The sequence below is a fragment of the Cryptomeria japonica genome, chromosome 10 (assembly GCF_030272615.1).
Source record: "Cryptomeria japonica chromosome 10, Sugi_1.0, whole genome shotgun sequence".
Taxonomy (NCBI): Eukaryota; Viridiplantae; Streptophyta; class Pinopsida; order Cupressales; family Cupressaceae; genus Cryptomeria; species Cryptomeria japonica.
Window position 1 is genome coordinate 699,985,420 of NC_081414.1, and position 72,089 is coordinate 700,057,508.

A 72,089-nucleotide genomic window follows, 5' to 3' on the forward strand; every position below is an offset into this window, starting at 1 on the left:
AGAATTCCACTTTAGATGTCCCAATGGGGAATTGAACTTAGGTCTCCACAATGACAACCCAATGTTTCAGCCAATTAAGTTTGGGGGATGCTGCCTCCAAACCCTCCATGTACACGAGCTTTGGACCCCTTGTTGGGAGGGCCTCCTCCCTTAGAACTCACAAGAGGATACCACCCTTGCAATCCCCCGTGCTCAATATATTAACTTGTTATAATTCCAAGGTTGAGATGCCATTTTATTCAATACACCTCCAATCAATGACTTCCCCAGTGGGTTCAAATTTAATTTATCGCTTTTGTAAATAGTTATGGGTGGTTGGCCTCTTTAGCCTTGTCCATGGCTTTCTAGTTATATTCCATTGGATTTTGTTCCCCATTCATCAAGTGCAACATCCTCATTAAAGATACTCACATCAAAAAAATTAAAGTTTTTGAATAAGGGAAAACAAGTTTTGAAGGGACCCGAAACCTTGTACAAAGTAGGTTAAATAGGGGGAATCTGAAACTCACATTTAAAGATATTCAAGAAAAATCACTAAATGAAACAAAGCTAAGACGAGATAGAACATATCCAATAAAGAGGATCGAAAAAGACTGACCCCTCCAAAAAGAAAAGTTGTCTAGCAAATAAAAACATATACATGGGAAATATACAGGAAGTCCAAAATCCAAAAGGAGAAACAAACTAGCATTTCCCTTTAGATCCCTTCTTTTGGGATCTAAGGGTCATGTCAAAAGAGGGTGAAGACCTTTTAGAATATTTGCTTTTAACTGAAATCCAACCTTCTTCAACCTTAGCAGCCTCAGCTTGCCACTCCATCGAGTCCAATGTAGGAAACCCAACGCCCAAGGAGGGGCCAACAAACATCAAAGAGCTAGTAGGACTAGCAAACCCAGGGCCATGCACATCACTGGAAGAAGAAACAGACATAGGGACAACTCCATTAGATGCATCAGAAGCTGAAACAGAACCAAAAATAGGTATAGGGGCAGCACCAACAAACGTACCATCCAGAATCCTATCACACCTAACTGTAGGGGTAGAATTGACAATCTGTAAAATATCAGGGTCACCAGATGGCTCAGAAGGAATTATAGTAGGAACACCATTTGAAACGTCAGCAGAAGGGACAACACCCTCAACAACATCCACCGAAGGAGTATCAGATCCCATCCCAGGGACCAAGGGGACAAATCCAGCAAAATCCACCACAGGCTCTTTAGAACCATTGATGGGAAGATCTTGCCCAACCGTCTGAGAAGAGCTCTTGAATATCGTATAATGTTGAGAAGAGACACCTTTCCACCATGAAGAGGGCTTCTTCACTTTAACTTTCTCTAAATCACATTTAGCTGCGACATGCCCAGCCTTGAAGCATTGTCTACATTTGAAGGGAATCCCTTCATAATCCAAAGGTTGAATCTAGAAACCTTTGGGTGTTGAAAGTTTGATCTCTGCTGGTAGCCCCTTATAAACATCAATATCTACCAAAATACGAGCATAGGTGGAATGAAGGATATTAGAGGACTCCACATCCACCATAAGAAAATCTCCCAAAGCCTCACCCACTTCCTCATGGAGTTGGTCCACCCAAAGATGAAGTGGGAGGTTGGGGAGTCTAACCCAAATTGGCATTTTACAAAAGGATTCAGATGAGGGATTAAAATCCTCATGCCAAGGTTTAATCATCAAAGGGAAATGATTCTACCCAAAAAAGTGATCACATAGAATAATCTTTCTATCCATCACTTTATCAAACTTGGCAATAAAAAAACTCTTTGCCAAAGGAAAAATCTGAACCAAATCTGAAATGAGAGGTTCCCAATGCTTAGAGATCCATTCATGGAGTCTTTGGGAGACTAGGCCAAAAACCCCTAAACTGACATATAACCGCATTAGAAGAAAGATCAGAGGCAACCTGATCAATCTCTTCAACCGTCTTTTCTTCCGAATTAATAGAAATAGACTGACAAACAGGAAAAGGCTTGGTCTCAACATGAGCAGATCCCTTACCCCTTCCAAAAGATAGACGATCCGCATAAGATCCCCTAGAGACCCCAAAAGCTGAGCAATCCACACGCGAGACACAGGCGACCGAGTCAACACAACAAGAAGACGTCAATGGAGGCACAACGAACACATCATCACCAGCATGGGCCATTCCATTAGAGCTGTCGGAAACATCAGTACCCCCTATCGAAGCAAAGGCACCCAGAGCAGGCACCTACAAAGAGGTCGAGGGTATTGAGCGGGAAGACATCAGGAAGACAACTAGAAGTCTAATCACTTTGTTGACTGTGAAGTATTTCTTTGTTTTACAATCATCATGATTTGACTCATAAGCTTACTATTTTTTTTCAAAAAAATTAAAGTTACAATTAAGAGATATTTAAAATAAAATAATTCACATATATTTGATTTTTACCATACCTTTGTATTTCTTTTTATACATACATTAAATTGTTTGTTTGACCCTCTCTCCATGGAGCTTTTTAAAATATGATGAATCTATCCATGTTTGCTTCACAAACATTTATTTCAAAGATGTTACCAAATTACAAATGCCTTACAATGTAAGGAGGTTAGTTGCAAACCATGTCATCTCTACTTGTATAAACACTTTCTCTTTTGTGTGATCTCTTCTTGAACTAAAATAGATGTATTTTGTGATGTTCCAAACTTCTTCCACTACTATTCTCCTCCAATCAACTTTGCTAGTGTCCTCCTTTAAGAGGATATCAAGACAAGGAATGGTCTAAGGGGTACAAGAAAGAGTAGGTCCCTATCCTAAAACATCCTCCCTATTGCCATGCATGTTGCTATATCAACAATTACAATTTGTGTCTAGTCTAGCACAACCTTTTCAAGCATTAGACTTAACATATATATTTAAAAACACCATCTCACCATTTGAAACTACTAGATAGTTGATAAGAGTGTAGTTCTTTTCATTTGTCCACCCATTTTAAAGTATGTTGCATCCAAACTTGTCCCATTGTTTCTTGTGTTCTTCGAAAATTGATTTTGCATTTATAGCCACGTTATAGAACAATCATACACTTACACTTCAGAGAGAGAAGATGCTTTGCACCCTTGCACTTGTTAACGCTGTGACCAAATACTCTTGATATGGGGCTCTAAGACATGTTGAAATTAAAGTTGTAGGTCTATTAATTAGCACAAGCCATAACTGCTTTCTTGTGCATATTCTTGTTCTACATTATATCTTGATGTAAGGTTGTTCTCAAACTGTGTTTTGAGGTACGAAAAAATCTATCATTGGACTTAGTTTGAGTTAGACGAGGTGAGTGAATTGCAAAAATGTGGATAACAATTCAAGTCCATATTATTTGTTATATCCGACTTTGTTTTCCACGTCAAGTTAGGATAAATTTTTATTGCTATGACTAGTTTTGTCCTTCATAGCTCTAATTTATTTTAATTTGTCAATATATGGGCATACGTATTTCATTCTACCTCACTTGTGGCATTAAGATGTTTAGATGTTTTAATAAAAAATATGTTTTGGCTTCCACTTTTTAATGTTGATCTTATCATATAATAACATGCTATGTGCAAACTGTTGTTCCTCTCATGACGATGATGTTTCCTCCTGTGACGAAGAGCCTCTCATTGCTGCTAAACCTTTTGCTGAACCTCTCATTTCTGTTCAATAGCCTTGTACTACTATTGTTGAGCCTGCTTCTGGTGCTGCTATACTTCGACAACCTACCCTGCAACAATCTACTGCTATTTCTCAGCTTCTTGTCGCGGTTCTACAACAACACTCTACAGCTACTTCTTATCACAACTCTGTTGAATCACTTCCACCCGATCTCTCTCTTGTTCCTAATGATCGTATCGCCTGGACTGTGGTTCGTCGAAGGAAGAAGGGGAGGTCTTCCCCCCTTGTCCTAACCTCTCCCTCTCAAGGTCTGGGTGTCTCTTCCCCTCCTTGAGTTGGGTCTAGTTTGCTTTTTGATATGTTTGTTGTAAAGGGGCTTGCTCCCTTGGTTTGTTTTGTCTTTTTGATAGTTTCTGACTATGTTAAGGGTCGGCACCCTAGCTAACGCTGTTTTTTAATAAAAAACATGCTATGTGCAAACTTGATATTCATATTATTAAAAAAAATTAATGCAATGTTTTTATTTAAAAGAAATTAACTTGAAATTGTGCATGCAAAGTAACATTTTTAATACTATAACATGATAAATCTTAACGAATAATTTTTTTTCAACATTCTCATTCATAAACATTAACTTAAATCAATGTTAAAACTCATGAAAACTAAATTCAATGCTTTCAAAACATGCTTAAAAACTAAGTCTAACATTTGAGAGAAGTACTAATGCTTGAAAAAAAAGTAAAAATTGAAATTGCAAACAAATCTGCTAATGTTTTCTAAAGAAATTGCATGCTTGGATTTATTTAAAAAGATTTTAAAATTCTATTTTTCTATTTTTTCATCAAGTTTTCAGAATGTGGATGATAAGGGATGAGATATTTTTTGAGAAAAACCATTTTTAAAAGGATGATTATTTAAATAGAAAAACTTTACAAATGTAAGAAGTTTGGAATATTCATATGATAACATTGATCTAATATATCATAAACATTTTTGAACCTTAACACATTCTCCCTCTTACCATGTTTGATTACGTGTTTGCTAACTCAAGGCCCTTGTGGTTGTGCAGTTGTTGTTGGTGCAAGCTCTTGTAGATGCCCTAGTCTTGACCTTCCCCTTGCAAATGTGTTTGACATTGGTGTTGTCTTGATCCTAATGACTGTGAAAATGGTGTTCCTTCTCTTTCTTTGGTAGTTCATCAATTATTGGTGTAATTTTGGATGCCTTAGGGTGTCATGTAACCTCTCATGGCTTCTAATGATGTTCTTTCTTTACCCCCAACTCATTAAGGTAACACTTTTGAGTTCAACCTCCACAAGCTTGGTGTTGGTTTGATTTATGGGATAAGTAAGGTAGCCATGAACCTATGGGCTTATGTTTTGGCCATGAAATATTCCCTTTCTAGCCATGTTGTCATTAAATTTGTGGCTTCGGGTATAGGTTGTCAACACTCTTACACAACCATCATTAGTTTGAGGGTGCTTCATGCCCTTATTGAGATAAATTATAACCCCTCCCTTGTGCACAATCTTCCCTAGTGGTGATTTGTGGAGATAATGTGCTTGAAAATAATTTTTTTTATTAGTTTAGGAGCTTGGTTTGTAGGTTCAACAATTTCTAGCTTTCTTTTCCCTATTTATACAATAAGATCTTGGATTCATCAAATCCTCTTATTGAGGTTAAGATTGAGCTCTTTTTCTATGTTAAGATCTTCTTAGAATCATTTTCCTCCCAAAAAGATTGAGATTTGTTGCTTGATTATAGGTTATGAGCATGAGGAGACAACTCTCTCTTGATCAAGTCTTGTCTTATCTCCTTCAACCCCCTTTGAAAACCTCTCAATTGGATTATTTTGTTATGAGGCCACTGACAATGCTATTTGTTGTTTCTTGAAGGTAGTAGACATTGGCCATTGGAAATGCTATTTGTTTGTTGTAGACAATGGTGTAGTGCCTCTCGATTTGTATTTCCTTTTTGTGCATCAATAGACTATTTCAATTTAGCGTAGGCTATTCTATGATGCTTTTGATAGAAGTTTATGGATTTATCTATGACTTGGATATTTTATTGATGGTAGACTAATTGTATGTTGGTATTGTGTTGTCATTGATGTCAACCAATATAAGATGGCTATCAATATAAGAGATGCATGTGCAACATTGTCTTGGATGAGTACATGATGAGATATCTTTGATATCACCTTGTATTGCAAAACACCGGTAAAGTAAGGCAGAAAGGTCATTCAGAGGAATGATCACTGGAGTCACCAATACACAAGTTAGTGTTTGACTTGTGTGGATGAAATGGACAGGTTATCGGTATAGTCTATCACTGGTAAGGAGAGGATGTCAATTGGTAAGTGATGTGTTGACATGGAGAAGACAAATCAACCAAGTGAGTGGTTGCCAACTGACAAGCTTATGACCAGTGTACAAGCAGGATGAGCAAGGTGCTTGAGCTGTTGTTTGTGATGAAGAGGCAAAATGTTACCTAAATCACATCAACACATGAGGAGAAGGATGTACAAGTCACTGGTATACTATGTGGATATAGAATAGCAGGACTATCACTAGATAAAGATGCAGTCACCATATGATGAGATGACTGACAATGAGTATTCCCACACCGGATCATATGTGCATGTTTGAAGATATGCTGCTCAAATAGGGAAGCCACATGAGTGCATTGCAGGATGTAGATGACAAGGATCCACTCCCACTGGTAAGTGGAGCTTATCTCCTATTGTGCAAAGTGTCAATCATAGTTCTGTGAGATAAGTCAGATGAGTTAAAGGCAGGAGGTTGAAGGTTTACACCGGATCTACCAGTGAATCAAAGGAATGCCTCAAGTGCATAAAATCGGGGATATGCATTGGACCAATAGAGAAGACATGTTGAGCTACCGAAACAGATGAAGTGTGATGGCTTTGTCACTTTGACAAACAAGTTGAGACATGGTCTGGGCTGATTAGGAAGAAGGCAAGGCTAAGCAGATACAGATAGAGGAAAATGACCAGATTGAAGGTGGAGTTAGTTGAAGGTTGATGACATAAGTGTCATCAAGAGGTTTTACTAGTATGTATGTCCACCAGTAATATGGACAAGGTGCAGATGCAAAAGATTCCCATCTGATGAAGATGTGCATAAGAGAGGTTAGCAAGAGTGCTGATTAGTTGAGGGTTCCACCAGAAGAGAAGCAGAGTGCAAGGTTGATGACATACTGGTATGAGGATTTAACCGACAGGGTTAGCAAGCCAGTAGATGAACCTGGAAATGGAGTTGGTTGGTGATCCAATCCATACCGACACAAAAGGTGGATGTCGACATAGTTTCCACGTGGAGATGAAGTGGCATGCATGCACAGGTTGGTGTGTTGAGTCAGTGAAGTGTCAGGCGGTGAGGTAGTTGGTGATAGGTCGACATTTATGTCAACTGTGAAATTCACAGGATGCACTGCAAAGGTTTGCGACTCGAGGTCATAAGGATAACAAAGATCCAACTTAGACTAATTGAGCAGATCAAGGCAGGTGAAGGAAACCGCAAAATCAATCTTGGTGATCGCTCAAGAAATCAACTGACAGGTCAAAAGAAGGTTGCCAAAGATAGAAGGCATGATCAAGAAGGCATGACATTTGCGGGATTGATTAATGAGTTGCAGTTCACCAATCCAGGTGATTAGATCGAATGACATCTGATTGGATTTCGTTTGCCTCGGGGTCGAAGAAGAAACCCTAACCGCCTTAAATTTGAATTGGATTTTGGCAGGAAAATATGGCTATATGTATGCGAGCCAAAGATATTGTTAAGTGCTGCTGGAAGATAGAGTATTTCTTCTAGATGAGAGAGTGTGGCTGCATGTAAAGATAAATCAGTCAAGTGCTTATCAAGGAGATAGAGAATAGACTGGTTTGAGGGAGAACCAGGTTGAAGTGTTCAACCGGTAGCAGTGAGAGAACCGGTAGTGTCCATACCGACAGAGAAGAAGTGAAGGCAACTGTAGAGAAGGCAGACATAGAACCGACAGAGTGTAGTGCCGATGAAGTGCAGTAGAGCAATAGAGAGAAGAGGTAACTAGAAGAAAGAACTGGTAGAGAGAGAACCGACAGTGAATAGGATAGGAGATCCAACAAAGAGATTTGAAGAAGTGTTACAAAATCCATTTGTAACAAGGTTATTACTTTTGTAAATGAATATGTTTTGTATTCACTAAGTTGGAGCTCGGTGCAGGGGTTGGTGCCCTAAAACATTGTAATCAGAGTTTGATTGTGAGGCTTGATTGGAGTAGTAGAGTCCAACAACATTTCTCACTGAGGTTTTTCCCATCTTGGGTTTTTCTCATATATGCTGGTGTTATGTGATGTCCTTTATGTGTGAATGCATTGAGTAATCTCTCCTTGGCGTACCAGTAGGTTATCTAAGCTTTAGTTTGATTACCGGTACACATATTTAGGAGTTTAAGGGAAAAGAATTAGTGAACCACTGATTCACCCCCCTCTCAGTGGTATATTGTGTCTATCATTGTATTTGTAGTTGACATTCATGGATTATTATGATGGACTTATTTGATGATCTATATGAAATTATTTTATATGTGTGGTTCATAATTTGGTTATGGTGATTTGATGATATCTTATTATGTGATAACCCCACTTCATGATTGCATTGGATGAGTTAATGCTATGATTGTTGTGACTGTATTATTAGTGTATTCTTGATAGAGACAATGTCTTATCACTCATTGTGAGCATGATATGATGTTGCGATTCTCTTCACTTGCTTGATCATTTATGATATATGTTATTGTATATGTTGTCGTACATGTATTGGTGATGACATCGACTCTACCTGGCCTCATAGGTCTGAATACATCTTTATCCCAATGGCAAGTTGTTGGAAATGGCATGAAATCCTTCTACACACTCTAGGCTTAAGTTGTCATCCTTGTCAAATTATGCGTCTTGGCTTGAGTCAGTGGTTAGAGTCTTGTATGACGATGTTGACCCAATATAGGGTTGCGTCGTGGCATTGTGAGTATTTGGTTATTTAATTAATTAATAATTGATTCATATTGTTTAAATAAATTAAATTAAAGTATAGTTTGATATTTGATTAATTATTGGGCGATTTATTAATATTTATTTATTGATTTGTGTTTATTGTCTAATTAATATTATTGTCTTTTGGAATTATTATCCATTTATATAGTTGAGACTTTAATATTAATTTGGAGTATCTATTTATACTCTTCTTGGTTATTTTATTACTGAGCTTTTATATTTAATTGTGCCCATGGTTTAATTTATTATTGGATGTTTATTATTATTTCCCTTTTTACTTATTGGGTTAATTAAATATCATATTTATTCTACCTACACTAATTTACTATTGGCTGAGATATTGGGGTAAGTTATTTAAATAATATTTTATATATTTTACTTTATTTTTGAGAGGGTTGGTATGAAATATATTTTTATGCAATATTGTGATTGGTTGACATGTTTTCTATAATTTTTGAATAATTTTCTATATATTGAGCTTTCTAAGATTGTCCGGGGGTTGGCTATCAGATGATTTTTCTATGATTTGGATTTTGGAGTTACTTGCTTGGAGCTTGGATTGGCTTTGTTGGGCTTTTGTTGGATTTCTCTTCATCATATTATTTCATATACCATTTCTTCAATTTCCAGGTTGGAGGTTCTTCTTCTCTGTATTTTGATTTTGAAAGGAACATATGCGTCATGTTTGTGAGTGTTTGTAGGGCTTGGAAAAAATTGATAATGTTGTGGCTCATTCTTTTCCTTTATTTAATTGGTTTTAGGCATTGGACACGGATTGGTTATTGTCGTGATTTCATGCTCGAAAGATTGTATTCATTATTTTATGCCTTAGTCATAATTTTTTGTCTTCATTTTCTAGAGTTTGCTTTTTGCTTGTGCTAGTCTTTTGTGTGAAATGCTACTTTATCATATGCGTTGTTTTGTTCACTATATGCATTGTTTAATTTGTCATATGTGTTGCATTATCATTTATATGCATTAATCTGAGGGTCAAAGGCGCTATTTGGTCTATTGAATGCGTTGTTCAGTAAGGTATATGTGTTGATATAGTGGTCAGAAGCATTGTTTCATTTGTCATATGTGCTAAATTATCTGATAGAGGCACTACTCTGCAGAAAATATGTGCTATTCAACTTTAATTGGATTTCTGAGTCATTTTTGGTGTTTTTTGAGTCTCTATTTTGATATTTTCATCTATCCAAAGGTAGGGTCTATGTGTTCAGAGTGTCTTGATGTTATTTTGCAACTGTGTTATTGATTTTATTAAACTTTTGTATTTTTGACTTTTAATAAAAAAATGGCTTATGCCTTTTGACATTTTTAAGAAAGGTGTATTATGCCTTTTTGTGATGTTAGGCTCAGTAGATTATACTTGGTTTTTGTGATTATTGGTAGTTATATGGCTGTATGATGTGGCAGTGACATTGATTTATATTCATTATTGATTATCTTGTGTTGGGGACCTTGGTTATTCGGGTTATGTTGCATTAAGAGCCCTTGTTATTTTATTGTGGTGTATGTTACCTTAAGGTCTAGGTGCATGATTAGGGGAACTGGGTTTCCATGAGTTTTTCGAGGTCAAGAAGAATGGACTGCTAGGATTCCTTGTGTTATGGAGCAAGGGTCTAGATTGTTGGGATAGCTAATTGGAAGTTTGTTGTAATAATCAAGTGATAACATAGTAAATTAAACATAGGTGGGTTGGGTAGTAGTAACTCATCTTAATAAGATAAGAAATGTATATGTGGTACCCCATCTCATGGTTAGATTGCTAGTGCAACTAGGGTGAGGTATGGGCATATCTTGTAACCGGATAAACTAAACTCCCTTGATTTCCTCAAAGGTTGAGATGGTTCCACGTGTATCATGGATGTTGGGACTAAGTTCTAGGATATCCTTTGATTGTGATAGCATGTGATAACACTTTTCCCTACATGTAGATCCTAGTTCCTTATGCCTTGTTGTGGTGCCTCTGGATAAGTGATAAGTGTTATGTGAAAGGTCTTATGCCTTGTGCTCTTGAGTTAGCCTTGTGATGAGCATTGGAGTATTATTGTGTGTTATTATATCTCTTTGGTGGTTAGGTGTTAGCCTAGGTTGAGTGTGTATGGGATATTGTGTTGTCTCCTAGCATGAGGGGTGGTTCCTTTGGTTCCACATGGTTGGGTGGTTTGATGCCTTCTTCCATTGGTATGTTCTTTGTTCTTTGTTCTTGTGCTTGGATGTGGATTCTTTTACGACAGCTCATGGATGGATGGTTTCTTGAAGTGGATTAATGTAATATGATTCATTTGGAATTTGTAATGGCAGGACTTATGAGATGGTTGCATTAGTAGGAATGAAACCATGTATCTTGATATAGTGAGATTTTGTATTTATATGCAATGGAAAAGATGAATTCATTGTGATGTGATCATTTTTGTATCATGTTGTATCTTGGATATAGTTCATTCATGGGAGTATTGTAATTGGTTTTATGGATATGCATTTAGTGTGATGGAAATGCCTATTGTGTTAAAGAAAAGGATTAGGAATGTAGAAGATATGTTGGAATGGAATAATGATGTTAGGTATATTTGGATTGGTGCTCTTAAAATGAATCTTAAGGGGTCTAATTGTATTTGCATTACTAATGAATGGAATCATGATAGTTAGAATGGTAAAGAATCTTATGTATGCATGAAAAGAGAAATGTTAGTTGAGTTAGATTGCATTGCATTATGGTAGTAATTATGATGTTAAGATTATTTAGATATGTTCTTGAAGATGTTGTAAGTAATGCCGCTGAGATACCCAAGGGAAAGATTAATTGTAGGGTTGTGTTTATTTTCACTTGTGTAATGAGTTTATATGGTTATGTTTTATGTTTATGTTCTTGATGGATACATATGTATATCATGTTAATAGATGTTAAATGCATATGAGTAGATAATTGTACTTGTTGTAATAGAAGATGTTTAAAAAAAATTCTCTATTTGTATGTTAAGATACCTTTATTTCTCTAGGGTATTTTGGTGAGCATTACAATTGGTATCTCCAAGCCTCTTCATCAGGATATTATTTTGGTGGTGGGGTATATGCCTTTGAATCAACCACTTGACTATGAGGGCCTCTCCTTTAGATTTAGATGTTTAGCCATTTTTCACTTGGCTTTTGATTGTCCTATCTCTCGATTGAAGGACACACCAACATGGTCGATGGATTTCCATGCACAATGCTTGACTATTCAAGATTCAAAATATTTAGTTAATGATTCCCCTTTGGATGAAGAGTCTTCTCAAGATGTTGGATCTTCTCTTCTTGTGGTTGTCAAGAGGGTTTCTCATGCAATTGATGTGAATAGTGAATCTTGCTCTTAGTATTCCTTTGACTATTATTGGTGAGCCCCACTTGCTCTAGTTTCTCAATCTACTATTCAATTAGCTTCGAATAAGCCTTAGCTTACTCTTAAGGTAGTTGTTCATTATATGGCTACTTTTCTTGATATTTTTTATGTTTTTATTATGCTTACAGATGGACCCTTTTTTGGGAAATCATTCCTACTTCTCCCAAGCACGAAGACTATGGAAGATAATATTTGTTGGATAGTTGTATAAAGGTGAAAGAATGGTCTAGCCAAATATGTCTCTCAATCTCATACTAGAGTGAAGGGTGTGAGATTGAATATGGTTGGGTGTGGCATTGTTAAGGCCAAATTGTATGGTATTGTTTTGTTTCATATTTTTAGCATCATTACTATAGGCAATTTGCATTTCAATTATCTAGTAATTAGCATTTTGGATTAATCATAGCATGTTAATCTAGTTTCTTAGATCATGAATTTCATATCATTTGCATAATCAATCTTAATCAAGTAGCTGCTCAACTCTTGAGTTTCCACTTTGGAGGTCATTGCTCCGCTGAGAGCCAATCAATCCAACACCTTAAAGGTCCTCAAGAATAGAGGAAAATGGGACATTTCAAGGAAGGCTTATGGTTTGCATCTTTAATTTAGCTTTCAATTAAGCTTCCCATTATGTTTTATTGTCTCATAATAGAAAGGCATACACATATAATGAGACAATAAAACATAATGGAAAGCTTAATTGAAAACTAAATTAAAGATGCAAACCATAAGCCTTCCTTGAAATGTCCCATTTTCCTCTATTATTGAAGAACTTGAAGGTGTTGGATTGATTGGCTCTCAGCGGAGCAATGACCTCCAAAGTGGCAATTCAAGAGTTGAGTAGCTACTTGATCATGATTGATTACACAAATGATATGAAATGCATGATCTAAGAAACTAGATTAACATGCTATGATTAATCCAAAATGCTAATTACTAGATAATTGAAATGCAAATTGCCAATAGTAATAATGCTAAAAATATGAATGCAAAGGGTCCTTATTGCTCCAAAATGGGGGATATTTATAGAAATTCCAAGGCAAAAGCTGAGGTGGCAGGAATCGACGATCCAGGTCTGATCTGAAGATATCAAGGGCCAAGATTGAGGAAGTTGGAGAAGAGGTTGGAGGAAGGAACACTTGTCATCTCTATGGTGACAAGTGTCAAGGAGCCTTGCTCATGAGAGGGCAAGTGTCCAAGGAAGGAGACATGTGACAAAAGTGCCATGTGTCTCAAGGGGAGAATATCCACACCATAGGAGGTTAGGATGTGCAAGATCTGATAGGGTTAGTTAAACCCAGGGTTAGGTGGAATGGGTTAGGTTAGGTGGTTAAAAGTTAGGAGCCATGTGCTCATTTGAATTTAGAAATTCAAATAATTTGGAAAATGTTAATTAATCTCAACAAATTTGAGTTTGTTAATCTTAATCAAGAATTAGAAGAATTGATTTAGATGGGGGGAATTAAATAATTTAGAATTAATTAATCAAAGGGAGATAAGAAATGAACTATGTAAATAAATCATGTAGATTTATTTACTAGTAGATGAATAGAGAAATTAATTAAATTGCTGTGAATTCAATTAATTGGGAAGGGGGATTAATCAAATAACTACGTATTTAATTAACTATATTTAGACCATTTTTAGGTGTATACATTTTGCTCCTGTTTGAAGCGATGTGTGATGACGTGTTGGTTCAAAGAAAACTCGATTGATGATGTTGCTAATATTGATTTTGATAGGATGCAAATTTGATCTTGATTTTGATGCGGATTTGGTTTAGATATGATACTGATTCGATTGTGAGATGATAAATCTCTATATGACGCGGTTTCAATTTTTGAAATGATAAATCTCGATATGATGCCCCAAACGCTGATTGATAAATATTAATGTGAGGATGCCCCCTCGGGAGATGAATTGGATAATTTTTGCAATGTTTTTGAATTCTTTGCGATTTTTTTATTTTTTTGTTATTTGTTTTTTAAATTTTTACGATTTTTAGATTTTTAATGATTTTTTCCATTTTTAGATATTTTTAGAGTTGATCCGATTCATTTCCTAATAAGAAATTTGAAAATGCTGCCCTACCAAGTGCATTAGTGGATTAGATGAATAAAAATCAGTGGATTAAAAATCCCACTTAAATGCCCCATTGCGAGTTTAAAAAGGTAAATTCCTTTTACCGCTCTTCATTTGTGCACTTCAGTTGTTCGAAAAATTTACTCTAGAGGAAGGTATGACGATCCCGTACCACCAGCATAGATTCGAGCGAGTTCGGCGACACGAGCATCCTCCGGCCTACGGTCCACCAGTATGTACTTCGAGAAAACACAGCTTTGTCAATTTTAAGTTGACTTTTTTGAAAAATTTATCTATTTGTAGAAAAAATCATTTTTAACAATTTCGTCATGTGGGTTTGTAAAAAAACTACATTTTTGACATGGGTTTTTCGAATTATAAAATGGTTTTTAGGATTTTTCAAAAAAAATTTAACTCGCATAAAAAAAAAATAAAAATTTATGCATTTATTATGCTTTGCTTTTTGAAAAAAATTCAAATTTAAAAAAAAAAATCATTGGGGGGTGGTAGTACCATGGCGGTGGTGTCATTGGCGCCACCGACACGGGGGGCTAGACTCGACCAAAATTATTATTATTATTTAAAAAATTAAAAATTCAATTTTCTTTTTTATTTTCAAATTTTTTTTTTTCGATTGGTCAGTTGTTTGCGTTTTTCCCGATTGGTCGGTTGTCACTTTTTGATTTGTTCGATTTTTAGACAAGATTTTTGACCATGTTGGCTTGATTTTTTAATTTTTGAGAAAATGATTTGATTTTTTGATTTTTGAGAAAATGATCTGATTTTTTGATTTTTGCCATTTATTGAATTTTTCAATTATTGATGAATTGATTTGATTTTTGATGTCAACTTTTGATAACTTGATAATTTAAGTTTTTTGATTGTGATTGAATTTTTGATGAATTTGGATGATCTGATCGACTTTTCAGATGATTGATGTTTTGATGATTTTGATAAAATTTTTGGTGTTTATCTGATCTCCAACTGTCACGATGTTTGATAAAGAGACTGGATTGCTATCGATTAGATTTGATTTTTGATTTCGATAGGGTAAGATTTGATTAGCTATCTAATTGATAAAATTAGACACTCCTGATTGATTAAATTTGATGATCGGTTCTGATTATCTTGATGTACGTGTGAGATGAAATAGGATTGATAATGACCTCATGATAGATGAGTGTCATTGATAAGGGACCAACGAGATTTGATAAAAATCTCAATTGAGCAAGATAAACTGATAGATAGATTGGTTTGATAGATAGATAAATCGAGAGACTGATAGGATGAGATGATTTGATTGTAGCACTTTAGTGTCCTCTAGTCTCGGGAGTGCTTCCTGAAGACATGGATGTTGATACCCCACCTTAGCCAGGTAGAGCAAGACCACAATGATGGGTGTGGTTTAGCTTCCCTTCTTGACATGCCCCAACCTTTGATAAATCGAGAATTATTGACAGCCTTAGTAGAGCGTTGACATAGTGAGCACAATACTTTTCACTTACCGACAGGCAAGATGATAGTGACACCCAAGGATGTATACCAGATATTGTGTATCCTTGTGATGGGTGAGGTAGTGTATTATAATCTTAGCGAGCAGGGTGGAACAAATGCACTTTGCCGAGTGTTCGAGGATGATGAGATAGGTGGATATGACATTGCGTGGCAGGAGATGCTAGAGCTAGGTTATGCCACATTACCTACTGTTCTTTCCAGATTCATTGGAGGTTTCCTTTGTCTTGATCATAGGTCAAAGGGATTATCTATTGGATGGGGTCATCTCCTTGAGCAGATGGTGACACAGGGGACCCGATTTGTATGGGGGTCATGCATGTTGGTGTACTTGTATCATGACCTGCACCGAGTTATGTACCAAAGATCGACTGCATTATCAACATGGGTGGCCGTTCTCTAGATATGGGCCTGGGAGCACCTGCCTATCACACAACCATTGGTTGACAGAGATAGTCCTATATCTAGGCCTTATGTTGACGAGTATCTAGGCATGATTGTCCAGCGAAAGCTGGGCAAATTGGAGTATTGGCGATGAACACTGGATGGTCTGGATACTGTGATATGGAGACCGTACAGAGATTGCGAGATCTAGCCTGAGGACACAATGGAGATGCTATATGTATTTGTGACACGATACTTGATTAGATCAATACCCTATGTTATCAAGCGATTCCTTTGTATGAGGGTGTTGAAACAATATGGCAGGATACAAGGGATACCACAGGGTTCAACTCATTATGCTTGCAGGAGACTGAATGTGGCTACTTGGGGGCCCTCTATTTCATATGACCAGGTGTGTGTAGAGTATCGATCATTGGGGCCATTGTATTGGGATTATCTTTCAGGTATGATAGATAGTGGGAGGACAAATGAGTATGTCATATATTGTATTGTACATAGGTTTTCAAGGATGATATGTCTAGATGAGCCAGTTCTAGATGAGGATGATGAGAGGCTATGATGTAGAGATCCTAGATGACCAAGGGATGGTGGGGGGAGAGGAGGTGGGGGTGGAGATGATGCCGGAGACAGAGGGGATGACAAAGATGGATATGGAGGAGATGTAGGAGATCATGGTGTTGGAGATGACGATGGAGGAGATGATGATGGGGGAGATGGCCGAGTAGTGGCAGTGGTAGGCACATCGGGAGCCTGCAATTCTAGATCTTCTAGAGATGTATATATGGATTGGATGACCCGGGTGGTCAGATGGAGGAGATCAGGTCTAGTGGATCAAGGGCATCAGGTCCCAGAGAAGGAGGTACCCCAGGTTGAGCAGGTACCTATGGGATTATCATAGGTTGAGTAGGTACCTACAGGAGTATCATAGGTTGAGAAGCCACAAGAAGAGGCATCTTGAAGGATCCTCATTAGGATGTCGTCTCATTAGCAATAAGCTTAGATTACAAACTTAAAAGGTTAGGCTCAATAGCTAGAGAGTCGACTAGAAGAGAGGGACTCTTAGATGGTCCATCTAGAGGTCTAGATGGCTTCTCTCATGGTCGAGAGAGATGCAACTAGGGATAGGTGTCGACAGGCCGAGGCACAGGTACATATGTCAGGATAGTCTAGTTTAGGGAAGGTTGCCATGAAGATGATGCGCTAGGCAATCCGAGAGGCTGAGTATTATAGGACCTTATACTATAGTGTTGTTCCTGCTAATCGGAGGGCTCCAGGATTTTCACAGCTGAGCGGGAGATCGGGACAGAGCCAGTCTGAGATTCGAGGAGTGACATGGCCACTTCAGAGAGATCCCCCAAGTGGGGACCCAACTACAAGGGTATTAACTGGTGTTACTAGACCTCCCTCATCGGGATAGAGTTCTGCTACACGTCCTAGTGGTCACACTGATATGGGACATTGATCCGTTCATGTACACACCTTTTGTGATGAGATATTGATGATTCCTGCAATGTATATGTGTGATGCATCTCATATATTTTTGTGATATCATTGTACCTTGGACATTGATCTTTTTGATGATATGATATGCAGTCGATCCTATTCACTCTACATGACCTATGAGATGATCGTTGAATTCTATTTGATATATGATTATGCTGTGCAGTTACTTTCATGATGTATGCTTTATTTTCTATATGTTTATGGATTTTAGATGATGCATACTTCTTATATGATGATGCAATATTTACATGATGCAATGCAAATGTGAATATGTATGGTGATGCTTATAGGTACTATGTGATGTATGTGCAATGCAATGCTTTCTATGTTTATGATTCTCTCATGCATGTTAATATGAGATAGATGCAATGCAATGCAATGATGTTACTTTATATGATTTGAGATGAGATGAATGCAATGCAATGATCCAACTAAATGAATGAATGATTGGATGTTTTATATAAATGATGCCTTAGTATGCAATGGTTATATGAGATGAACTAACTTATCATGTAGGATGAATGAGTTGATTATTTTTGTTATTGTCCAATGTACTCAATCACGTAATAAGAGAGATAACACTTTGTTGAAGTCTTTGTCCTTGGAAAAGATGAGTGTTGTGATCCCATGCAAAATGAAATGCAAATCTCCATTAAAAAATGCAAATGCAATGCAGTGATCAGACCGGTCATGGGGTCATTTCTTTGTTTCATCATTGAGCCTTTAAAATATGGGAAGTGAGTGCGAACATCAATGGTATAATTGAACCATGATGACTTGAGAACTACTTTCCTAGGTTTTGATATTGCAAGTGAGCACAAGCATCGAGGAATAATTGAACCAAGATGACCTGAGTGTTGCTTGCGTAAAACAGGAAGCATTAACCATTTCTATATGCAAGTCCGAAATATCCTCTATGATACTCCGATGATCATGTCTTGAAACAACTTTGCACATATGAATGATTAATTTACATACAACAGACAAGAAAAATATCATGTTCCTTCCTTGTTCCTCTAGCCAAAGACATCTAGGAGTCACTTAGAAATCATGATAGCGAAAATCAAGATAAAATAGTTGAACCATTATTGTGAAAGTGTTAAACTCCTTAGTTAAAATATATCATCCATTTATATGTGTTTGTCATGTTTAGACTAATATGTGATAATTGATGGTTGACAATGTGATCTTATGTTCAACGTTGGATGTGTCTCAGTTTTTCGCTTGACATGTGTTGCCTAACTGTTGTTCTACCTGTTTGAGTAAGCTCAAAATGATGAAATTTTTTTGCCCTCAGCTAGGTTCAAGATTTTGCCCCTAGTCTAGAAACAAACTTTATTATGATATATACAATGATCCAAACCATGACGAGAAATCACCTGAGATGCCTGCATATGAACAAAGGCTTTATGATGGATATGAACAATGCTGATGGAAATGAATGCAAACGGAAGGATGCATGAACCAATAGATGAAAGAGCTAGTTGACAGATAGCGCTTGTTTGTCAGGTTTTCACCATCTGTTTTTATTGCACTTTTTCTCATATTTGATTTTTTTTTTCATTATTTTCATTGATTTTGTATTTTCTGCTTTTTTTTGACATAAAACTTCTTCAGATGCATGCTATTGATGGGTTCCTCGAGTTGATCCTCGTCCTGTGTTGATAGTTGATATGCTCTTGACCCAAATATTATTGTGACCACAAACAAACCTAACCACTTTGGTTCAAACTTCCCTTTCTTTTCTCGATCTAACTGGTTTTGTGGATTTTCCTTTAGTATTAGTTCTCCAACTTGAAAGACTTGTGGTTTGACCTTGTGATTATAACTTAGGCACATTCTTTGCTGATATACCTTTAAATGATCAAAGTCATTTTGTCTTCATTCATAGATCAATTCTAACTCTTGCAATCTAGATACTTATTGCTCTTCATGTGGGATGAGACCTTTTAATGATACTCGTAGAGAGGGTATCTCTACTTCTATTGGCAGTATTGCTTCTGATCCATAAACATGAGAGAAAGGTGTGACACATGTTAGTGTGCAGATATTGGTATGGTAGGCCCATTGAGCAGGGTTCAATCAAATATGCCAATCTCTGCTAGCATCATTAACTGTCTTTTTTGAGGATTTTCAAAATAGTTTTGTTTGATGCTTTTGCTTGCCCATTCCCTTGTGGATAGTAGGGTGTCTAAAATATGTGTTGGATTTTGAATTTCTCACATAGCTCTTGGACATCCTGATTCTTGAACGGTCACCCATTATCAGTGATAATGGTCATGGGTATTCCATAGCAACAGATGATGTAGTTCAAGATAAATGCAACAATTTTTTTTCTTGTGATATTGATGAGAGGTACTGCCTCAATCCATTTTGTGAAATATTATGTAGCTAAAAGGATGAATTTGTGACCATTGGATGAAGAAGGATTTATCTTTCCTACTAGATCAAGACCCCATTGGCAGAAAGGCGAAGATTTTTCCAAAGCCTGAAGTTCTTGTGCTGGTGCATGAATCAAATTCCCATGGATCTGACATTGTTTGCATGTTTAAGCTATCTGAAAAGAATCTCGTTCCATAGTTGGCCAATAAGAGCCCAAGCGTATGAGTTTTTTTGAAAGGGTAAGACTACTTGAATGAGTGCCACAAATTCCGTTATGGAATTCATTTAAGGCCTTCTAGGATTCTTCTTGTTCGAGACATCTTAAAAGATTACTGTCCAGACCTCGTTTAAACAGGGTATCCGTGACAAAAGTATAATGGTAGGATTGGCGAATAAAGTTTCTCTTTTGATTTTTTGACAAATTGGGAGGGAGGGTGTTATCTTTTAGGTATGTATAAGTTTGGCCATAGTGGGAGGAATCATGCCCAACAAGGTGACAGATAGTTTGGAAATCAGGGCAATTATGAGCAGGGTAAAATAACTCTTCAACTAGGAATTTATAATGCTCTTGATTTTCCTATGTTTGACGTAGAGAAGCAAGTGTTGCCATGACATTTGTCGCTTTGTTGTCATTCCTTGGAATTTTCTCAAAAGTTATTTCTATAAAATACTTCTTGAAATAATCTACCATCTTTTTGTAAGGCATGAGTTTGTCATCCTTTGTTTGGTAATCATCATTAATTTGATTAATGATGAGATGAGAGTCTCCAAATACTTGGAGTTGTGTAATGTTCCATTCTATAGCCATGTTGATACATGTAACCAAAGCTTCATATTCTGCTGTGTTGTTGGTGCATGGAAAGCTTAATTTGTATGCTTTCGGAATTGTATGACCTTGTGGTGTGATGAATAGAATACCTTATCCTGATCCATGTTGTGTATATGAACGACCAAAGTATAATTTTTATGTTGTTGTGGTGACCATTAGGATATTAGCATCGGGAAATTCAATGTGTAAAAGATGATCATCTTGAAGGGGTGCCTTGGCTAGTTGGTCTGCAATGACTTGCCCCTTGATAGCTTTTTTGTCTACATACTCAATATCAAGCTCATTCAAGATCATGATCCATTTTGCTAATCTTCTTGTTAATGTTGCCTTGCTGAGCAAATACTTCAATGGATCGATTTTAGCTATCAACTTGATGGAGTGAGATAGTAGATAGTGTCTTAATTTTTGACAAGCAAAAACTACCACCAAGCATGCTTTTTCTGTTGGGGAATAGTTGAGCTCCTATCCCACTAGTGTTCTGCTGATGTAGTAGATGGCTCATTCTCTTCCTTCATTATCCTGTTGTGCGAGCATAACTCCTAATGATACTTTGGTGGTCGATACATAGAGTAACAATGACTTTCCTGGAATTGGCAACATTAGGTCGGGTGGTTGCATGAGATAGGCCTTGATCTTGTTGAATGCATCCTCACATTGATGGTTCCACTTGAAAATAACATTTTTGTGCAATAGATGAATAAATGGTTGACATTTATCTACTAGTTGAGCCAAAAATCTTTTGATTGACTGGAGTCTTCCTTGGAGTGATCTAAGTTGACTGATATTCTTGGGAGATGCCATTTCCATGATTGCTTTGACCTTAGCTAGACATACTTCGATACCTCTAGCTAAAACAATGTATCCCAATAGCTTGCCTGAAGTGACACCAAAGGCACATTTCTTAGGATTTAGCCGTAGCTTGTACTGTTCTAACCGGTCAAAGATATTTTCTAGTATCCCTATATGTTATTGTTTGTTGGATGATTTTGCCATGATGTCATCCACATAGTCTTCCATGAATGTATGCATCATGTCATGGAATATTGTTGTCATAGCTCTCTGATATGTGGCACCTACGTTCTTTAGTCCAAAAGGCATGACGTTCCAGCAGAAAGCACCCCATAGACATATGAAAGCTGTCTTTTTTTATTATCTTCATGTGCTATTTTAATCTAATTGTATCCAGAGAAACCATCCATTAGAGAAAACATGGAGTGTCCAACCGTTGAATCTACAATGATGTCAATGTTAGGCAAAGGAAAGTCATCCTTTGGACATGCATGTTTAAGATCTCTGAAGTCAATGCATAGTCTGATACTTTTGTTTGGTTTGAAAACAAGAATGATGTTTGATACCCATTTAGGATATGCTATAGGTCTGATGAATCCTACATCCAATAATTTCTTTAGTTCTGCTTTGACTAGGAGAGTGATATGTGGATGCATCTTCGTTAATTTTGTTTAATTGGTTTGGATCATGGAATGACATTTAAGTGATGCATAATAAGCTTTGGATCTAACCCTGGCATGTCTGCATATGACCAGGCAAAATTGATTTGTCATCGTTTGAAGAATTCCATATATTGTTGCATTTCTTGTTCTGACAGAGACATTGCTGGATGTAGGATCTTTGGTTTCTCTATTGTCCCAATGTTAAATGCCTCTATTGGTTCAATCAAAATGATGACCTTTTTTGATAGTACTCAGGTAAAGTGTCAAATCTCCCATCTTCTGATGCCTTGAGGAGGTTTTCACTGTTAGATGCGTCCTTTCTTTTTACTTTTTCTTGATCTAATGTTGCCAAGAAATGGTTTTCAGCATTAGACCTGATATTGTTTTCTTTATTTTCCTTTTTGCGACTGGGAGATTTGGCACCTGCTTGACTAGAAGATGCGTTGTTGAAATTCTTGGTGAAAGTTGTTGCGGGTTCGATTGCATTAAGAAATATAGATATGGCATGGTCATTAGGGTAGGTATCAATGGCAACATGTCTTTCATTTTCCCAATCAATAAGTTCAAGGTGGATTAGAGGTAAGGGGTCCTTAGGTTGAGATGTTTCAAGGGTATCAAGGGTCGTGATAGATATGTCAAAGTTTTCTATATGTATGCCAATGTCTAGAATGACAATCTCATCAGAATGACCTCACACAAGGAGCTTCTGATCATCCCCCATTAAGTCCAAGTCAGTCGAATTTGATTCTAATTCAAGTGGGCTAGTACCTAACATTTTCTCTGCATACGTGTGAACTACATCGACTCCTACTTCTTCAAAGCAATTTTCTTTAGTTGATTCTTCAGAATGATAGGAATTCCATTCAAACTCATTAGAATTTGTCTCACTTGCAGCTTGCAATCTATAGATTTGATCATATAGTGTTTGATTGGTTTCTTCTATTTTTCTTGCTACATCTTTTTTTCTTTCATATTTAGCTTCTTCTGGACTGAGATTGAGTTGTGTCAACCTTTCTATGAGCTCTCCTTGATTATTACTAGGTTCGTGCTTGTTTTGATTGAGATTTAATGCTGCTTGGGAGCGACCATTAGTTTATTTTTCCTGTTGATTTGTGGCTTGCTTCTTTTGTCATTTCATGTTTGCGTGTGCTTGTTGCTTGGCAGATGCTTCTTCCCTTTCAACTGCAAGTTGTTCTTGTCTATTTTCATATTCTTCTTGTTGTTGGCTAGACGATGTGTCTTTTGGTAGAGTAACTTGTCCATACCCTAAGCCTTCTTTGTCTGTAGCCTACTGAGTATGAGGTTGGATAGGTTCTAAGACACCTTCTTTTCTTTTTCCTATAGGACCTGTTCTAGTGTATCCCATTTTTTGAAGGATGTTAAATCCTTTTCCATAGTTTTATGTAGCTATTATGACATTGTTGATCTTTTGTTGGACTACTTCATCCTTGTATAGCCACTGTAGTACATCTTTGTCTTTTGTTTCCTCTGATAAGGTCCCAACACTAACAAATGCTCCATAAAATATTGGAAGATGTCTCACAATTGGTTGTTGTTTAGAGTTTGATGGTTTTCCATAGGATTTAAGAGACAATGGTAATTGGGATAGTGAATATTCTTCATTCCCTCAATCTCTTAGCTGCATTTTTTTTCCATACTTGACAAAATTGAGGCAAAAGATTTTTCTTTGGTTTGTGTATTTTAAGATGATGCCTCCCTATTATGAGGAACAAGGACCTCTTGAGTTGGTTTGAGATTACTACAGTACTAAAATGGACCTAAATTTGTTGAGATCATGATTTCCTATCCATTGTAGGGAAATTTTAGGCACTGATGATATGTTGATGGAATAGCTTGTATGCCATGTATCCAGGGTCTTCCCAAGAGTATGTTGTATGATAGGTCCAAGTCTAGAACTTGGCAGACTATGTCTTTCTACAAAGGTTTGACTCTAATGGGTAATATCACAATTCCTTTAGAGGAACACTATTCTTCATCATATGCTTTGATGATGATCTTTTTTCAGGGAACAACTACATCTTCTGAATAACCTAGAGCATGAACAAGACTCAATGAGAAAATGTTTAAGCCAGCTCCACCATCTATTAGGACATGTTTTATGCATGTCTTGTGAATGAGGACTTCAATATGTAAGAGAGCTTTATGGGGATGTAGCAAGGACATGTCATCTTCTTCGGTAAATGATAACCAATGAGGGGTTGTGAGGTGTCACACCATGGTTTAGAATTGATCTATCAAGATCTTTGGACATTGTTGTATCTACTAATGCTCTTTCTAGAATTTCTTTGTGTGCAGGTGAAAACTTTAAAGTTATAAGACCGATATTTGTGCGGGGGTCTTTTGTAGTTGATCCACTAGACTGTATTGTTTTGTAGTGGATGACGTGTTAGTTGTAGGACCTGGCAAAACAACTTTGGCTTTGCTTCGTGTGATAACATGAGCGAGTTCTTGATGTTGTTTCTCTTTAACCATGATCACATTTACCACATTGTCATATGCATGAGCATAGTTCACCTTTGCTTTACCTTTACCATTCTGATCTGTTGATGATTCACCCTTCTCATAGTTAGGAAGTAGAGTTTTGAAAGTTGTGTGAGATTCATTTGTTGTATGTCCATCAACAGTTATCACTCCATTATCAATCAAATCTTGGATGACATGTTTTAATCATTGAAAAGCATATGTTTGGTGTCCTTTGTTTCGATGGAAATCACAATAATGGTTATCATTCCACCAAGCAGGTTTTACCTTGGGTTCAAAGTTTCTTGCTTCTGGCAAGGTGATTAACTTGTTTGTGAGAAGTGTCTTTAATTCTAACCCAAGTGGTTCACCAATGTTTGTAAATTTGCGTCGAATGAAATTGTTGACAATTGATTTTTGATGATTGTTGTTTTGTTGAGCCGCTACTGAGTGATTGGATAAATTAAAAACTGGTTGCTCTGGTTTTACATTGTTATTATCCACTATGCCATTGTTGACAACATTTCGATTTCTATTCCAAAATTTTGGCTTATCATTGTTATTGTTCTTATTGTTATGAGGAGGATCAACTCCTTGTTTGTATAGCTTCAACTCACCTTTCTTTACCATAGCTTCTTACATTCTAATTCCATTCAAAATTTTGATGACATTACATTTTCAGATTATAACTCATTTGATCATTTAGGTTGTCGATGAATATATACATTTTCTCGTTTATGGCACTATACAAGGATATTGTGAAGCTAATAGTCTCCATCTCTGTAGAATGGTCATGAAAGGTTCTCCACTCTTTTGTTTAGCATTACATAGGTCAAGCATTGTGACCTCATGTTGAATGTTGTAAGAGTATTGTGAAACAAACTTATCCACCAATTCTGCGAATGATCTAATTCTAGGTGGAAGTTTGGAGAACCATTCCATAGCTAGTCCACTTAAGCTTTTTGGGAATAATCTCATCAAGTAGGTATCCTCATGTGCAAACTCCATACTCATTGTGCAAAATTCTCATATCTGATCTTGGGGATCAGTGCTTCCATCATATTTTTCATATCTAGGAGTTTCACAACCTATAGGAAATTGTATCATGTTTAGATTTTTGTTGAATGGGTAAGGACGAATTTCTTGAAGCGAATATCTTCTAACAGTTCCTCTCTGCATGTCTTGAATTTGTGTTTGCAATATTTGTATTTGTTGTGTAAGAGCTATGATAGGATTATCAACATGAGTTGTTCTTGTATAACCATGAGTGTGAATTCTAGTATGATCTCGACTCCTTCTTGTGTCCTCATTAGATTTGACATGATTGAGAATTTATACGTCATCCTTTTTAGGAATGGAATTTTTCTCATTAGTTCTTGTTTTATCAGGAATTGATGTGTCATCCTTTTTGTGACTAAAAATATCCTCATGTCGTTCATTATCATGGAAAGAGTCACTTCTCTTTTGTCCTAATTTGCTCACATCAAAATCTTGGGGGAGTGTAGCACTAGATTTAGCTAACATTAGGAAGTATTTTTCTTTGTCTCCCTCCAATATTTTCTCCATAAATTTATTGAATTTAGGATCTTGTTTGATTTCTCTGAGATGTTGTTATGTTATTTTCTCTTCTTCTTGTATTTCATTTTCATGTTCCATGTTCCTATAATCTTCAGTTATTTCAAATGTTTCTATTTCTGCTTCTGTAATCTTTCATCTCTAAGCCCTGGTTAAAACGGGCATAAACGTGTTCTGAATATTTTGCGAGGTTTAAATCTTCTATAATGTGTCGCAATAAGTGATCAATTGTTGAGGTAAATAGTATAGATGGATAGACACGAAATTATATTTTCAAGTATTTGCTTGTTTGCAAGTTTTTTGATTTTTGATATGACCAAGTTCAATAGGAATGATATATCCTATGATAAAGAATGAGTTTATTCTGATCAAGCATTTTAGTTTCATGATAAAGGATGATAGATCCTGATGAAAAAGTATGTTTAAATGATTAGATTATCAAAGAAAATGTGATGTTGCACTTTAAGATGTTAGATCTTGAACTTGTTTGAGGTGAATACTTGAGAACCTTTAATGTGTCTAGTCTTGAATTTGTTTTGATAGAAGATAACCTAATTGAATGAACCAAGAAGATGACCTAGTCTCTATGTTTGACTGTCTGAGAAATGGGTTGTTTTTATTTTCTGATTTTGGTGCAGTTTACCAGAAATGCTGACAAAATGACCAGGATTGCAGCTATATTAACCAGAAATGTTGCTATACTGACCAAAAATGCTGAGGAACAGACCATAAATGTTGAGGAATAGAATAGAAGTGTTGCTATACTGACTAGAAACACTCTTATAATGACCAAAAATGTTGAGGAACAGACCAAAAACGCTGCTATACTGATCAAAAATGTTATTCTGCAATGCAATGACTCTAAAGTTCAAAATAATGATTTTTAGACTTAGCAAATTGAGTGTTTGAACTTAGGAGATTGTAATTTTGACCCAACTTTATTCTTTTCAGACATAGAGAACTGATATTTAGACCTAGCAAGTACAAACTAGGAGATCTAATGTTGAAACATGAGCAATTACACATTCAATTCAAAAGAGTTGTTGATTAGACCAAGGGAGCTGACATTTATACGAAGAGAGCTACTGTTTAGACTGAGAACTCTGTTGTTTATATCATGAACTCTATTGTTTAGACCAAGAGTGTTGTTTTTTGAACTAGAAACTCTGTTGTTTGGACCAAGAACTCTGTTGTTTAGACTAGGACCTTTGTTCTTTCAAATTAAGATGTTGGAACTTAGACAATGGTTGTTTTGAATCCAAGAGTTGATGTGTAGACTGAGAAAATTGATGCTTATACCTAGAAAGCTCAACCTTGGAGAGTTAATGTTGAAATATGAGAAATTTAACATTCATACCAAGAGAGTTGATGTTTAGACTAAAAGTGCAACTGTTTGGATTGAAAGAGCTACTATTTGGATTGAAAGTGTGATTGTTTGGATCGTAAGTGTGACTGTTTGGACTGAAAGTACGACTATTTGGATTGAAAGTGTGATTGTTTGGATCGTAAGTGTGACTGTTTGGACTGAAAGTACGACTATTTGGATTGAAAGTGTGACTGTTTGGACTATAAGTGCGATTGTTTGGACCAAAAGTACGACTGTTTGGACTAAAAGAGCTACTGTTTGGACCGAAAGAGCTAATGTTTGGACTGAAAGAGCTAATCTATTGTGAAACTTGTATATTTGACAATTCAAAGTTTGAATTTGCAATTTTTGTTGTATTTCATTGGATGATATCTTGACTTGACTTACAAACACAAAATTCAGATTGTATTTTTGTCCCAAAGGACACATAAAGTGTATGTTCAAGAAGCTTTAAAGAAAGCCCAAGTTTTCATGGGTTTTGAACAATTGAAAACACATCATTTAGTCTATCCTAAGGAGATTGGCTTCATTATTAGTTCTTAGCCCACACTTGGTACCCTGTCAGCTCACACAACCTTGTCACCTCCTAAAGGGTGCCCGTGTTTTCGCCTTTGTGAGAGCTAGTGGAGTCCCATTATGAGCCTAGCAATAAGGTCTCAAAAGGGGAGTTCACACATATGCTCAAGAGGGACATATGGTGAGTATCTTAAGGAGAGATTCTTTCCCCTCCATGCACTAAGAATTTAATAATGTTCAGAGGTAAACTGGGTAGCTTCTAATTTTAATTGGAACTAGTAAGGGATCCATTCGGCGCGTCGGGGTATAAACTCAATTAAGAGGCCTCCCAGCCTTGAAAACCAAGGTTTGATATAACTGAAGTTACGTAGGAGAGATATTCCCGAGCACTGTCGTTGACTTGATTTTCATTAAATCAAGTTTATTTTATAGTGGGTTGGAGTACTTGGCATTAGCCATTCCCACTTGGGTCATTCCCCTCTCATTGGTCTTAATGTCTTTGGCCTTATAGGCTCCTCGGGAGGGTAGGCCTGCTAAAGATATGCACTATTGAAAGAAAAAGATGAGTCTGGCTTTCTAATCACCTAAGAAAGGTGAGAGAATATTCGCCTATCATCAAAACACATAAGACATGTTTGTTCATTTCCATTGTAATTAGTCTATGTGCCTAATTTAACAAAAATAAGTGCAAAATCCCACGACTGCAAACAAAGTTAGTAGTTTATATTGCATTCTTTGACGATGAAATGGTTTATGCCTCTGGTCTCTCACAGCGAAATGTGTACCTGCAAAAACAATAATCTACAAATTTGGTTCAGGAAAATGACAGTCCAGAATAAGAAATAAGGAATGCAAAATACAACATTTGAAAAATCAATAAAAATTTGAAAACGTCATCAAATTGACCAAGAATGCCATCATGTGCCAAGAACGCTGCCAAATGGACCCAAAACGCTATTCTGTACACCAAAAACGTTGTTAAACCGACTGAAAATGTTGTCAAATATACCAGAAACGCTACAAAACATACCAAAAACACTAAGGTACAAACTGAAATCACTAAAACAGAGAAAAACATAAAAAATAGAGTTGAGAAGTCTCCCATAAATGCCATTTGAGATGTGGGGACACTACAATAGAGACCAAGAACATGATTTGGGAGCTTGAGAGAGCTAATCTGCCCACTAAAAGAGCTAATCAACCTGTCAATTAAATTTCCTACAAGCAAACTTGTTAAAGATCAAAGGGGCTAAGCCCCACGGTGGGAGCCAATTAATGTGATGCTAAAAATGTGGTAAATAAAAAGGCATACATATATAATGAGACAATAAAACATAATAAGAAGCCCAATTGAAAACTAAATTATAGATGCAAACCATAAGCCTTCCTTGAAATGTCTCATTTTCCTCTATTCTTGAGGACCTTGAAGGTGTTGGATTGATTGGTTCTCAGCGGAGCAATGACCTCCAAAGTGGCAACTCAAGAGTTGAGTAGCTACTTGATCATGATTGATTATGAAAATGATATGAAATGTATGATCTAAGAAATTAGATTAACATGCTATGATTAATCCAAAATACCAATTTAATAGATAATTGAAATGCAAATTGCCTATAGTAATGATGCTAAAAATATGAATGCAAAGGATCCTTATTGCTTCAAAATGGGGGATATTTATAAAAATTCCAAGTCCAAAACCGAGGTGGTAGGAATCGATGATCCAGATCTAATATGAAGATATCAAGGGCCAAGATTGAGGAAGTTGGAGAAGAGGTTGGAGGAAGGGACTCTTTTCATCTTTGTGGTGACAAGTGTCAAGGAGCCTTTCTCATGAGAGGGCAAGTGTCCAAGGGAGGAGACATGTGGCAAAAGTGCCATGTGTCTCAAGGGGAGAATATCCACACCATAGGAGGTTAGGATAAGGAGGTTAGAATGTGCAAGTTAGGATAGGGTTAGTTAAACTTAGGGTTAGGTGGAATGGGTTAGGTTAGGTGGTTAAAAGTTAGGAGCTATGTGCTCATTTGAATTTAAAAATTCAAATAATTTAGAAAATGATAATTAATCTCAACAAACTTGAGTTTGTTAATATTAATTATTAGGAATTAGAAGAATTGATTTAGATGGGGGGAATTAATTAATTTAGAATTAATTAATCAAAGGGAGATATGAAATGAACTATGTAGATTTATTTACTAGTAGATGAATAGAGAAATTAATCAAATTGCTTGTGAATTCAATCAATTGGGAAGGGGGATTAATCTAATAATTGTGTATTTAATTAACTATCTTCGAACCATTTTTAGGTGTATACAGTTAGTTGGGTGTGGCATTGTTAAGGCCAAATTGTTTGGAATTGTTTTGTTTCATATAATTGAATTGTAGTTGTGTTGGTTTAATCTTGGGAACTTGGTCACAATTGTTTCTTACTCCCATATGGGACACCAAACTATATTATTCTTTGTCTATGAGATTTCTATGTAATAAATTTGGAATCCTTGTTTCCCATTTTGTTTAGTAAAACATATTAGAATTGAAATGATATTTCATATAAGAATAAACAAATAAATTGACGAAAATCAATTTCCTTTATTTTCAATGTGCATACATATATTATAAAAATCAAAATAAAATACTTAAAGATAGAGGTTTAACTACAAAATGATAAAAATAGAAAATCTATTGTTGTCCCTAATTAACATCTGCTTACATTCTAAAAAAAGAATGTTTGAATTTGAGCCAATACTAGTATGAGTGGTTGCCTCATCCACTAGAATTCTAACTTGTCCCCTTGTGCCTCCTAATTATCCCATGTGGAATCTTTAGGATCAATGCCCCAATGTGTCTCTAGAGTCTATTGGTCTTGAAGCCAAAACACACACTATGCATGACCATCAATTTTTTTGCTTATTGAGATTTAAGCTTATTCTTCTTTATTGATTGCATGTAGTTGTATACAGACCAGTTCACTTTCGTAGTAGGGGAATTGATAAGTGACAAGTATACACAGTATTAGTGCATCTTTGTCATACCACACCAACCATTCAATATGGTCAAGTATAATTAATGTAGCTTTATTTTTCTTTGCCTCTAGTGTGATAAATTTTAGACCCCAAATATTTACAAAAGATAACTATTATGTTTAATATAATGAAGAATCAACTTCATTATACAAATTTCTAAAAGTCTTCATTGACTTTTCTTTCACCTATTCATGATGAGATGAAAAAATTCTCTTAGGACTTGGTATATATTGTAGCATATATACGAGGAATGATAAGGATAGGAAGGACACCTGGTCCATGATGTGGGCTACTTCCATATCCATAGAGGATAGAGGATTCATAGGGAGAGAAGTCTAAGCAAAACCTAGATGATTCTCTAGGGAAGCTATCTTATTGGCTTTATACTTATGATCGGAAAGGAATAGGATATTTGTTAAACACACATAGATATTCAGAGGGTGGTGTGTTGAATCAATATCCTTAAAACATAAACCCTTTAGCACAATTCAAATTTAAACACCCTTCAATATATCAACAACAATGAACACCAATGCATAAGAGAAAATCATATTTATGTGGAAAATCCTAAAAGGGAAAAGCTACGATATGATATCTCACCATATATGAATAAGTAGTGCAATTTATTTAAAGGATCATTTCCTAAGGAATCACATTGCTCTCAAAATGACTTGTTGCAAAGGTTTACCACCTTAGAGGAAGATATAAGGACCTGCAAAAGATAATCACTATTTTAGAGTAGGATACATGAGTATTTGAAATACAATTAATAAGCCTTTAGCTCATAGCCTCCAAACATCTCCTTAGAATGTAGTCGCTCTTGAATCACTGCCTCGAGAAATTGTTAAGAAATTTGACTCCAAATAGTCCACCATACACCTTTAAAACTTTATACTTCGCATCTCACCACAATCAACACTTTTGCAACTAATTTGATCTATATATATCTTCCATAAGCAAAGAAAACATCAAATTAGGTCAGCTAGAATATGAGACAAGTATTAACCTCATCAAGTTGGCCTCAAAAAATATTTTCTATAAAAACTGGTCCAAACAACGAGATAGAGTGGACCTAAAACAACTTATTGCATCATCTTATGTAGCTCCAGACATTAATCATGCCGGCACACAACGTCCCAAACCGAAAACAGGGCAACATGTAATACTTTACTAGTTGGCACAAAAATGCCACTTCCAAATGAATTTACATAATGCAAATCAAATCAAGACATAATAGGGCCCAAAGACACCTCAACACAACCTCCAATTCTATCTTAAACCTACCAATGCAAAGTGTAAGCAAGAAAATAGACCCTGTTGGCTGAATAACCACAAATCATCCTAAAAACGAACATAAAAAAAAATTCAACACCAAAAAAAATCAATCATTACCATGAAGACTAGATAGATACATTCCTTGAGAATTCAATAAATTTTCCACACACTTCTATCATGTTGTCATGCCAAAACAAGTTGGTGCAAGCAAACCGATATAAAGTTATTTATATCAAGAAGGCCAAACATCAGATAAAAAATTGCCAAACATACTTGCATAATTTTTCATCACTTGAGATCTAAACTAATACACTACGCAAACAATATAAGAATGTCCTCCAAGCTACAACAATAAAAACAACAATATGGAGAAATATAGAGCACTTCCTGGACCAATCCTAACAAGCAACCATACTGCAAATATACTATATTTACCAAACAACATCTGTTGCAACACAAAAGACCTGAAAAGATAGGAGTGCAACATCCACAACACATACAAGCTAACTTCAAAACCACAAGACCATATCATCAAGTGTAGAAGAATGGATATCATTCTCCCAAACAATCTTTAAGAAACCTTTATATAAGTTCACACTTTACCAACGTGTAGAGACTAGAACATCCTTATAACACCATTTTCTCACTCAGAAGCAATAAAGAATATAGGACAACAACTTGTAGAAAACACAAGACCATAACATCATATCCACTTCAATACCATGCTTCTAATCCTCATCTTAGTACCTATTTCTCCTAAGTGGTAGTTCACGTCAATCGAAGAGAAAAAAGATATATCTTGAATTTCCCCTCTTAGATGGATGCATCATCTTATGCATGTAGTTAGAAGAGGGAGGGGCAATAACCCCTAGCTTCTTCCTAAGATAACTAAAAGTATCCTTTTAGAACATCTTTGTGAAAATATCTACAATCTAATACTTTTTGGGAACATAATCCAATCCGACTTCTTGTTCTACAACCTTTTCTCTTAGAAAGTGATACCTGATAGAAATATGTTTGGTCCTTGAGTGCATCACCAGATTATTTGAAATATTTATAGCACTTGTATTATAAAACAAGATAGGAATAGGTTGATCATATATACCAACTTGATATCCTTCAATGTTTTCTTCATCCAAGGCACTTAGGTGCACCAAGCTGCCACAACAATGTATTCAACTTTTATTGTTGATAAAGAAATCGAGTCTTGCTTCTTACCAAGAGACCAATCTATATCCAAAGAAAAATGCACTACCTCTAGTACTTCTACCATCAACACATATAGCTCATTTTTCATCAATATAGGTCTTCAAAGACAAGTCATCACCCCTTTTATACCACAAACCATAGTCTAGAGCGCCCTTCAAATATCTAAATATTGTTTTAACATCCTTCTCATGAGATTTTTTAAGGTTGGCTTCATATCTTGCAACTAAACATACTACAGGTGTAATATCAAGTCTAGAAGCAATCAAATATAGTATTTCTCCAATCATAGACCTATAAAGAGTTTGATCAACTTGAGGTTACTCATCATCCCTACTTCAATGACAACTAGTAGCCATGAGAGTACTCACTAATTTAGTATCCTCCATGCCAAACTTCTTCAATATCCATTTAGCATACCTAGCTTGAGATATAAAGATACTACCACATGTCTAAGCAATTTGAAGTCTAAGGAAGAAATACATCTCACCAATCATAGACATCTCAAATTATTTATGCATCTCTTCTGCAAAATTCTTACACATACCATTATCTCCACCAAAGATGATGTTGTCAACATATACAACAAGTATCAAAAAAATTTCTTCCTTAACCTTAATATAAAGATTGCTATCTGCAATACCTTTCTTGAAGCCTTGCTAAAGTAAGTACTTATCCAACCTTGCATATCCTTGGGTTCTTTCTTGAGACCATACAAAGCCTTTTCGAGTCTACAAACCGTGTCTGGATTCTCTTATATTTGAAATCCATCAGGTTGGTCTATGTAAAATTATTATTCTAGATCACCATTCAAGAAAGTTAATTTGATATCCATCTGATAAACCTTGAAGTTCTCATGAGTTGCAATTGTAAGGAACATTTAATTACCTCCATTCTAGCCACCAGAGAAAAAGTGTCTTCAAAATCAATTCCTTCCACTTATTAATAGACTTTGCAAACCAACCTAGCGTTATGTCTTATCACTTCTCCTTCTTCACTCAACATATTCCAGAATACCTATTTTGTTCATATGACATTCTTATCTATAGGCTTGGGGACTAATTCCCATGTCTATTTATTCTCAATACGATTTAGCTATTCTCCCATTACTTGGAATTATCCTTCATCCTTACCAACATTAACAAAGATCTTAGACTATATCTTTGATAGGAGACAAAGATTCACTTGATCACTTGCTTTTGCAAGTCTTCTCCTGGTCTGCACACCTTCATTCTTGTCACCAATGATTTTATCTTCTGAATGGTTCTTTTGAACCTACTTGGCTAGAGTCTTAGGGACATTCTCTAGTATTTTTTCTTTTTCTTTTGCCTCTTCTTCTTCTTCTTCTATGCTGGGAGATTCTTCAAATCCATAGTCCTTAGGTTCTTGTGTAATTTGATTCCAATCTTCATCTACTTTGACATTTGTACTTTCAACCATCCTCTTCAATCTTTTTTGTATCATATATAGGCCTGGCTTCTAGTTGAGTGACCAAGGAAGATCCATTAATCACACCTTGATTCAAACTTTCCTGCATCTTCTTCATCTCTCTTGATGCAACATTTGCTACCAAAAATTTCAAAATAATTGGCAGTTGTAGGTCTTCCATACCATAGCTCATGAAGGGTCTTAAATTTTTTGACCCTTAATTGCACTTTTTTAAGAATAGAGATAGAAGTATGATCTACTTCTTTCCAAAAAACATTAGGTAGATTTGCATCTTTTAACATTTTGCTTGCCATGTCTTGGATTGCTCTATTCTTTCTTTCTACTACCCAATTTTGTTGAGGGGTCCTAGGGGTAGATAGATTTGTCTCCTAATACAATGATCTTCACAAAAAAATTCAAACTCATTTGAAGTAAATTCACCTTGTCTATCATGTCTAAACATTTGATCTTCACATCTACTACATTCTCAACTATACATTTGACAATTTCAAACTTATCTAGAAATTTTAATTTTCATTTAGAAAATGTAACCCATGTCATTCCAGAATCACCATCAATAAGAAACATAAATTACCTTTCACTATTGATTCCCTTTGCCTTGGTTAGTCTACACAATTAAGTGTGTATCTACTTCAAGGGTATTGCAGAAGGGTACTCCTTGTTCTTTAATCTTGTCCTAGTTTGTAGGCTTGATGATCTTAGGTATGTCTCTTACCACATGTTTAGAGATAATCTTTACCATGTTGTCAAAGTTGATATGACCTATTCTCCACTGCCATAGCTAACATTCACTAGTTTTCCCCATCAGACAACTACTTACCTTGGCCTCCTTTAGGTGATAAACATTTCCATCAATCCTAGTTTCTTTTGATACTAGTATTCCAAAGGCTTTTTTATTTTATTTCACAACCTTTGTAATGAAATCTAAGATTATATCATTTTCTGCACATTTGACTAACATTGAGGAGATCATTTTTCAATCCTTTAACATAAATAACAACTCTTGTCTTGTTCTTTCCATCAATTGTTATAGTAGTCTTTCCACAAATTTATTTAAAGCCTTCATCACCAAAATTGGTTGATCCTCCCTTTCACTTCTTAAGAATGATGAATTTTTTTTTGTCACTAGTCATGTGATTAGAACAAACACTGACAATCACCCAAGAATTTGCCTCTTCTTTTTCATGGAAGGCATTCCATGTAATCATTGACTTTTCATCCTCCTTGTCAGCCTACAAGGTACCAAACTTCTTACATTTTACAATATCAATATTTTTGTCACCAACTTTAAAGACCATGAAGAGTGTTTCATCATTCGAACCATCATGATCCTCATATTCTAAAGAACACTACTTTTCTTGGATTAAAAAATTATTTTGAACTTCTCTCTTTTATTACTCTCTATTGATTCTCTCAGGGTACATTTAGATGCAAAATGACCAATTCTCTCACAATTAAAATATTTGAAAGGTAACTTACCTTTGTACTTTCTAATGCCCTTCTTCAATATTCTCACACATTTTGCTTCAACTTCATCAAGGCCATGAAAATAGTCAAAAACTTTATTTTCTACCTTCTTTTGCCCATCTTTGTCAATCTTTCTCATCTTAAAAGCAGTGAGAGCACCATATAGTTGGTCCATTGAATATTTATCAAATTCCTTATTTTTCTCAATAGTAGATACCTTATGACTATATGTTTTTGAAATACATCTAACTAGCTTTTTCATAACCTCATCTTCTTTCACAATTCTCCACCAATACCCCTAATTTTATTTACCACTTAATCCACCCAGATCATAAAGATAGCAAATTCTCATCTTTAGAAAAAAAAAATAACAAATTTGCACTTGAATTTGTGCATCTTGATTTGCTTTATTTTATCATCTCCTTCATAAATGTTGTTAAGTTTTTCCCACATCTCCTTACTAGTACCAAAGTGCATCACCTTCATAAGTTCTAAATATGTTAACCAACTCACAATTGCATTTATTACTTTTCCATTATTTCCATACAACATGATCTCAATTAGATCTATTGAAGGAGTAGTAGGAGTTGTATAACCATCATTGATTAAGTTCCAAACTCCAAACCCTAAATAGGAAAAACATGCTTCCATTCTTACATTCCAAAAGGTGTAGTTTGTTTCATCAGACTTAGGTGCCTTGCGAGATCCATCTTGTGCCATCTCGAACCTTTCTTCAAATGGTTAAGCTTCTTTAGAAAAACTTGGCTTTGATACTAATTGTTGAACAAACCCATATATTGAGAGGGGGTTGAATTCGCATCCTTAAAACTTAACCCTTTAACACAATTCAAACTCAAAACTACTTAAACAAATCAACAACAATGAAAGATAAATAAATGGACACCAATGCACAAGAGAGCACTAGACTTACATAGAAAACCCTAATAAGGGAAAATCCATGGTGAGGTATCTCACAATATATGAATAAGTATTACAACTTGTTTAAGGCCTCATTGCCTAAGGAAGCACACTACTTTTGAAATGAATTGCTACAAAGATTCACTATCTTAGAGAAAGATACAAGGGATTGCAAAAGAGAATCACTATCTTAGAGTATTATACATGAGTATTTGAAATAAAATGAATAAGCCTTTAGCTCATAGCCTCCAACAATCTCCTTAAAATATAGCTGCTCTTGAATCACTCCCTCAAGTAACTATTAAGAAATTCAACTCCAAAAATTCCACCACACGCCTTTATTGCTTCATACTTTGCATCTCATCTCAATCCACATACTTGAAAATAATTTTATCTTCTACACATATCCTCCATAAGAAAAGAAAACATCAAATTAGGTTGGCCAGAATAGGAGACAAGTAATAACCCCAAGAAGTTGGCCTCAAAACATATTTGCAATGAAAGATGTGCAAAGCAAGAGATCGAGTGGAACTAAGACAACTTATTACATCATCTAATGCAACCCTAAATATGAATCATGCTAGTGCACAACCTCCCAAGTCAAAAATAGGGTAACATGTAGCACTTTACTAATTGACCCAAAAACACTACTTCCAAATGAATTTAAACAATGTGAATCGCATCAAGACATAGTAGGGCCTAAAGACACCTCATCACAACCTCCAATGCTGGAAAAGAACTCCAAATGCTTAGTGTAAGCAAGAAAATATACCTTGTTGGTCAGACAACCACAAATCACCTTGAAAACCAACACCAAACAATATGCGACACCAAAAAGATCAACCATTATCATGTGGACCACATAGATACATTCCTTGAACATTCAACATTTCTATACACTTATTTTATTTTGTCATGCCAAAAAAATATAGTGCAACCAAATTGATACAAATTTGTTTATTCATGGAAGGCTAGGAAATATAGTCATGAGATAAAATATTTCCAAACATACTTGTGGGACATTTCATCACCTACGCTCTAAATTGATACATTACAAGGATAATATAAACATGTCTTCCAAGAGGCAACAATAGAAACAACAAAACTGAGAAATGCAGAGCATTTTTTGGACCAGTCTTGACAAGCAACCAAACTACCAACATACTACAGTTACCAAACAACATATGTTGCAACACTAGAGACTTGAAAAGATAGGAGTGTAACACCCTTAACACATACAAGCTAAATCCCAAACCACAGGACCATATCATCAGGCATGAAAGAATGTGGAGCATTCTTCCAAACAGTCTTTAAATCACCTTCTTACATTTTGACACTTTACCAACCTATAGATACTAGAATATCCTTGTAGCACTACTTTTTTGACTCAAGAGCAATAAGGAAGATAGAACAACATCTTATAACAAGCACAATCAAAATTATAACCACTTAAACACTATGCTTCTAATCCTCATCTTTATACAATATAATCTCTGTTGACAACAATCATGAACTTGAACACCATCAATGTTCTTGATCAATATCATTATCATAATCATCTTCATGACACCGTAATACATTGAGTGTAGATATCAAAACCAAATGGAGGGTTGACATTAAATGATGGACTTCATCATGTCTTTAGAAACATTTCAACACACAACTACACATGAAATCAATGAAAAGACAACAATGAGGGTTGACATCAATGACAACACAATATGAGGCATCAATGATAACACAATAGTCTTCAACAATATCTTGATGAGGTTTAAGAGGTTAAGGTTTTTGAGGGAAAAATCAATCAAGTGTAAAGTGTCCATGATCATCTAAGGGATAGAAGAGACTATGATGGATCATTATAAATTTCCCATTGTGAGGGAGCTTCAAGAACTTATGAATGGTAGAAGGGATTTTTTTCATGGATGTGAGCTAAGGATAACCCACCTTCGTGTGAATTTTTTCTAAGGTAGGGACAATGGCAAAGGTAACATCTAAGAAATTAGTACCAACTTCTACGGGAAGGGTGATGGAACCTATGGTGGGACAAGTGAAACCATCATGCACCTTGATCAAGACATCAAATTTATGATATGCATCTTGATGATTTTTTATTTTTTTTGAAAAAGGCAGTGAGCCGGATATATATATTAAATAGTAATAAAAGGTTTTAAAAAAAGGCTCTTAATAGCCATATTTTCTTTTACATCATCAACCATCACTTGAGAGTAAACAAGTCCTTAGAAAAAATCCTAAGAAACCTAAGATAGTAAATCTCCTATGAGACCTAAGATGATCAGTTGTATAATGTTTCCAAAAAGAAGTATTTGAAGAAATAACATTAACTAACAATATAATATATCAGATGCTTCCATACGACAAAATTGGAAGCAGAAACATAAACTGACTATGCATAGCAACATTATATATTTCGACCATTGCAGTATTTAACTTTGCTTCCCAAGAACAAAACTGGAAGCAATTACCATTTACAAACTATGTTATACTATCTATTCATCATTCTTCCTCCATTGCAACGTTGTCATCTTCATGATGATCTTTAGCTCCAGCCACAAACATATCTCTAGCATGTGCACCTACAACCTATGAGGAACTGACAACATCCCCCATCCTTGGAATAACATTTAGATCAGGGACAATTTGTTGATGAGGTCAGACTGCAACAACACGTTCAGTACTGACGAGAATGAGTAATGCATTCACTTTCCTTTTAGTCTTATCTACAAGTTTTTGATTGAATACTCTATAAAATCTATCAATTAAGAGTTGTAAAAACCTAAAGTTTTGCATCTCCAAAGTGTTTTTGATGTTGTCATATAGTAACACATATAAATTCCCACTTAGTAGTAAGTTTCTTGGAAATAAACTCCCAATATTTGCTTGGCCCTCCCAAAATTCATATTTCTGGACCACCCTCAGTAACTTGTCCCTAGGAAGATAAATCTCTTAAACCACTCTTTCAACAATGGGCTTCAGTGAATCTAATGATTGCAAAAAATCCATGACATTAGAAATAAATATGGAAACTAGTTGGGAGGGGAAAAGCAACCTTCTTGCTTGTGGGAAAATAATTTCTTCTCCAATAATCCTTTTGACACTCCTCCTGATTTGATAACTCTAGGTATTGAAGACTTGTCCAAGAATGCCATCAGTAATGTGGCCTATGTAAATTCTTGAGTGTACAAATGTTATTTTTTAATAACATTTGACCATACATACTAGATCAATAAGCACTCTTCTTGAGAGTTCATCTTTACTTTTCATAGTAATGTATAATGGACCATCAGGTGCTTTTATGATATCGCTTTGTGTAAAGTAATTGTTACGTTCATGTCTAGGGTTATGTTTCTCTTGGTTAATGAAGTTCACAACATTGTTGACTTCATTAGATATATCATGAATATGTATAAAGACTCTATCATTGTGCTCAACAAAATTGACAACATGGGAAGGCAAAGAATTAGTAAAGATTTGTAAGTTTTGATCAGGAGGTGCTGCAAATTGCCTTTATCTTTGAAATCATCCACTACTATAGCACTAGAATCAACGAGGTATTGAATTTCACGCTTTAAATGCATACATTTCTCCATGTATGCTTGGGTAGATGATGGTATTGACAAAAGGCCTTTGAGTCAAAGGAAGATGAAAACGGTTTGGAAGCATCCATAGGATGAACATTAGAAAGCTTCATCAAACTATTGTTAATCAATTGAATCATGATCTAAGGAATTGAAAAGGGGAGTGAAGTTGTGATGCTTGTAATTAGAAGAAAATTAAGCTACAATAAGGGTTGTTGTGGTTGCAACTAGGTTATCAATATGGTTGGAAGAATTGTTGTTGTTGATCTTAATGAAAAATTTGTTTTATTTTCTAATTTTTTGAAATCTTTGACAAGCATCCTCATTCCTATCAATTGGAGTCAAAGATGAACATACTACATATCAACTAACATGAAGTTGATAATTATGAGGTATTGTGCACAATTGTGTGAAAGATATGAATTCATAAAACAAAAGATTTTCTCTAATGTCTGTTTGAAAATTATTAATGAAAATCATTTGTATATCAGCCTCAAGAATAGGATCGATAATAAATTTATGCATACAAATTTTTATATCTACCAATAAAATTAGTTACATTTTCCTTAACCCCTTGTCTACAATGCAATAAATTAGTTAAAATAACTTGTGGCACAATATTGTCTTTAAAATGTTGAATGAATGCATCTACCAATTGCTAAAAATTGACAATTGAATAACTAGGCAAGGAGAAAAAACATTCCAAAGCTTTTCCTTTTAGAGATCAAGGGAAGAGATTTTCAAGAAGTTTTTAGTCATAGAAGAAGTCACTATATAAAGAAGAAAATATTTTTACATGAGTGTGGAGGTCACCATGTCCATGATATTTCTCCAAACGAGGAACCTCAATGTGTTATGGAAGTGGGGTGCAAAGGATATCAATGGAAAGTGAGATACTTGTTGAATATGTAGGGATAGTGGATTTGGATTGGGCTATGTTGGATAATTATTGTTGTAAACATGAAAGATTTTACATAAAATGGTTTATGGTGGCTTTTGTGGATGAATTGGATTGGGAACAATTGGATTTTGATTAAGTATTGGAAGTTGTAATATGATAAGTAGGTGGAACATTGAGGTAGGTGGGTGAAGGAGATGGTTGAGAAACAACAGAGAGATTGATTGAAGGTGGAACATAATCATATTGATATATGATTGATAGGATTCCCCCCACTACTAACATGGATAACATTACCATTTTGTGAAATAATAGCCATGATGGAATATGTGTATGTAGCATTGTTGTCTATAGAGGTAGGAAATGCAAATATATCTCAACTTGGGTTGCAGGAATGCAATGTACAAGCACTTCCGTACGTGAAAATACCTAACTTCATAGTGTTGTCATTTAGTATGTGAGTTATACCATGTAGAACGTCCACACCATGCTCATAAATTTTAATCAAGGGGATTGCCTCTCTAGATAGGTGCTCTTTATTCACAAATTTTTGAAGATCTTTCAATGACTTGTAAATTTTCGCCAACTATTCATTTAACACTTGTGTTGAAGAGTCATCCTCATCATGAGAAGCATGTGTAGCATTGTAAATTGTACACCCTTAATTAGGTACAAGTCCAATTCCACACTTAGCACTCACCTTGGTGTGTTCCATTGCATTATGCATTATAGGACTCCTTTAGGCATTTCATTAATAAATTTAATCAAACCTAAGTCCTCCCTTACCAATTCACATATATCATAAAATTGGGCCCTTGATCCTAGGTGTGCCCCTTTTTATTTAATCCTGATTTAATCCTACTATTACCCTAATTTCAACCTTCAAAGAATATCCCACATATCTACATATTATTTTTTGAACCATTGAGCTAGATTTTTCATTAGAATCCTGTTATCTCGCATCCCTAGAAATTCAAAAGAAAATTGATAGGACCATGACAAATCTCTACCATGTGGTCCCAATCTTTTTTTTCTCAAATTTTGGAAGGATAATTTGGTGGTATTTTCTAATTCAAATCTCGTTTCATGTCAAATTATATCAATTCTAGGTCGTATTTTCATCAAATTCTAGTAATTCAAGAGGATATCCTTATGGAGTGATAGCTCTACTCTAGGTGAAGTTTTAGACCTACAAATTCATCTATTATCAAGTCTTCATCAGCCATGGAAGCTTCAAGATACATTGGAGGATAATAAGGGGATCACTAACTATTGATTGGCTTGTACCTCTTCCTAAGGATTTGGTATGATTCTTATGTCTCTACATTGAGCTTCAGATCTACATCATATTAGTTTTCAGACTTACATTATTGCTTCATATTTTCATCCTAATTGTGGTATAAATAATTTTAGTACAATAATTTAGGGTTTTCTCTAACAAATTTGAATAGAACACTAGTTTGGATTTAGCTCATAGAAATTTTACATGCACATAAGATTCAAGACCACACACACATTTCCAGTTATACTACCTGCTATATATGGAGGTGGAAATCACCAAATAAGGGGGTTGACTAAAACAAACCCCTATATAGCCATGAACCTACCATTTTTTTGTTTACAGGTGCATCTACAAGTGTTTGACAAAACAAAAAAAATTAGGAGATCTTAGGAAACAGGTGCAAATATTCTGTCAAAATTTTAGCCTAGTTCTTAGGGACTAGGGCGCCCAACGCTCCTGTCCTAGGACTAGGGAACCTAACACCCTAGTTCTCCCAATTTGGCTCCATATTTTAGGGTTGATGCTCATATTGTATCAAGATTCTCCCCTCCAAATCACAACTTAGAATACTAGGGTGTCGAGCACCTTGGTCTTGTCAATTCTGCTCCAGATTTGGGTCACAGATGCACACTCATATTCTCCTTTCACCTTCTATCATAGTGTTGTTATCTGTTAGTTTGCTACAGTACCTTTACATTTGCTTCTCTTTGTACTTTCATCATAGTCTTGCATTATCCTATACTTTTCATATCTATTTCCATAACAACAAAGGAATAGAAAGCCTAGAAGTATTCCTTAACTCCTTTTCACAAGAGTTAGTCAAGGGTGATCACTCCTTTAGGTTATTTAGTATTCCAATGTTTGTGTGAAAGTGGTTTTAGGTCCTAATTGTACTCAATTTGATTTTCATCCAAAGCAACATGAAGGGAAGAATTCTCAACAATGTTAGGCAAGGTATGTGATAGATTAAGAGAAGAGGATTCACCCAAGGTCCTAAGTGGGAATAAGTCAACTAACTTAGGCTCAACATCTCTAGTGTTTGAACCATGAGAAACAATGAGTCTATAACTTCTTCTCATGGGGATGTTAGATTTAAAACAATGAGATATTGGATTCAGAATGGTTGATATTGCTTTATAGAATTTCACGCATGCCTTTAATCATGGAGGAAACAAATAAAATTGATCATGAATGCGAACATGAATTCCTAACTTAAAATCTCTCCTTCACTGCCTTGAAGATGCTTGATTTCTTTGCTCAATTAGAGTGTGAATTGGAAAATTATAGAGAGATGAGATTGAGATATGTTTAAATGAAGGGGTATAAGTTGCATTTATACATAGCTTCACAAAACGTGTTGAAGTTTTAAAAATGGTCAACATCAGGAGCACTTTGTTGCTTAACAATTTATTGACCATTAGAGGTTCAAATTTGGGTCAAGTTTGATTGGACCATGGTGCTAAACACCATAGAATAGGAGGACTAGGGCATTAGGAATCATAGAATTTGCATCTTGAGCCAAAATCTAGGTCAATGAGCATGAATTAGTGCTAAGCTTTCGAATTTAGCCATGGAAGGAGAACAATTAGTCATGAATCAAAGGCATGAGGGGGGAAACCACCAAAGTGAGTCCCAAAGTGAAGTGTATGAGGATAAAATTTACAACATTACATCACCAAAATGCTAACCATAAGGACATAATCTCTCACTAAAAAAGGACAACATGTAGACCAAGTAATTTCTAGGTCGATCAATGATTTAAGCCCTTGACCAATGAATGGAGTTGATGCAAGCAATTAAAAAAACAATAAATAATTAATGGTGTCAACTATGAAGTAAATTGTGCCAATTAGAAAATATTAAATCTTCAGCCATAAAAAATACCAACCAAGATAATTAAGTTGACTAATATTTATTAAATGCTCTATGCAAAAGGATTTTAAAGGTCAACCAATCTCACGGATGGATCATCAGGCTGCAACCATATGATAAGTATTGCTTGGGCTGACAAAGACAATTAATATGCCCTTCAAAATATTAAATCACACCAAATGGGCCTATGGTCAAAGTATTGATTGGGGCCAACAACTTTTGCAAGCTGACACATATAGATCTAATAGAAATGTGAGTCAACAATACAAAATTTTGCCAATTTGTTTTTCCAAGAAAATAAAATAAGCACATAAATATAATTTTTTTTAAAAAAATTGCAAATAAAAGAGTCAACTTGTGTGCTTCGGAGACAATACAACCTTCCTAGGCAAACTGTTTTTACCTCAAAAACATCTTTATCAAAAATAGAAGAATTTACAATGAAAAACATCAAATCAGCCTCTTGAATGCAATGGTGATGTTGTTTCGAGTGAAAAGTGCTCTAAACAATTAGTGACCTCTTAGACCAACCAATATTATTAGAGACCTTACCCCCAAGATCAATTTCTTCTTCTGGACCATCCTCCATAATAAAATCTTGACCCTTGACAACCTAAAATGCAGAGGCTTTGCTATCCCTAATAGATGTGCTCTATGAATTCAGGAAGAAGAGTCTGGGGACCACCTTGCCATTCACTGCCCCTTCTCAGCCTCAATATGGGAAAGATATCTCAATAGTTTTAGCATTGCCTGGGTGTTTCCCAACACCATCACAGATCTGTTTTCCTCCTAGAACATAAAATGGACTAATTCTTTTTTGAGATCTTTGTGGTAGCTCTCGCTTCCTCACATCTTATGGGGACTATGGAAAGAAAGAAATAATCAAATCTTCAGGGATGTTTCCCTCAATCAGGATATTGTGTTCTAGAAAATCCAATGGGCAATTCAGGAAAATATAGAGATCATTGAGAGTCCTTTTTTTTCAAACAATACACTAGAAGCAAATATTTTAAGGGTGTGGAACATGAAGAGTACCGACAGTCCAAACCTCAATCATAACAAAAGGTTTGAAGCCAAATGGAAAACCCCCCCTCATGGTTGGTTCAAAGTTAATTTTGACGGTGATGCCAAAGGTAACCCGGGTCCTTCAGGTTGTGGAGCTGTTCTAAGAGATGACAAAGGAATGTGCAAGGAAATGGTTGCTATCCCTATTGGAATTCAAACTAATCATAAAGCCAAAGCTATGGCTGCTCTCCAAGGTATCCTCCTAGGAAAAAAATGGAATTGTCCCCACCTATGGATTGAAGGGGACTCAAACAATATTATAAATTGTCTTAAGGGGGTCTCAAAACCTTCATGGTCGATCAACAACATTATCATCTTTGCTAGAGACCTTATTAGTACCTTTAAAAAAAGCTACATTTCCCACATTTACCAGGAGGCCAATGGCTCTGCTAATTGGGCTGCCACTGTGGTGGTTAACAAGGAAGCAATTACCATGTGGACAGGAGAACAAGGACTCCTCGAAGATGTTAGGCAAATCATTTGCTATGATCGTTATAGAAGTACTCCTAAGATACTTGATGGATAGGATAATTATGAAAAGAACTGACTTGAGTACTTCGAGTCATTATAATAATGAGAGACTCATTTATTATATTACCAATGCCATAAGTTCCCATGCTTTCTGGGTGACTTTGATAGTTCTGAAAAGCTCACCGGCTAATCTGCTTTGCAAGTTTCAAAATTTGGTGTTGAAGAGCGACAATATGGGTGGTAACAGGAGGCGATATGAACTAAGTAGTTGTAAAGAATGGAAACAGAAGGAGGAGGTTTGGGGTATTCTACAGAAGGGTGGCTTCTCAAAATTCATGGAGAGACTCCACGGCTGAGACGAAATGGTCACCAATTTTTTCTGTAAAAATTGGAAAAAGGGCATGTTGAAAAAGGGAGACCAAACTGTAGAAATTGATGAAGATTTAATTGCTCAAGCTATGGGCCTCACAAGAGAAGGGTGCAACTTCTACAGAGATAGGAAAGTCAGTAGGGAAGCTATTGAAAGATACTCAGACACCGAGAAAGAGAAGAAATGATTGGTAAAGTTGAGCAAAACCTACTACCCACCCAGGGCTTTTGCCAAACCCTGGCGGGAAGTCCTCTTTGTTTTAATGTGATACATCACTCTAGATGGTAGGTTTACTAAAGTTTATGGTTATCACTTTGTTCTACTGAATCACTTTAGGCACAATGATAATGTTAACTTCCCTTATTTTCTGCTCTATTCGATGAATGTGTCCCTCAAGGCCTACAAAGAGAACCCACGGGGTGATACAGCCATGCACCAAGGCCTTATGGTACTAATCTATGACCATCTTAAGGCCAACCAAATTGCTTGGATGCAGCCCTCTGTGGATTCTGAGGATGAGGGGTATGACCCTTCCTTCTCAGAGGATGAGGAGTTTGAAAGTGATCCTTCGACTGATACTGAGGACAACATGGATGTCTTGGATTATGAAAGTGGAAAGAAGAGGAAATACATCAAAACCAGACCCTCATCCTCTAAGGGCAAAAAGCCTAAAGGTAGACCCCTGATTAGCATTTCTTTGAAAGAGGAGACTTCAGATGACTCTGAGGAGGAGTACCCTCAAGGGCAACTGAAGAAGAAGACAAAATCTCACACCCAGGCTAGGAAAATGCACAAGAAGAAAGAGGAGACTATTAAGGAACCGGAAGCCCACAAGAAGGTAAGGGCCCTGGAAGATGATTAGAATCTTGAAAAGGAGACCATGGAAGAGGCTCTTAGTGCTATTGACACAACCATCCAGCACACCCCTAAAGAGGAAAAGGCAACCCTTGGAAAAGTTGACCCCCCCTGTAACCCTCCCCCCGAGGGTTTGTAAGGTTTCATGGAAACTATGGAGTGGCTCATCAATGGTTACAAGAAAGCTATGGAAGAAAATAAAAAACTCTGTAACAGAATCTTGATCCTAGAAACCATCAATACAGGGGAAGGGAAGACCATGGCCAACTTCATAGAGGACCTGAAAAGTACCATCACCAAAGATGAAGACATAAGAGATGCTTTCAACCCTAGGTTCAAAAAAATTGAGAAGGATTTGATGGAAAGAAAGAATCTTGCTGACACTAACAACCACACTCTCACGGAAACTGTCAGCAAAATTGGTAAAATTGAGGAGTGCCTGAAGAACATTGTTGAACAGAGCCTTAGCATCTTGTAGATTTCAGCCAACAACACCAACACTCTCATCAGCAAACTAGATGATGAAAAGGAAATCTTGGACATTGACCCGGAAACGGAAGGAACAGGGGAAGCTCAAGGCCCCAGAACCCACACTAGAGGCAAAAAAAAGGACAAAAAACCTAACAAGGATCTGGAAGACATTAAAGTTGTCGGGGCTACTTACAATAAGCTAGTGACAAAGGCGGAGGACTTGTTGAAGAAAATTTCTATGTAGCGCCTTCTTAGTTTCTTTGCTTTTGTTAGTTTTGTTGTCCTTTCGGTTCACCGACTTTTTGCCAGTCTTTTTGTATGTGGTTCTTAAGCATTGATCTTTTTGGTGTCTTATCTTAATATCTTATGTTAAAGGTTTCGGGTCTTGAAACCTATTTTTTTAATTAATCAGAACTTTGGCAAAAATGGTTAGATTTAGATAAAAAGAAAGACAATATTGACTTTCTAAACCATCTTGAACTCAATGGTGATCTTTTATCTCCTCCAACATGTGCCAAAATTCACCTGCAATGATACCCACGAAAGAAATATCTCATCTAGCAATAGCTCAACCCTCATATATGAGAAGGGATTTGCATGGTCATAGTGTTGATACCATGCTGAAGCTACAAACTTTAGGACTATCAACAAAAAGAAAGATGCCTTCCACAAGCTATTATGACATAATGAGATTGCTTGACTATTGAGATATGGTACAATATACAAGAGCCTTTCTTATAAAGGAAAGGTGAGAGGTAGGATTAGACAACATGTTGACATGTTTCTTAATCCTAATATGCAATGAGACAACTAAAGTGTTGACTTAGGTAGCTAAAGGTAGTTTCATGTGAAAACTAATTAGTCTTCTAGAATGCCACCTAGGACCTAAATAAACTTAAGTCATGTGGATTAGTTCTTAAGTCATATGGATAAGTCCCCTTCTAGGAACTAGCAAAATTCACTAGGTCCAAAAATTTATTCACATCAACATGAGTATGGTCATGTTCTAACTAATTCCTTAGTGTGGAACTATTCAAATATTAAATTAACTTAGGTCCTATATGTTATGTGTAGAAGTTAGTTATAATGGGGTCATGTATCTAATTTACTTGTGTCCTAGCTCATTTAGTATTTGCCTTAAGTGATTGTCTCATAACAAAGGATTTAGACACGTGAAAATCTTGTTTAATCTTATCACTCACCTTGGTAATATAAGTAAGGCTCATGTACATGTTGTACCCGATTGATCATCATTTGATCATATCTCATAGATCTTAATATCAAGAAAGCTTATTTCTTTCATACTCTTTGTTGAATGTTTCTTTTGTTTCTGCAGATGGTCTTGGGTGTTGAGCTAATATTTATCTCCTACATGAAATTTTTTCCATGCCCCGACCCTAAAAACCTGATCTTAGCCAGCTATATAAATAATAAAACTTGGATTATAAAACTTAATTAGGACAACAATACAATATTAGGGTCGACTCAAAATAAATCACAACAAAAGGACCAACTAGATTAAAAGAAATTAAAAATGGTAGAAATTTATTTAAGAGGGCTAACTAGATTAAAGGAAACATAATTATCAATTATTTAAAAGAATTCAAAGGCAACAATTAAATCCCTTGCAAACATCATGATGTTTGTGAAAAGATGTGACTTTTTCCCAGAATTGAAGATATAAAAGGAAAGATCGAAAATCAATTGAGGGGAATCCAAAAAAGGATTGAATCTAATGCCATATACATTTAATCAAAATCTAGAAATATAATATAAAAAGAAGAAATTTGATTTATGGTTATTAGCCTTAAATTAGTAAGTTGCATATAATATGAATTTAGGAATGAATTATTATTCCTTGCTGAAATTATATAGTGATAATAAGTAAATAATACTACAATTAAAGTATTGTTCCCAATTTAAGTAAAATTAATTATATTTATATTTGATAAATATGTTATAATATATTCATATAGTTAATCTATTTTGAACTGGATAAAATGGTTGAAAAATAGGAAGGTCGGTCAAACTTTCGAGTTTACCCCAAGATGGAGTGCCCAAGGGCTGAGAGGCATATGTGTGCTCCCAAGCTTCATGGAGAGGACAATTTCATAATCTTATTAAGCACACCACCCCGAGATGGAGTGCTCATGTGTTGGGGGGCTTATTAGTGCTCTTAGGCTTGATCAAGGAGGATGGAGTGCCTCCAAGGTGGACTAAGGGATGGAGTAAACCATTTTCCACCCATGCTCTCACAATACAAGGATAGTTATCCTTGGGATTGTGGTTTGCAAAGTTTCTATCCAATTCCTTATATGGCTACTATAGGAATATTTTTTGGATAATTATTAAGGATATTGATTATATAGGTAATTATATGTTTTTGGATTCCTAAACCATATGAAAATGATAGGTCTCATGAATTATGTTTCAAGTGTTGACTAACATGATTGCAAGACCTAAACTAGGATAAATCTTCTTAATGACATTTCAAATGGTAAATGTATATTCTTAAATATATTAGATCTCTTATTTTAATTGAACTTGTGATTTTAGGTCAAAATATAGTAATATCCCCAAAAGGGACATTACAAAATATCTATAAACCTATATTAAGGAGCACCAAATCTGTTAACATTATATACCATCATATTATCCTCTTAATAATATGCACTCCTATAATATTTTTCCTAAAAAAAAATTTAATTCTCACACAATTACACCATGAATCTCAAGCTTCTACAAGTAAACACCTCTTTTAATTCATCCTAGTGAAAAATTACCTAATCTATGATCTACTATGTTGTAAATTTTCTCTATTTTTTATTTGAAATATAAAATCTAATTTCATATGTCCAAGATATCACATGCTAACTATTCTACATAAATGTTGATTTTAGACACCAAATTATTATACAAAAAGAAAAGAACCTTCTAAGGGCTAAAAGGGGGCTAAAATAAACCATGTTTGTATAGTCTAATTAAGTGGCACACTAGTGATAGTTTGTAAGGCTATGGTGGGTGGGTGTTGTATGAGTTGGAGGTTGGTGGTGGACCTAATTACGTTTGACAAGCTCCTCCATGCTTGTGAATAAATGGAAGCTTTTGAACAGGTCATGGATATCTCTAGAGCATAAATAGTCAAGGATATCTCTAGAGCATAGAGAGAGAGAGAGAGAGAGAGAGAGAGAGAGAGAGAGAGAGAGAGAGAGAGAGAGAGAGAGAGAGAGAGAGAGAGAGAGAGAGAGAGAGAGAGAGAGAGAGAATTAATGTATGGGAGAAAATATGAGAATGTAAAATTGTGTGGGGATAAACTTTAATGCAAGACAATTTTGCATGGAAAAATATAAAATCAATGAATACTTCTTTGCATCCTCCATGCCTGTAGAAAAATGGGATCTTTTGGAATAGAATGTGGGCACCCACCAAGGCATAAATGTTAGGGGAATTTTAGATATGGGGAGAATAAAAAACATGAAGGAGAAGAATAGAGTGGACAAGGAGACGGGATGATCTTAAAATTGTGCAATGGAGGGGGAAGTCTGGGAGAAGGAAGACAAAGATAGAGAAAATGCACGAGGAAGAATGATTATGTGGGGAGATGGTACACAAAAGGGAGAAGAAAGAAGAGAATCACATGTGAATTGTAGTTGTTGTATGTGTGGATAATTAGGTGAGTAGACAGACATCTCCTAACATAAATCAACCATCATCATGTAACTCACATGCCACCAAGACAACCATTTGACGAAGCTAAGTAGTTTATCTTATTTATACATTGTCACTTCATTCTTATTTTTATTTATTACATAAATTGTCTTGCAAATAGTCCACTCTTTTATATAATAGTTTGTCTATCATGATTTAAAAGTATCCATTTAGTTCATTTATATTGGCCTCATATTAGGAATTTCATCATGGTAGTCAAAATAACTACACGTGGAACTTGCCATAATTAAGACAAAATTTGCAATGACCTTTTATATTGAATTATGATGGAGAAACCATGAGAGGCCATCTCTATCTCATTACAATATTGAATTATATTGAATTATGCATCCAATATTTATAGATTTACTCAATAACTAGGTTTATAGCTAAAAAGGGAATAAAACACATAATATAAAAGAGAGGTCAAAGAAATGAATTTTCAACAATATATAGGGGTGCAACAATTACTTACTATGATGATTCTCACAAACATGTTTAGTATGAGGACATTTGTTATTAAAGGTATGAAAATACTATTTGGAAGACTTATCTAATCATGTATAGAGTAAAACAAACCCCTCAAGCATTGTTTTAAAGTATGAATTCATTTGTAATTATGGTATTATCTTTGTGACATAGAACATTAGGAACAAAACAAAAACAATGTTGTTATATTTCAACATGCCTAAGTACTAAGGAAGGATGCTTTCTTTTAAATAAGTCAATACAATTTATATGAATATTCATCTTAAAGAAGATAGATTTAAGGATAATAATAATGCATCACCATGGTTATTAGAAATAGTTATAAGATAATGATGTGTCAAAACCATATCAATTCTTAGAAAAAGAATTGTAGGGATAATGTCTTCATGTAGTAGTATTATACCTAGATGGTGTTAAATGTCTTGAAAATCTTATGAATCAATACTATTGGTAATCAACTATGGAATTGATATTAAGGCCTAATGGGACTACATGATGTCTGTCAATCTCTTAAATGTGAGAACCTTTATATGGGTTTAATGTTGGATTTCATCTCATATCATTGAGTACTATTAGTAGTTGAGTATATGTTAAGAAGTAAATCTAATTATTAAAAATGAAATTTGACTTTCTTTAGTAAGATTGGATATGGAGTGGGTATTGATGTAAGTCAAGCTAAATGTATATGAGGCCCTTTGCCTTATTGGCCTCAAAATAAGATGAGACAATAATTACCATATGCATTAGCATTAATAAATGTATCATCTCATCCCTTGTGGGGAACTCTAAATAATAGCTTAGTCCTACATTGAGGTTTATGTGTTTGGTAAACCATTTGAATTGGGATGCTCAGATTGGTTTAGGAAAATAATAGTGGTGAGATATAATTTAAGATCTAGATTCCCTTAGATGGACATGTTATAGTCTAAGATTGCTAAATTGGTAATTGTGTTGAAATTATTGGCTTGCCATTAAGAACTATGAATTGCTAGGAATATTTCAAAGGAACTTCATTGTAGTATGAAACAATAATTTAGGGCCCTTAGTTATGGGTGTTGATAATTAGGTGTTGTGCATCTTGCATAGTTTTATGTAATGTGTTATTTATTTATTATGTGTGTTGCACCTAGGTAAACCTATATGGTTGTGCATCACGTAGAGATTCCATCTATGGGGCCACTTGATGAGTTGTATTGTAACATTGTTATTTATTATATTGTCTTTATTTAATATCAAGATTTTTAAATTAATAAAATAAAAATTTAGTACCCAATATTAAATGCGAGTTCAATGGTTTGTAATCCCATGCTTTTATGTAATACCACTAGGTGGTTTTGTGGTAGGTTGCTTCTATAAAAGCAACCACAAGGGTAGTTGATTAAGGTTAGTAGTTTAGCTAATTAGCATTTGTGGAGGTTTGAATCATGCAATGTGATGTGTGGCTACATGCTTGCTCACATGGAGTTCTTGTAGGGCTTGTGATTCAAAGGTGTTCATGGTGTATTGTAATGTTGCATTTGTAACGAAACTTATCTCCAAGATTCAATTAAGTAATTGTAATGGAGTTAATAGATTAAATATTAATGTTAAGATCAATTATAAGATGTCATGAAATTAAACTAGATGTAAATAGACAAAGTGACTATGCCATGTAATAATCTAATAAGAATTATAAAGTTAATTGTTAACATAATAAATTAAATAGCATAGCCACATAACTCAACCATATTATCATCAAATCATATATAAAACATTTTTAATATCTTATAGGATCAAGGTGTCCAATACTTATCTTAATCTTGAGCACTTTGAATGGTTATTATCACTCTAAGAAGATTCTAGTGGCCTTGGGACCTTTATGGATACAACACCCCATTGAGTAAATTGGTCCTTACATAGAACCTCGCATGCCTTCACGAAATGAAAGATGCAACCATGTCCATGACACTCTTGGGTGTACGTTGTACCCCAAGTTGGACACACACTGTGTGCCCCTTCTCCATATGCCTCATAGCACACTAAGTCACCACCTTCTTCTTCTTCTTTCATGAGTGATCTCTCTCCCCTTCCAAGTCTCACATAATGACTTATATAACCTCTTTAGGGGTGGTTTTGAAACCATCAGACCCTTTCGAAAAGGTCACCTTTATTTACCCTTTCATAAATATCATCATAATTCTCTTTTAAAATAGTTTTCACTAACATTCTTTATTAATATTGCTTTAAACCAAAGGATTATAATATCCTTTATTTTTATCTCTCTTTTTTTAATTCTAAAAGGTTTATTTCATAACTTCATCTTCTATTGGAGAAAAAGTCACATAACATTTCTCCCCCTGCAATTTACCTGTTGTCCTCAGTAGCATGAAATGTATCTACATCACAAATCAACAAAATAAATAATCACTAATTGAATATTGCCAAGATGATAACTTTATATATACACATATTTCTTATAAGTATATCCCAAATTTTCATTGAAAAAATTAACAATGATTAATCTCATCTATTTAAACTTCATCAATTTGTCTTATTATGCAATCTATTTTCTTTAATATAGATATTTTAACATGTAACTTCCACATTAAATTTAAAAGTATGATCTATATTGACATAACATTTACTTAGTGAATGACATGCATATCCCATACTATGTAGGCACTCCTTGTTATATATACAACATATCTTTCAAGACAATAATCATGCATTCCGAACTACATGAGTATAATATTTGACTATAGAATAAAGAATATGTACAAATTTATTGGGTTGATCAAGTCCAATAATAAAGTACAATAGATGAAGATAGTATGAAAAATGCACTTTGACCACCCACAAAGAACTTCATAGAAAATAGTTCTAACCTTTTTTCTACTTAAGTAACTATGGTATTTAAATTTAAATTTTAATCCAATGATACTTATCTAAACATAAAAAAATAAAACGTTAAAGTTTATCTCTCCCCCCTGTAAAGTTCAACATGTCCCCATGTTTCCTCCTAAAATATCTTAACTCATTTAGATATCTTATTTTCTAGTTATGAAATTGATCCTGGGACCTATGGAATTCATATGGGATCATAGTGTGGCTTATGTTAAACAAATACAAATGTTGGTTTGGAATAATATAACAAGTATAACAATACAACTTGAGTTGTCCTTGTGGTGGAGAACTTGTGCTATTGAAATAGAGGTCATAAGTTCAAATCCCACAAAGGGGGTAGGGTATGTACACCTTATCGGCTTCGGCCCATTACCTATCAAAAAAGATATATATATATATATAAAGTATAACAAAATCACTTAAAATTGAGCCAAAACCAATTAAGAAAATAGTATGGATATACAAATTTCACCTTAAAATTTACTAATACACGAACACTTATTGTTCAAGCATAGTGTCATTTGTCCAAGTTTTAAGATGTGAATCCAAGGACCTATGGGTTATGGGCCCACAAAATAACTTGTATTAAACAATTATAGGTGTCAAGCTTACACTTTTAACTATAAGCAAATTTATAATAACACTTTTTTTTTTTCTAATGAAGTAAATAAAAATTGACATGAATATACAAAATTGATCATTAGAATGACTAACTTACTAATTCAATATTCTAAGACACCTATCTTTTATAAGAACTACTAAACAAATATAGACAAGCCTTAAACTCAATATCTCTCAAAGTTGTCATCTTCCAAAGACCAACATGTCCACTAGAGTAATATTGGTACATCATGCATATCAATGTTGAAATTTCACTTTGGGAACTTGATCTTGGGTTTTTACAATGAGAACCCAATAAATTAACTATTTGAACACAACTCCTTTTGACCTCCCACTTTTTGATTCTAATTGCTTCAATAAAACACAATCTTATGGAGGGTTATTGGTAAAGGTGACAATATTAAACTTCACAAATTTTAACTCAAGTTATGGAGAAAGTCCACAGGGCCTTCACTCAGTGAACTCGGGTTATATCACGTGCATTCATGACATACTAAAGGATCCCCCTATTTTAAAAAATATTGCCCTAAACTCCTTTCTTGTCACACCCTTCCAATACACAACCTAAATTAAAAACCAAATATTGTATTTTTTTATAGCCCAAATCAAAAACCCCCCTATTTTCACCAGATAGACAATATATTGAGCTCATTTTTCAGGATATTAAACACTGCAATATGAATGCACGTGATATAATATTGCCTAGTCAGTGAAGCCCCCGTGAGGAAGTCACAAGGAAATATGTAAATCTTTTGAGTTTTATTCAAGATGAGAACATTGAATCCATACATTTTTGTAATGAGCACTTTACTATACTTCTTGAGATTCTCAAGAATAATCTAGTTACTATTATTATAAAAGAAATATACAACATTTATCCTTTTAGATGACCTTGACAATTGGTTAAGACGATGTATAACCTTCACCTATTGTCAACATTGCATCCACTTTTGTGAGAGCAATAATAGCTAAAGAGGCTTACCTATTATGAATTTTAGGTATTGGTGTCTAAATTTGGAAGGGAACATGTATATGTCTAAATGGAACAAGTTATAGTTAAGATACTACTTGATATCTATTATTATTGACGTGTGTATTTGGATTCTATTCATATGAATACTTCCTTCTCTTGGAGTCTTATGTAGGAATATCTTACATTCCTTTGATAACATTGTAATACATGTGCTTATACAGATGAAAAGAGGGGGCAACCCACCATAAACCTATGAAAGCAAAGAGTTTCACTTGACCACTCGATACTCCATTTATATAATTAATTCTTAAGTGAGACTATGATATATCTTATGAAAAGGTTTTGTAAAGAAGAGGAAAATCACTAAAATTAAATTTCATAACTATTTTACATCATTTGTGTCAAATATGACCCATGATATGAACCTTATTAAATTTATAATCTTTAATTGTAAGTTAGATATCATATAAATACTTTATTTAAATTCACAAACTCCAATAAATAATGGATCAAAACATTAAAAACTACCAAGTCTAAGTAGATGTTCACTATGATCTCCCATCTATGGCACAAGGTCATGATTAGCCTAGAAATTGAATATATAAAGTCTAATTGAATATCTTTAAAAGATGACTAATAAATCAAATGATTCTTATGTAAATTAAGATAGATCTGGTGTTATATGTTTATCACTATTTCCAAGGCACATCTTAGCCACAAATATTATTATCTATACATCTAGTTGTCAAATTATAGGCTTTTAGCAGACAACACAAATAAATTACCTTGCAGGAGTAAATGTTTCTATTCGAATGGAGACATTAAACTTATATCTCAAAAGAAAACAACTTCTTGCATAAGAGAAAATTCTAACATTTCTCAGGTTTCAGAAGAAAGTGACTTTCAGAAGCAGTATGGAAATATTCTGGTTTACAGAAGTAAATGATTTCCTCCATAGGAGGGAATGGTACAGTTTTGAGCAAGATACAAGATAATCCAGTCTCAAAAGCATTATAAGTTAAATGAATAAATAATAATCTGAAAATGTCTTTACTTTTCATTATATAAATTCAGATATATAATACATTTTATTGTAATAGACAAGGTTTAAGATGAAAAAATAGTTTATGTTTATATGTATTTATTCAAATAATTATACTTACCAACCACTCTATTACTATAGTAAACTACTCACTAAATATTTTTTTTTTTAAACTAGTATATGAAACGAAAATTTCTTTAAGGTTTGACAATGGATGTATCTCTTTAAAATGAGGCATAAAAATAATTACGTATATCAATATCTTACTCAAAAGAAAAGAGATAAATCCTAGTGATTGGTTATGGGTGTGTTACCTTAGGACCAACATTGATATAATTTGGAGTTATCAAAGCAATGTTAAATTTTGGTAAAATCTTAAACATAGATATGAAAAGACATATATGATATAGGATTTCTAAAAATTTAGTGCCAATGAGAAAAGAAGGAAGTAGCATAAAAAGGTTATAAGTCTTATAAAATGAATTTCGATGAATCAAAGGTTATACACACACACATACATACATAAAACATAAAGAAAATTTCAAAAAGTATGAAGGCTTGATCATTAGGCTCTAATACCAAATGTAATGACACTTTTCTCCAAGACTCAATTAAGTAATTGTAGCGAAATTAATAGATTAAATATTAATGTTAAGATTAATTATAAGGTGTCATAAAATTAAACTAGATGTAAATAGATAAAGTGACTATGACATGTAATAATCTAACAATCATTATAAAGTCAATCGTTAACATAATAAATTAAATAGCATAGCCACATAACTCAACCATATTATCATCAAATCATATATAAAACCTTCTCAATATCTTACAACATCAATGTTTCCAATACTTATCTTAATCATGAGCACTTGGAATGGTCATTCTCACTCTAAGAAGATTTTGGTGGCCTTGGGATCTTTATGGCTATAGCACCCCATGGAGGAAATAGGTTCTTATGTAGAACCTCAACCTCGCATGCCTTCACGACATGAAAGACACAACCGTATCCAGGACACTCCCGAGTGTACATTGTACCTCGAGTTGGACACACACTGTGTGCCCCTTCTCTATATGCATCATAGCACACCAAGTCACCGCATTCTTATTCCATGAGTGATCTCCCTCCCCTTCCAAGTCTCACATAATGACTTACATAACCTCTCGAGGGGTGGTTTCCAAATCATCACACCCTTTTGAAATGGTCATCTTTATTTACCCTTTCATAAATATCATCATAATTCTCTTTAAAATAGTTTTCACTAACATTCATTATTAATATTTCTTTAAACCAAAGGATTATAATATCCTTTATTTTTATCTCCCTTTTTTTAATTTCTAAAGGGTTTATTTCATAACTTCATCTTCTATTGGAGAAAAAATCACATAACAACATTGTTGAATAATACATGGAGATTATATATTTTTGAAGGCTAGATTTTTCCCTAATGAGGGTATGTGTCTATTCGGTGGGTATGTGTCTATTCTTTTGCATATGGATTGTGAGTAATTATATGCATATATTTTTCTTTTGAGTTATGTGGAAATTGTCATTGTATGACTATATATTTTCCAACAACAGGGACTTGTTTTTAGGTGTCCTTTGAGAAACTTTGTGAGGAGAACTACGTGTGACTTTGATTCATTTGGAAGAAGGTACATAGGCAATCCTTGAGGGAAAGATTCCCCTAAGACCTCAATTTTGTAGAGGAAGAGCCTAGAGGGGGGAAATAACTCCAATATTTAGGGTTGTTCCTAACTTGTTGACCTTTCCTCTTTAGTAAGCTTTAGGTGAGGCCAAAGTGGGTAATAGAAGGTTATGAAAGAGTTACAAAAACCTAATAAATTGTATTTAATACATAATGGGCTTTTGAATAGAAAGATAAAGGAAGTGAATGTGTTGACTACCTTATAGTTGATATCTACATAAGGGTGCATGTTGAGTCAAAGATATCTTGTTTTGGTTCTATGTAATTGTTATGTCTAAAATTTAATCTTAGACCTATAGTCTCCTAAATTATTTGATCGTGATATACCTATCCAGTTGATCAATATTGTGAATCTTATTATGTATGACCACCACAAGTGTGATCCACCAGGATATTTGTGTAGTGACAAGTAGTTAGTGGACCATACCAATGATCGATGCCAATTTATCCCTTGCATTAGCCTAGGCATCGATCATTGGTATGGTCCACTAACTACTTGATAGTTTCACAAGTGTGATCCACCAGGATATTTGTGTTGTGTCAATGGCAGATGTGTAGAGCTATTATTGTATCTTTTAGATTCAACAAAATTCACCTAGTTCATGGAGATGAAGGATTGTTAGGGGCCATCCAAAAAATTGATACCATAACAATTGCACTAGCAGTTATCTTACCATGCAGGTAATGGTAACTGGAGCTAATCATTGTATTAGGAGGGTTAGCTAGTAGTCACTTATAGTGTGGGGGTGATCAACACCAAGTTTTACTTGGAATTGTGAAGAAGTTAGCTAGCAATATAACTAAGGTCACCAAGTGGTACATGTCAAAAGCTACTTCCTAGTTGGATAGACTTGTCGCCAATGACATATATGTTCAATTGAATTTGGAATCCATTGGGCTAGGTTGGTTCACTACTTGTGTAAATCCTTGTGATTGAGGATGAACCCACGCTGTAGTATGGTGTGCACTGAATCCTCTTCCTAGTTGTAGATGAAATGCTTGACCCTATTGGGTTGAGGACATAATCATAGTGTAATATGGGATGCACTAAATACTCTTCTCAATTGTCATAGGTGTAGAAGACTAGGAAAAAGAATGAGATCCATCGTGTAGTCCACAATGCATCGACATTCATTTTCTATTTGGGATGCACTATGGGCAAGGAATAGTTAACCATTGTATATGAGTCAATAGCTGTTGTTTTTTGATGCTCATATAAGTTAGTCGTTATTATTTTTGGGATGATTTTATGAGCCACTCACTATGTTTTTGTGATCTATATTGGAGTTACTCATTGTGTATATGATTTATGCCAAAGCCAGTTAGTAGGTGTAATTGTTATGTGTATGAGCTATTTGATGTAGAAGAAAAAGGATGATCTCACAACCACTATTTAGGTCTTCGAAGGTTACAACACCATTTGACTTATAACTTCCCCAAACCTCACCGTACCCGGGTTACTCATGTGCATGAAAAATGGATTTCTTGGGGAAGCAAAGGGTTAACACATGGAATATGAGAAATCATTGACATGAACAGACTCAAGGAACTTACATGACCCCAAAAATACCTTGTTTCAACCATGACATTGTTTGGAACCCAACTTCAAGGTTATACTCACCCTCACGGTGCACCTAGGCCGAGTAGCCTTCCAAGTAAGGTATAGAATTCAAAAAAGGTCTCAAACTTGTGTAGATGACCCTGTGCCAACAAAATATGGATTGGTTTCAATAAGGAAAATCAACCAAAGGTTTTCAAAAAAAATTTATGATTGTCCTAAAATTGTCCTAGTTTTAGGCTTGCAAATTAGGTCTTCTCGCCAAGGAATTCCATAAATGATCATACAACCACTCAAAATAGTGTACTAACACTTGTTTTCAGTATAAACCAATTCCTTTTCATCAATTTTGGGTGTCCAAGGGGTCATATTTTTCATTAACATTGTCTATAGCAGCCTTATGTCACTTTCTTAGGCTTGTCACATGAAGATGCCAAGCTTAGGACTTCACCAAACTCCTTCCAAACTCATCCTCCTACCCTGCCACTTTAAAAACATGAAAGAACATAGAAAAACCTATCATTACACTAGGTTTCATGATCAGATCCTGATGGAATGAGGATAAATCATGTTTTTATTGTTCAAACCCTAAGTGAGGAGGGTTTCCAGGCATTTTTAAGTAAAACACTCACCAAATGCACAAAACTCAACCAAATTGCACAAAATTCATCTTGAATGAAATTTAGGTCACAAGTATTTCCAAAAAATTATACCTCACATTCTAATCTATCCGTAGAAGAAAGTCATGAATGCTACAACAAGACTATTACAGAGAAATCTAGGAAGTTGTAGTCAATAAAACAACCATAACTCTTAAAATATTTAATGAAAATTAATGAGACCAATTCCAAATGAAATATATTTCACCCCTATATCAGAATATTTGACCCTTATACCATTACTATACTGCACAAACTTGTACTATGCACGAGAATAGAGAAATTGCAAGAAAAATACAGAAAATCTGAGTTTTTTTATTGCTTTTTGTCTCCAAACCACTAACAACCTTGGCATCAACCCAAAAGAGGCCTTATAAATCATATGGAGGTTCTTCCCAAATTTTCCCGACTTATTTTCAAATTTGGTTGACCATTGGGACCCTTTTACATCAATATTTGAAAATGTTGCAAAAGTTGCATAGCAACTTTTTGCAACTTTTTGACAACTTTTGGCCAACACATCAAAATGACCTCAAACATGATCCTAACCATTGATCCTTGTCAAAATGGATCAAAATAGACCAAAAAAAAAACTACAACCATTTGAGAACCCCTTGAAATGGTTTGACCAAGGTTGACCAAATTAGGACCTTGTAGGACTATAAGGCCCAAATGGAGTCAAAAGACCTTACAACTAAAACAAAGTGATTACAAATGATTCAAAATGACAAAAAATGGTCCATAATACCTTATTACAATAAAAACAAAACCAAATACTGCACAAGAAAACTTTGAGCAACTTTGAGACCCCAGGTGCTCCTGCACCACTAGTCCCTTGTGTATATGTGATGTATTCTTGCGATATTTGGTGGGTGTGAGATCAATGATATGATCCTTGTGTATATGTGTTTATTAAACACTAATTATTGGTAATGTTGAGTATGGAATAACACCTGATGAAAATGGTGTTACCTTGTCATTCGTACCTTATAACAAGAGTGAGCCGCCTTGCAAAATTTTTAGTTGCGTCCTTGTCTTATTAAAAATTTGTTGGTTCAATCCCTAATCCGCCTGTAAATCATTTCTAAATCCTTAGCATTAAGTTTCAATGGTCTATTGAACCTCATGAACCTCATGAACCCCTTGAACCATCTTGAATAGAGTTCATAGTGTTCATTTAGGTACCACAGGTTCTAAGTTGTGTCTAAGACATTTTCGGGCTAATGTTCACTTAAGTGTTTTGCAGCAACTCTATTTCACGGTCGCAAGTGATATTTCATATATTCTTACTCCAAACTGTGAACCATTTGAACCTAGTTCAAACAGTTTAGTGATGTTCAAACTATTCGATGAAGTTCAAGGTTCAAGCTCTGCAGGTCTAATTTTATGACAGTCATATAGACCCGCACACAGTAGCTCATATCTTTTTACTCAGACATTATTTTCGCTCCAGTCAGAATATAGAAAACTAGGTTTCGGCCAACATATCCAAAATTGAGAAAGATCCAACAGTGGAAACAAAAGTTATGGCCCCCGTACCAAGACAGAATTTGACTGTCACAAATATTTTCAGTTCGCCTAGCATAATGAATATTTTCATTTTGGTTTAAAATATTCAAGTGCCAACTGTCCAAATATTTTATTAAATTTAGAGAATTATATTTATAATGTCTATAAATATTTGATGTTATAAATAAGAGTAATGGGGAAAGTGAAAAGTAGAAGTTAAAAAGTTTTTCAAGATTCAGTTATAAAAACCGAATAAAGATTTCATGTAACTATTTATTGTTAAAGGATTGAAAGAGGAGGGGTTCTTCTTATTTTTTTCTTTTCTTCTAGCAGCTTGTGGGGGAGGGAGAATAGATTTGTATTTTTAACGGAGGATTTGAAGCTTTTCTAAGTAATGCTTTGTACAGAAAATATCAATCTTTGAGTTGATTTCTAGACATGAATAAAATGCAGATGATATCTTCAATCTTTGTGTTGCTGATATTCTTCTTATGGCTGAAGTTGAACTTTGAGCCTTTGCAATTGTTTATTAATGTCATTTCTATTATAATCAATTGTGTATGTGGATTTATTACAAGTCTGTGTGCTTGAAAGTAAGCCATATTGGAGCAAGGACTTTCTTTGTTAGTTTTTAGTCCAAATGCTATCCATAAGTGCAGAAAATTAAACTTTGATTTAATGGTCTTCATTTATATCTATTTTGTAAGTCTTTGGCATTCATTTTCATGGCTATGGATGAATGTTATTTTCCTTTATTTCTTTCTGGTTAAAAGCATATCAGCAATTTAATTCCTTATAAATCTTCTAAGAGGGAGCTGTACCACTCAATTCAAAGGAAGATTATCACTTCAATGATAATCTATCCAACTGTTAGTACTTTTTGTCCTTCATTCTGGGCATTTTGAGTTTATTTATATAGTTATCTTCAAAGGACAAATCTGTTCACTAACAAATGGTTATCATTTATTTAAAAGGGATTGAGTTAATAGATTGCACTTGATTAATAGTCAGAGTTTAAAGAGATATTGAAGATCTCGTACAAGAGGAGAGAATGAACTCCCTCTAACATTTGAATGTGAACTACGAGCCTCTAGCTTTCCACGAAAGGATATGTAGATAGGGTCATCATGAATGAATCATCGAGGCTTAGGTATGGGCCTAGGGATTACTCTTATGATTTTGTCCTGATTGAGTGCAAGCACATATAATTTAATGTTGTGTTATCGCCACCATGGTGAATCAAGGAGTTTTAAAATCAGCACTTTAAGCATGGGGCTTCACTTAGTGAACCTGGGTTATAGCATGTGCATTCATGTCATACTAAAGAATCTCCCTATTTTCAAAAAATATTTCCCTAAACTTCTTTTTTGTCACCCCCTCCCAATACACATTTGGAATTAAAACCCCCCTTATTTTTACTATATATTGTGTTTTTTCATAGCTCGAATTAAAAATCCCCCTATATTCACCAAATAAGCAATATATTGTTTTAGATTTTCGGGATATTAAAGCCCCCAATATGAATGCATGTGATATAATATTTCCTAGCCAGTGAGACCCCCGTGACTCTAAGCTAGATGAAAAATATTTGGTGAATTAAAATTGTAATCAATGTTAAGTAAATATAAAAAATGTGGTGGTCAAGGGGCAAATTTTATACCGTAAGGGATTTGGGTACACAAGTACATGCACAACCATTGCGAAAAGTTTTGTAAATGGGGTAGCAAGTTAAGTGGGCTTAATCTTGGAGGAAAATCCTCTTTTAAGTGCATTTGAGTCAAAATAACATCGGGTTGAGTTACTAACTGATAAGTCTCAGTACTTTACTCCTTTAAATACCATCTAGATGCAATGAGTTTTAGGTGGATTATATCATGCTCATAAGATGTGTTTGTGTGAACCGCTACTTATGAGATATGGTTCAATGAGTTTGACCATAAACTATGTAGTTAAATCTTGATAAAACATTATAATTTGATAGATTAGGATTATAATTTGATAGATTAGGAAACATGTATCCTAGTTACCAATGGATGGGCTAAAGGGATTCATGATGAATTTTTTATAAGGCATAAAACTTGTTGAAGGGTTTACAAATGGGGTAGCAAGCTAATTGGCCTAATCTTAAAAGAAACTCTATGGTTAAGTACACTTGTGTTAGAGTAGTCTTGAGATGGGTGGTCTCTTAAGAAGTTTTGACACTTTGCCTCTATGAGCATCAGCCAGAGGTAATTAATGCTAAGTGGGTCATTTATATTCATAAGAGATAACTTCATGTGAGATGTCATTTATTAAATATAGGTTAGCGACTTTACTTTAACTCAAAATGTACATAGTTTAATTTGGATAAAACATCATAATTTGACACATTGCAAAAAAAATACCTCTGACTTTGTTAAGAATGAGCTAAAAGGGCTTTGCTATGAATGGTTTATGAAACATAACACATGCTAAAGGTTTTTCAAATAAAGTAGGAAGGTAAATGAACTTGGTTATAAAGAAAAATTCATAATTAAACATGCTTGAACCAAAATATTACTATGATGAGTGATCTCTAAAGAAATCTCAATACTTTTCTGATAGTTCTGATACTTAATGTAAGTGCAGATCCAATAGCCAACAAGATGAGAGGGGGGGTGAATCATACAAACTTAATCTTCCATAAAAACATCAGATTCAACCTCGGTAACATATACTTCAATAATATAACGAAAACTGTTAAACACGCAAACTCAAAAGCATATAAACATCATAAACCTCATAACACCAGATTTAACGTGGAAACCCAAATAGGGAAAAACCACTGTGGGATTTCGGACCCACTAAGAAATATACTCTTCTAGAGTATGCTCGGTTAAAAGCAAATCATGTTAAAGATTACAAACACATTGCTAGATGTGACCTGGTTAAGGGAATTCCCTCAGACCTGTTAGTATCTTCACCTTGTTAGAAGTGACTTTGTTAAAGGATTTCAAACACTCAATCAGAATGTCACCTTGCTAGAGGGTTTTACAAATAAGACTGTTAAGTCCACTCGGTTAAGAGATTTTCTATCACTTTCACAAAATAACAGTAACAAAATCTATCTGCAACTTCACATCTAAAATGCTAAAGCAGATTCTTATTTGCTCAATACAATCTAGACATAGAACTAATCTTGTCCATCTGTTGGGCTTCTATATTATGTTATTCAAACAGGTCTTCAAGCTTCTATGCTTGGTAATCACTATGTAGCATCCCTGTGCATACATTTGCCCGCATACATTGTTTATCAATAGTTCCCTATTTATAAACAATTAGCTAACCGCTTAATCTCCTTGATCACATTTCCCATGATCAATCATAGCCATCAGATCTTCAAACTTTGACTAGGTTCAATGTATCCTTCGATCTGAAAACATTTTACCCTGCCTTGGAACTTGCATACATTTCTTGGAACTTTTGCTAGGGTATTGCAGTTCAATCTGAGTTGTAGATCTTCATGCTGATTTTCCTTTGCCATAGATTCATTAACAAACTTCATGCACGACATACCAATCATTTAATCAGTTCTAGCTCATCAGCTTCCTTAATTAAATAATGCATGTAACCATTTAATGTATTATGTTACAACTCGGTTACAACTCGGTAAATACTAAACTTCATTCAGTAGACATTCTGCCTTCATTAACCAATAGCAATAACCTTAGGGTTTATTGACTAGGTTCCTTAGGGTTTACCGATTAGGTTCTTTGCTCAATAACATAGTATAGTATTAACCTTACAATTTACAACATATGTATGATGTTAAAACAATCTAAACATCATGATCTCATCATTGTTTGACTTGGTAATAGTTGCCCATTGAATATCTTATTCATCCGCTTATTCATCATATTCTTTCTGTGTCTTTTACTGACATCTTTATACTCTTCAAATCATACTTCTCAAGATATGGCAACATCGTACTGAATTAGAAAATCAATTTCTTGACATCAATGACAAAATAATAATATCAAGACAGTAAACATCCTTAATCATCAACAACCTTCTCTATATCCTTATTGAAATGCCAACAATCTCCCTTTGTCTATTATAATGCCAAATGCCAACAATCTCCCCCTTTGGCATTGATGGCAAAACCAATTGATTTGACCTTAAAAAGATTCAGATTGTTGTGATTCTGAAATGCTGAAATTCTCTCTTGTTGCCATCAGAATTCTCCCCCATACATTAGACTTCTCCCTTTTTTTCATTCTTCTCTCCTTCAGTTTTAGTCTTTTTAATCAGTCTTCTCCCCCTTTGACAACAATGCCAAAAAGTAAAGAATTAAAACATAATTTCTTCCTGTATGAAGTGAATTCTTGTTGTAATGTGTATCAACTGAGTCTTGGTCAGAGCATTTTGTCTTCAATTCCTGTTTCCTGTATTGTATCCTATAGTGTTTCTTGTATTGTTTCCTGCACACCTTTAGAAAACATCCTAAAGTGTGTAAATCAGCATCAACTCTAAAAAGATATTTGATAGAGTCATTGAATTGATGCTTTCACCGAACTCGGTCAATGAGTAGAAGATAGGGGTAGGACCCCTAACTTACTTTTGAGATATTCAAAAGTGTCCCTTGGTAGTGGCTTGGTGAAGATATCTGCTATTTGTTCCTTTCTGCTAACATATTCCAACACCACTTTCTTCTCTTGAGCTTCTTCTCTAAGATAATGATATTTGATAGAGATGTGCTTTGTCTTAGAGTGCATAATAGGATTCTTTGAAATGTTAATGGCACTAGTATTGTCACAGAATATAGTTACTAGCTCGGTAACTTTCTCATTAATTCCTTCCAATAGTTGTTTGATCCATGCTATGTTGGTACAATTCAATGTTGCAGCAACGTATTCAGCTTCTGTTGTTGACTGTGAAACACATCCTTGTTTCTTGCTAAGCCAACACACTAGTCTTTTTCCTAAAAAGAAAGCTCCTCCACTTGTGCTTTTCCTGTCATCAATGTTGCCTGCCCAATCAGCATCAGTATAAACTTTTAAATCAAAATCATTTCCTTTCTGATATACTAAGCCATAATCCTCTATGCCTTTCAAGTATCTAAAAATTCTTTTGATTGCTGTCATGTGTGTTTCCTTAGGATCTGCAGAAAATCTTGCAACTATACCTATTGCATGTGCTATGTCTGGTTTGCTATGAACAACATATTGTAGCTTTCCAATCATGGATCGGTAAAGTGTCTCATCAACAGATGCAGATTCATCATTCTTTGATAGTTTACAGTTGGTAGTCATAGGAGTACTTACTAGTTTTGAATCCTCCATTCCAAATTTCTTCAAGATTTCCTTTATGTACTTGGATTGAGTAATGAAAATCTCATTTTTCATTTGCAGTATTTGTAAACCTATAAAATACTTTATCTCACCGATTAATGACATCTCAAATTCTTTGCTCATTTCATTTCCAAAGTTCTTACAAAGAGAGTCATTTCCACAAAATATAATATCATCAACAAATATGGCTGAGATCAGTATTCCATTTTTATCATTCTTCATGTACATATTGTTGTTCTCACTTGGCCTTATAAAACCAATCTTAATCAAATAAGAGTGCAATCTTTCATACCATGCTCTAGGTGCTTGTTTCAGACCATATAATGCTTTGTTCAATTTACATACCTGATCTTTATTATTGTCTTCAACAAATCCTTCTGGTTGTTCAATAAAAACTTCTTCTAATATTCCATTCAGAAATGCAAATTTGACATCCATTTGATATACCTTGAAGTTTTTGAAAGCAGCATATGCCAACAATGTTCTTACTCCTTCAAGTCTAGCCACAGGTGCAAAAGTTTCACCATAAGCATAACCTTTGCAAACTAGTCTTGCTTTATTTCGAATGACCTCTCCTTTTTCATTTAGCTTGTTTCTGAAAATCCACTTTGTATCGATTACATTTTTGTCCTTTGGTCTTGGGATTAGTGTCCATGTGTCATTTTTCTTGATTTGATCAATCTCTTCTGTCATAGCATTTATCCAAACTTCACTTCACTATTAAATTCCTCTTTCACTATTCTCGGTTCAAATTCAGATATCAGACATGTGTTCTATCTCGGTTTGTTCCTTGTCATCACTGGATCATCCTTATCTCCTATAATTTGACTTGGTGCATGATGTCTTCTGACATACTTGGCTAATATAGGCTTGGTAGGTTCTGTATGATCTTCTTCATCACTCAGTAACTGGATATTTTCTTCAACTGTTTTCTCGGTAAAACTTGTCGGTTGAACATAGACAAATTCATCGTAATCTTCTGGTTCTTTGGAATTTCTTTCATCATTTCTTTCTGCAATTTCATCAATTTTCACATTTGCACTTTCTAATATTTTGTTAGATGATTTGATCAGACATTTAAATGCTTTGCTTCTAGAAGAATAACCTAGAAATGTTCCTTTTTCACTTTTCTGATCAAACTTGCCATTTCTACCATCTTTGTGTACATAGCATCTACTTCCAAAGATTTTAAAATAACTTACATTAGGTTTCTTGTCATACCAGATTTCATATGGTGTCTTCAAAGTACCTTTCTTCAGTTGTACTCAGTTCAGGGTGTTGTAAAGCGGAAAATCGAACCCTAATTGCTCTCCCCTATCCAACTCCAAGGAGAGAGAAGGGAGGTCACTAGGATTGACGGTTTTCACTTAGGGGAGACTTTACATTCAAAAGAGGGGTTGAAACCCACAAGATCCAATCCCACACAATGCAAGATTGGATTCTAAATGAGTTTCAAGAGTTAAGACAACAAGGCTACCCTCTTTTGTAAAGAATGTAGATAGAAGGATTAAGCTAGGAATGCATGAAAAGTGAGAAAGATTCACTTATAAACAGAGATAGGAATATAGGATGAAGCTGCGGACCTGGAATTAGCAGTAAAATGTCAAGACGGAGCTGTCCTGCAAATTTGAGTGAAAGTTGACGGGACGATGGTGCCCGACGTGCACACGGTCCTCCAAAAAATCCGCAAAACGAAGGGGGATCTATTTGTCTCTGCACAAGGATTCCAGATCTTCAATTACAACTGCATACCTGCAACCTACACACAAAAAAGCGAAGACGATTGGGGGGTTAGGGATTAGGGGTTTGCCCTTAGGTCAAACCCCGGTTTTGGAATTCACCAAGAAATGAGAAATTGTTGTAAATGTAAATGATTGTAATGTCAAACAAGTACTAGTACCTTGTTGTAAGAATGTTCGTATTCTTACATGCGAAGGTGTAGATGTTGTTGTATGTTGTATGTTGTATGTGATCTCCTCTTCAATGGTTGAATCCTTGTCTTGAATGCAACACTTAGCCTTGAATGGAGACTTAGAATGCTCAATTGCTTGAAGGAATGCTTGAATGCTTGAATGTTTGAATGTTTGAGTATCGTTTCCGCTACATATGTTCCTCCTCCTCAAAATGGGAGAGGAAATGTAGTTTATATACTTGTCAAGTAGGGTTAAAAGATTGATTTTCCCGACCTTAGGCTGACCAGGAAAGATTATTTTCCAATTTGCAAACATAAAGACCCGAGACCCAAAAGAGACCGGGCCCAAAAATAGGGCCAGGGACCAGGGCATTGGGCGCCATGGTCCTGGGGGACCAGGGCACTGGGCACCATGGTCCCACCTCCAGGGATAGCAGGGTGCAAGGAGGATCAGGCCAGGGTGCTGAAAAAATGCAGTTTTTGATGTCATGAACAAGTTTCGGGGTCTCCATTCAGGTTCCATGTTGCATCGCCATCATGAAGACCCAAATGCGGTCAAAATTGCAAGTGTCGCAAGTTTAGGACGCTACATTTAGCCCCCACTTTAGCGGGAGTATAAGCGTACGCTCATACTTTCGGTAAAGTACAAGGAAACAACATTGAAAGACTTTCACCACGTCAAGGAGGTAAGATACACCAAGCCCCCAGTGGACTAAGGATCTTACGACTTCAATTGACAAAGTAAAAGGGAAGATCATGAGGGAGAACCATGACTATCAGTAGTAAGGTTCCCTCACTATGAGTCATGCAAGAGAAATACCAAAAATTTTCAAGGCAAAGCTAAGTTCGCCAAGAAATTTTCAAGTATCCTGAAGGGATAGATAGGGTGTATGCCCCCCTACGTTAAAGCGATCGCACACGCCTCAACGGGGGTGATTGCTTTAAGGTAGTGATACACATAAGAAATGAGAAGGGAAAGGAGCACGTTATCACAAGGATTTAGCCCCCAAGTGTGAGATAAGCCCAAGGATAATAGACACAAAACACAAAGCACAAGGTGACTTCGCTTTCCTCGGGGTCAGTATGCTGTATGATAAGTCATGTATATCATATGTATGTATGCATAATTGTTCTTCATTCCCCAATCAAGGAAAGTCACCTAGAAGAAGGGAACACATGTGTCTTTTGAGTCAACATGAGAGAGACCAAAAGAGATCTCAATGCTTTGCATCGTCCTCAAGTAGACAACACTAAGGACAACAAATAGAAGAATGAGAATAACACATAGAAGAAGTAACAAAAGAGAGGAGGAGAGAATCTGCTATGCTAAT